The sequence below is a fragment of the Ranitomeya imitator genome, chromosome 2 (assembly GCF_032444005.1).
Source record: "Ranitomeya imitator isolate aRanImi1 chromosome 2, aRanImi1.pri, whole genome shotgun sequence".
Taxonomy (NCBI): Eukaryota; Metazoa; Chordata; class Amphibia; order Anura; family Dendrobatidae; genus Ranitomeya; species Ranitomeya imitator.
The window spans coordinates 371,313,969-371,382,296 of record NC_091283.1 but is presented as its reverse complement, the minus strand read 5'-3'; the positions used below and the strand labels follow the sequence as shown (position 1 = coordinate 371,382,296).

The window sequence follows — 68,328 nt, the reverse complement described above, 5'->3', positions numbered from 1 at the left end:
CATAGAAGCATCGCGTTTCATTGCAGATGTATCCCAGTACCACCTTGCTATCGGTGTAGAACTTTGCATCTTCGATCTCCAGATTCATCCCATCTGAGAAAAACTTGGCTAACTCCACTGCAAGGACAGCAGTACAGAGTTCCAATCTGGGCATTGTGTGTTCACGGAGTGGTGTCAGTTTAGTACGGCTCATCACAAACCCGATATGGCATTGTTCATTCTCGTCTATGGTTCTGAGGTATGCTACTGCTGAGATCGTCTTCACTGATGCATCACAGAAGATACAAAGCCTTTGTGTTTTAACTTCTGTGGATGGCACCGGAGCATACGGTCGTTTCACACGAAGGTCAGTCAAGGCTTCGAGAGACTTCCTCAACTTTCCCCACAGGTCAGCCTTTTCTGCCGGAAGTGGATCATCCCAATCAGATATGTCTTGGGTGAAGTCCCTTAGCATCATTTTTCCTTGGATGGTAACCAGAGCTACAAATCCCAGGGGGTCGTATAGACTATTCACGAAAGAAAGAACTCCTCTGCGGGTGAAGGGTTTCTCGTCCTTGCAGATCTGAAAGGTGAAGGCATCCGTCTTCAGATCCCAAAGCAATCCAAGCCTCCATTGCATGGGAAGGGAGTCGATGCTTAGGTCTAAGTCTTTTAGATAGTTGGAATAGTCTTCAGAGGGAAAGGCTTCCATCAACACTCGGCTGTTGGAGGAAATCTTGTGTAACCGTAGGTTAGACTGAGAGAGCATTTCTTGAGCCTTTTTTAGTAGACTGATTGCAACCTCATTTGTTGGTGTGGACTTCAAACAGTCGTCTACGTAGAAGTCCTTTTCTAGGAAGGATCTGAAGTCTGACCCATACTCTTCTTCGTCCTCTTTGGCGGAATGCCGGAGGCCGTAGATAGTGACTGCTGGGGAAGGGCTGTTCCCAAAGATGTGTGATATGCTCCTGAATACAGGAACAGGATAAATGTGTACCTAATGACCTCTAATGGTGACAACTGGTGCTACACTGTGAGTTAACTTGCTGCACATTAATGGGCAGAACAATTATTGTAGTCAGTCTCATCCCAATGGGTATTTCCTTACTTGCGGCAGGGAGACTGATAGTTGGCTTTGTGAGGGTCTGAATTATTTGGTTAGCTTGACTTGTTGACAAAATGTTCTGTCTTTGGCTGTGGGTCTGGATCGTCGTTTGATTTGGTATGTTGATGGATGTACTCTGCAGTACGCTGCAATGGAGCCTGAGTAACTTGCTGTAGGCCTAGCACACTGCTGCGTCTACTGTGTTCGTCGTCAGAATATATGGCAGCTTCTAAGGCTTCTGCTTCCGCTATGGCAGCTGCTGTTTCTTTTTCACTAGCAGGCTTCTGTAATGCCGCTTCAAGGCACGCGTTCTCTTCATCCAGGCATGCTTTTTGCACATACAGTGATGCTTTTTCTGCATCCAAGGTTGTCTGTTGGCATGCTTTTTCTGCATCCAGGGATGCTTGTTGTAGCTTCAATTGTATGATGATGGCAGGCTCCGTATGGTCCGATTATTCAGTGAGACCGTTAGGAGGTTGCTGCAATATCCGTATGTAATATCCGTTTGCTTGGATAATGGCAGGCTCCAAATCGTCAGATCTTCTGAGCTTGTTCTCAGCAGTTGTTTCACTATACTGTCCTCATACACGTTAGCACGGTGTGTAATGAGACATGTAGCTAAACCCCCTGTTTTCTTTAAGAAAAGAGTCTGTAAAGTTGTAACCTTCTTTTATTGATTGTAGAAGTGACAGAAAAGGGTGAAAATATAGGATGCAATAACAGGAGCATTTCAGAATATATAACTGTACAGTGCATAGAATACAGCAATACACAGTAACATGAAGTAATACACAAGCTGATGATTACCTATTAATACAGCAAACGTACTGAAAAACACAAGGCTGTAACACATAGTGACTTATCAACTATGCCTAAACAGGCTGTTTACAAGGAGCATGACAGAAAGCGAGAGGTGTGTTTTCTCCTCAAATCAAACAGGAACAATGGCTGCTGCTCCTTGCACAGTGTCATAATAAGACCACAATGCAACAGGAACAGTCCCACAATGCCCAAGGAACTTCCATAATACATTGCAAACTAATCTAGAATATAGACATTAAACCGCCAGCAGATGGTGCTGTTGCCTTACAATACAAAAATATAGGAAGGATTAATATACACAGAAAATACAATGGCTGTGATAACTTAGAAAAAAATGACTAAACTTTTTTAGACAGCAATTATACTGCTGGACAGAAAAATTAAGTTGATGGAAAATGTCTTTCTTAGCCCCAAAAGTGCTGTAGCTGTGGGTATAAGGAGTCAGAAAAGAGAGAGGTGTCATCAACAGAATCAAAGTCCGCAATCAAAAAGATTAGCTGTTAGGGTGACAAAGGAAGAGGAAAGTGCAGAACACTTCTGTAAACTGATGGTGTCAGTGACAGAGGTGACATCATCCATCTGTGACTCTAAAGGTACCGTCACACTTAGCGACGCTGCAGCAATACCGACAACGATCCGGATCGCTGCAGCGTCGCTGTTTGGTCGCTGGAGAGCTGTCACACAGACAGCTCTCCAGCGACCAATGATCCCGAGGTCCCCGGTAACCAGGGTAAACATCGGGTAACTAAGCGCAGGGCCGCGCTTAGTAACCCGATGTTTACCCTGGTTACCAGCGTAAAAAAACAAACAGTACATACTTACATTCAGCTGTCTGTCCCTTGCCGTCTGGTTCCTGCACTGACTGCTGGCCGTAAAGTGAAAGTGAAAGCACAGCACAGCGGTGAGTCACACAGCGGTGACTCACCGCTGTGGCTGTGCTCTGCTTTCACTTTACGGCCAGCAGTCGGTGCAGGAACCAGACGGCAAGGGACAGACAGCTGAATGTAAGTATGTACTGTTTGTTTTTTTACGCTGGTAACCAGGGTAAACATCGGGTTACTAAGCGCGGCCCTGCGCTTAGTTACCCGATGTTTACCCTGGTTACCAGTGAAGACATCGCTGAATCGGTGTCACACACGCCGATTCAGCGATGTCTACGGGGAGTCCAGCGACGAAATAAAGTTCTGGACTTTCTTCCCCGACCAGCGATCTCCCAGCAGGGGCCTGATCGCTGCTGCCTGTCACACTGGACGATATCGCTAGCGAGGACGCTGCAACGTCACGGATCGCTAGCGATATCGTCTAGTGTGACAGTACCTTAAGGCCGGGATCACACATGTGAGAAATACAGCCGAGTCTCGCATGTTAATACCCGGCATTGCCGCCATAACTCAGGAGCAGAGCGTGTGGCTGCATGTATTGCTATGCGGCCACACGCTCCACTCCTGAGTGACGGCGGCAATGCCGGGTATTAACATGCGAGACTCGGCTGTATTTCTCGCATGTGTGATCCCGGCCTAATAGCGATTATTATTATTATCATTTAGCAGCCTTTGACTCGAACTTGAGCCGTGGCGACTTGATGGATGAATGCTCTATAGCAGGGGTCCCCAACTCCAGTCCTCAAGGCCCGCCAACATGTCATGTTTTCAGGATTTCCTTAGTCTTGCCCAGGTAATAATTGCATCACCTGTGCAATGCAAAGGAAATCCTGAAAACATGACCTGTTGGTGGGCCTTGAGGACTGGAGTTGGGGACCCCTGCTCTATAGGAAAATCGATCTTGTGCAAGTCTAGATACAGGCACTTCTCACAAAATTAGAATATCATCAAAAAGTTAATTTTTTTCAGTTTTTCAATACAAAAAGTGAACGTCATATATTATATTCAGTCATTACAGACAGAGTGATCTATTTCAAGTGTTTATTTCTGTTAATGTTGATGATTATGGCTTACAGCCAATGAAAACCCAAAAGTCATTATCTCAAAAAATTAGCATACTTTATAACACTTGAAAAAATGATTTTAAAAATCCGAAATGTTGGTCTACTGAAATGTATGTTCACTAAATGCTCTCAATCCTTGGTCGGGGCTACTTTTGCATCAATTACTGAATCAATGCGGCGTGGCATGGAGGCGATCAGCCTGTAGCACTGCTGAGGTGTTATGGAAGCCCAGGTTGCTTTGATAGCAGCCTTCAGCTCATCTGCATTGTGAGGTCTGGTGTCTCTCATCTTCTTGACAATACCTCATAGATTCTCTATGGGGTTAAGGTCAGGCGAGTTTGCTGGCCAATCAAGCACTGTGATACTGTTGTTTTTAAACCAGGTATTGGTACTTTTGGCAGTGTGGACAGGTGCTAAGTCCTTCTGGAGAATGAAATTTCCATCTCCAAAAATCTTGTCAGCAGAAGGAAGCATTAAGTGCTCTAAAATATTCTGGTAGACGGCTGTGCCGACTTTGGTCTTGATAAAAAACAGTGGACTTATACCAGCAGATGACATGGCTGATTGTGGAAACTTCACAGTAGACCTCAAACATCTTGGATTGTGTGCCTCTCCACTCTTCCTCCAGACTCTGGGACCTTGATTTCCAAATGAAATGCAAAATTTACTTTCATCTGAAAGCAACACCTTGGACCACTGAGCAACAGTTCAGTTCTTTTTCTCCGTGGGCCAGGCAAGACGCTTCTGGTGTTGTCAATTGGTCATGAGTGGCTTGACACAAGTAATATGACACTTGCAGCCCATGTCCTGGATGGTCTTTGAATGGCCTTTTCTTAATCTTTTTAAGGCTGCGGTTATTCCGGTTACTTGTCCACCTTTTTCTACCATAATTTTTAATTCCACTCACTTTCTATTAGTATGCATGGATACAGCACTCAGCGATCAGCCAGCTTCTTTAGCAATGAACTTTTGTGGCTTACTCTTGTGGAGTGTGTCAATGACTGCCTTCTGGACATCTGTCAATGATTGTGGAGCCTACTAAAACAAACTAAGGGGCATTTCTAAATGTCTTTGCAGGTATTTTTGTTAATTATGCTAATTTTCTGAGATGACTTTTGGGTTTTCATTGGCTTTAAGCCATAATCATCAACATTAACATAAATAAACACTTGAAATAGATCACTCTGTAATGACTCTATATAATATATGAGTTTCACTTTCTAAATTGAAGAACTGAAATAAATAAATTTTTTGATGATAGTCTAATTTTGTGAGAAGCACCTGTAGGTCCACCAGGGTATTCACTGTTATCTCGATAGTATCAAGCCATTGGGTTGCTGCTCTTCCACTTCATCATGTTCCTTTTATTCTTCTGACCATGATGTCTTTTTCCAGGGATTGCTTTCTTCCTATGATGTGTCTCAAGAAGGCAAGTCGTAGCTTGGTGATCCTTGCTTTGAGTGACATATCTGGCTTGATTTGTTTTAAATGTATTTGCTTGTTCTTCTTGCCATCCCTGATATTGGTATCATCCTTCTCCAGTACCATACTTTGAGGGCGTAAAATGTTCCTCAATTTGAAGACCTTGCCCAATTACTTCACTTTTGATTTGCCCATAGGTATTCTCCTATTGATTCCTATTAAGTTATCATCGAGGTTGAAGCCTCTTACAACTTCCAGTTCACCACCATCCATCTCAAATGTGTCTTTGTCATACCTGGCAGTAGTCAATATCTTTGTCTTCTTTGTACTGAGTAGGAGTCCCATATTCAAGCTTTCCATCTTGACACTCCCGTAATAAGTCATTAATTCCTTTTTATGCTTGTTCCCATCAGTGTTGCTTCATCTGCATATTTAAGATTGTTTATAATTTGTCCACCAATTTTGACTCATTATTTGAATACCCTATTTATTATATTGATGTATCAACCATACAATTCAAGCACTTTTTATCATTTACATTTTATGTCTCTCTCACTTCCTCATAGATTGTAAGCTTGTGAGCAGGTTCATCTTCCCTCTTGGTATATGTTGAATTATGTGTTTACTCTGTAATGTATTGTCTGTACAAGAACCTTCGGTAATGTAAAGTGCTACAGAATATGTTGGTGCTATAGAAATAAAAATTATAATTATTCCTTCTTGTTTTTCTGCAAGTCCGGCCTTCCTAAAAATAACTTCTGCATATAAATTGAGAAATGGTGACAGAATGCAGCCTTGTCTGAAGCCCCGCTGTATTTTGAACCATGCCATGTCACCATATTCCGTTTGGATTGGTGCTTCTTGGTCAATGTAAAAGTTCCTAATGAGGCTGATCAGATGGTTCGGCACACTCATATCTTTCATGGTATTCCAACGTTTCTAGTGATCAACACCATTGAAGGCTTTGCTGTAGTCGATGAAGCAAAAATAGATCTTTGTTGTATTCTTTGGCCATTTCTATTATCCATCTAATGTTAGCAAACATCTCTTGCTCCTCAGCCTTTTCTGAAACCTGCTTGTTCCTCTGATAACTGTAAAAGTAAGGCTTTAACCATCATGGTAGGATCTTCAATGGTAGTTTGCTGGCATGAGATAGTTTCCACAATTGGTAGCATCTCCCCTATTCAGAATAGGAATAAGCACTGATCTTCCCCAGTCCTTGGATAATTTACCAGTTGTCCATAGCTGTTGACACAGACTTCAGATGACATCAACGGCTGCTTCATAAGACTTTATTAGCTCTATTGGAATATTGTCACATCCATGTGCTTTGTTGTTTCACAGAAACTTTATTTCAGCAACGACTTCGTATTTCAGGACTTTCGGCTTCCTATCATTTCCAGTCTCAGCTTTTTCCTGTATAATTTAATAGAGGTGCTCTGTGTACTCATTCCATGATTTGTTTTGGTTCAGTTTGTTCTCATTGGCTTCTTTCAACATGATCACTTTTGGTTGAAACTTTCGTGATATCTCTTTGATCTTTTGGTATGCCTTCCTGGTCTTACCCATCAGATGTTCACTTTCCATCTCTGTACATATCTTTTGATTACAAAGTTTTTTTGTCTGCCCGAATGGGTCTCTTTACTTTTTTATTGATGAACAGTCAGCGCAGAGAGCTGGAAGATGCCGACGCTGAGGAGTCCGGAGCAGAGCAGCGGCCAGCAAGGAGAGGTATTTCATTTTTCTTTAATGTTTGGATCATCTTATGGGGCCAATTACATATGGAGCATCTTATGGGACCAATTACATACATGGAGCATTACTGTATATGAGGCACATTATATAATGAGCATCTTATGGGGCCAATTATATGTGAAGCATTCTATGGGGCCCATTCTATATGGAGCAATATGTGGGGCCCTTAATATACTGTATGGAGCATTATCTGGGGCTCATTATTCAGTATAGAGAATTATATGGGGCTCATTATTCTGTATGGAGCACTATGTGGTGCCAATAATACTGTATGGATGACTATACTGTCTTGTTTCTGAGCTATTGATATCATTCATGTAATGTAAGAAGTGAAATCTTTGGCATTGTACTATATCTATATTTCTTTACTGCATCTGTGCCTCATTAATTGTGGTATGTGTTACAGGGGCCCACGAAAACCTGGAGCCGGCTCTCGCTCCGTACACCTCGTACACACGCGGCTCCGCTCCGTACACCTTGCACACACGCGGCTCTGCTCCGTACACCTCGTACACACACGGCTCCGCTACATCAACACTGTAAACCCCTCCCGGACCCCACACATAAACTTCCCCTCATCCAGCACCATGACAACCAGCACAGCAGAGTCCTGCATACACTGAGACCCCTGATCATGTGACCCCTGACTCCTCCCCTCCTGTGACCTCATCACAGGTCCTGTGCGCACAGAACAGCCATATATGTGGTGTGCGGCTCTGCAGGTGGAGTTAGTGGAGGTAGGTGCTGGAGATTCCCCATTACTGGGCGGGGGCAGGGGGCAGTAACCCCTCCATTCCCAGAGATAGTGCCCCCCTTATACGAGTGCTGGCAGCTCCACTATGGCCCCAGTTCCTCATTATTTCCTCCTCTCACAGGAAGTTTCCGTCTTCCTTGCTGTGGGGCAGAGACGGTGACTGGCGGGTTCTTCTGTCCTGAGTGGAGGCTTTATCCCTGCACTTAGTGACTGCGCTATAAAGTAAGTGTATGTGTGTAAGGTGTGTATATTTATTGTGTATGAGTATGGACGTGTATAATTCTGTTCATACTCCTGTATAGCCTGCGTATAGATGTTGATGTGAGGGTGGTGGAATCTCATTTAGTAAGAGAGGATATGGATGGTGGAGGAGGGGAGCAGTCAGTTTTCGGTGACTAGAAGCCGCCATTCCCACACCATCGATGTCAACTCTTCAAGAATGAAAGCCCACCACCCTCAAACTGACAGTTTTTTGGGATGGCGCAAAGGGCCGTCAATCACTTCTGCCGTTATTGATGATGAAAAAAGAGAACTTTTCTATATGTGAAGCCATAATTGATTTAGGCCCCCTCCCCTACGACCACTGTCCCCCTACAACTGTCATCCCCCAACCAGCAACTGCGAGCGTCTATTCACGTGCAGAATATTTACTACAGATTTTTCACCATGTATCTGCTTGTGCTTCCTGCAGCTCTGCTTAAGAATGGTACCGGGCTGAAATTGGCACATCTAAATGATGACCTGCTAGATGGGTAAGGGAATGTCCGAGGATAGGATCATTATAGATGGGATCTTGCTCATTGATGGGTTTCCCATAGTTAGAACCCGCACTGAGCAGCACACTGGGGAATTTTTATTCCCATTACAAAATGGAGCATCTGTTTGGATGATCGAAAGCTGCTCCATGCACTCTCTATGGGGCTGCCGGAAAAAAGACAAGCGCAGCACTTGGCAGCCCCATATGGAATAAGTGCCTCACAGGTGGAGTACGTGTACTGCGCTCCATTCAAACAGGGATAAAAGTGTTCTGCCAGCGGTCCACAGTGCAACAAGTGTATAAGTGATAACTTCGTTTAACCGGGCAACACCTTAAAGGGAACCTGTCACCGGGCTTTTCTCATGTGAGATAAGGACAGTATCTGTATGCCCCCAATCTGGCCTGCAAGACAAGAAAATTAGCTTTTATTATGCTCACCTACATGGCTGTCTGGCCCAAATGGGCATCTCTGGTCTTGGTACAACACCTCCTCTCTATTTGCAAAAGCCGTCCTCCGACATCGCTTCATGTGGATGATGCATAATACATCATCAACACAGTGTCCACCATTTCGCTACAGGACAGGCGTACTTTGCTCTAGCGAAGCCAGAGCAAAGTTCTGCAGTGCGCATGCACTGGCGCTCTTTGGCCTTTTCCTGTGCATGCGCATAGCAGTACTTTGCTCTGCCCTTGACAGGGCAGACAGAAGTACGCCTGCACATTAGCGCAATGCCAGACACTGCGCAGATAACATAGCATGCATCATCCACATGAAGCAGTGCAGGAGGACCGCAATCGCAAGAAGAAGGGAAGCGCCAGATCAAGACCAGCAACGCCCAATGGACCCTTCCGCTCCGTAGTTGAGTATAACAAAAGGTGTTTTTCTTTTCATGGAGGCCAGATTGGCGGTATATATAAAACATATTAGAATGCTGTTTATGAGTATGAGAGCTTACCTCTTAAGGCTAAAACCTTGTGACAGGTTCCCTTTAAGCAGTATTTGTAAAGAAAAGTGAGCCAAAATTACTTCAGAATGTATTGGGAGACTGGTAAAGAAAACCATTACTCCAAGTTACTGCTGCGAAAGGTGATTCTACACGCTATTGAGTCATGGTGTATACTTAATTTATCACAGATTGCTTTTACTTTTTGTTATTAAAATAATGACCTGGTGTAGTTTTATTCATTGTTGTTCATATGAAGTTGTCGTTTTCTTTTATTGGGGTGTTGGTTTGAAGACGTTTGGCCAGAGCAGTTCTATATTATGGTCACTCGGGAACATTATACAATGAGCGGGGACGCCATATCGCTCTTCTAGAGTGCAAACCTCCGTGGTTAGAAAGGGAAACTATAGGGCTAGTGTAGCCCCCATTTTCCTTCCAGTGTACCAACATTGTTTTTTTCATTACCCTGATTTATTGACTTATTTTGGCTTTATTTTAGTGCTCTGTTTTTAATATATTTGTTAATAAACTTACTGTTTTGAGGGTTTTTTGTTTTTCTGGTTGTTTGTTTATAAGGGCCACTTACTTATTCATATCTTGTTGTTGTTTTTTTTAGTTAATTAATTTTAAGATGTTATAAGGAAGATGTTTTTATTATTCCTCAATTAGTGGAACCATAGAACTCAAACAGTGTGTACTTGATTTTTCTCATACCTTGAGTGTACTGGAAGTGGATCACACAAATACTGGATCCCCCATCATCTCTCCACTAGAAATCCCAATAATACACAATCTATAAATATCAATAGTGCACATGACCCCCTATAGGATATATTTCCTATACTGATCACGTTCATGTGAAGGTGTAACATGCGCAATCCTAAAATATTGAGAAGCTGCTTTATATCTCCTCATATGTTTCTTCTTATTATCTCCAGTAATTGTATTATTACATAGGATTCTTTATGATGGGTTCATCTTCTTGCCATTTAGGTTCCTACAATATTGGATCCTCTTAGTGGAGATCTTCTATATAAGAGAATTTTCCTGATTGACCCATCAAGGATGGATAGTGACAGGGACAAGATGGTGGAGAGGATATTACACCTCACCCTAGAGATCCTCTTCCGGCTTACTGGAGAGGTGAGAGATTCTGATGACGTCCCATTACATCATTCTTATCTATGGGAATAACAGATGGACAGAACTGGAGAGGTGAGGACTCTGGAAATGTCTGTAGTGAGATTTATTAATGTGTCTCTTAATAACTAGGATTACATAGTAGTGAAGACCTCTAGTGAGCGCTGTCAGGCCCCTGTGTTTGAGGGATGGGGAAGACTTCTGGGCCCAATCACGGGATCTCCACCTCACACCCTGATACATGAGGACTTCAGTAACCAGAAGATTCTAGATCTCGCCTACAAAATTATTGAGCTGCTGACTGGAGAGGTGACACTGCTGGGAATGCTGGGACTTTATATAGTAACTTTATGAAGGTAATCGGGGGGATGACGGTATCATTGTATGTGTCAGGTTCCTATAAGGTGTCAGGATGTCACCATTTATTTCTCCCTGGAGGAGTGGGAGTATTTAGAAGGACATAAAGAACTGTACGAGGACGTCATGATGGAGGTTCTCCAGCCCCTCACATCACCAGGTAATAGACAGGACTAAATACACACTGCCTATAATTATCTGTATGTAAAGAATGAATTCAATCCCTCTATGTGTTTCCTCCAGTTCTATACAGTAAGAGGACAACACCAGAAAGATGTCCCAGCCCTCCTCTTACACAGGACTGTAAACAAGAAAATCTCAGTGTTCCTCAGGATCATCAGGTAGATGGAGAGAAGGTGTCATGAGATCTCCCCTATGATGTGTAGACGGCTGTGAAGGTCTTGTGCTCAGTCTTGTTTTATCCACCAGTATTACATGTTTTATACTTGTGTAATGAGAACGGTGGAGATGGAAGGATTAGAGATGATCATAGATGTGACTTCTCCATCTGTATGTAAGTTTTACAATATTTGTTTTAGGGTGAAGATCTGACTTATATTAATACTACAGAGACATATCTGTGGGATGATGAGCAGAGTAAAGAGGAGATTCCTACAGGTAACAGAACAGGTGAGTAGTAACCTCCAGATGCAGAGAAACCACAGAATCTTCACATTTACTAGCTGAATATATATCTACTAGATGGTAGCCCGATTCTAACGCATCGGGTATTCTAGAATATGTATGTAGTTTATTTATGATGATTTTAGAATACATTGAATACACACGTAGTATATAGCACAGCCACGTAGTATATAACAGCCCACGTAGTATATTGCACAGCCACGTAATATATTGCACAGCCACGTAGTATATAACAGCCCATGGAGTATATAGCACAGCCACTTAGTATATAGCACAGCCCACGGAGTGTATAACAGCCCACATTGCATATAGCACAGCCACGTAGTATATAACAGCCCACACACGCAGTATATAACACAGGCCACGTAGTGTATAACACAGCCCATGTAGTGTATAACACAGCCCACGTAGTGTATAACACAGCCCACGTAGTGTATAACAGAGCCCACGTAGTGTATAGCACAGCCCGCGTAGTGTATAGCACAGCCCACGTAGTATATTGCCCAGCTCACGTAGTATATTGCACAGCCACGTAGTATATTGCACAGCCCATGTAGTATATTGCACAGCCCACGTAGTATATTGCCCAGCCCACGTAGTATATTGCCCAGCCCCCGTAGTATATTGCCCAGCCCACGTAGTATATTGCCCAGCCCACGTAGTATATTGCACAGCCCATGTAATATATTGCACAGCCCATGTAGTATATTGCACAGCCCACGTAGTATATAGCAATGTGGGCATCATATCCCTGTTAAAAAAAAGAATTAAAATAAAAAATAGTTATATACTCACCTTCCGTTGGCCCCCGGATCGAAGCGGTTACCGGCGCTCCTCACGCGCTACGGTCTGAAGAGTGCATTGCAGTCTCACGAGATGATGACGTAGCGGTCTCGCTATGTCATCATCTCGCGAGATCGCAATGCATGGAGCGGTCACCGGAGAGTCGCGAGGAGCAAGAAAGGCGTGTTCTGGATCTGAGGGGGCCGACGGACGGTGAGTATATAAAGATTGTTTATTTTTTTTATTATTTTTAACATTAGATCTTTTTACTATTGATGCTGCATAGGCAGCATGAATAGTAAAAAGTTGGTCACGCAGGGTTAATAGCAGCGTTAATGGAGTGAGTTACACCGCGGCTGTTATGTTTGCTAATGACAGGTGTTATGAAGGCAATCCAGAAACACAGTGTGCTTAGCGATCAGAGCGCACACAGTGATCTGACAAATGCCCAAAAATACAAGAACGAGCTCTGAGATGTGGAAACTCTGTAGACTGCACACCTGATCCTATCCTAAACACAACTAAAAGCGGCTGTGGATTGCGCCTAACAACTACCTAGGCAACTCGGCACAGCCTAAGAAACTAGCTAGCCTGAAGATAGAAAAATAGGCCTGACTTGCCCCAGAGAAATTCCCCAAAGGAAAAGGCAGCCCCCCACATATAATGACTGTGAGTAAGATGAAAAGACAAAACGTAGGGATGAAATAGATTCAGCAAAGTGGGGCCCGATATTCTAGGACAGAGCGAGGACAGTAAAGCGAACTTTGCAGTCTACAAAAAACCCTAAAGCAAAACCACGCAAAGGGGGCAAAAAAAACCCACCGTGCCAAACTAACGGCACGGCGGTACACCCTTTGCGTCTCAGAGCTTCCAGCAAAACAAAAGACAAGCTGGACAGAAAAAAAGCAACAAAAAAGCAAAAAGCACTTAGCTATACAGAGCAGCAGGTCACAGGAACAATCAGGAGAAGCTCAGATCCAACACTGAAACATTGACAAGGAGCAAGGATAGCAGCATCAGGCGGAGTTAAGTAATGAAGCAGTTAACGAGCTCACCAGAACACCTGAGGGAGGAAGCTCAGAAGCTGCAGTACCACTTGTGACCACAGGAGTGAATTCAGCCACAGAATTCACAACAGTACCCCCCCCTTGAGGAGGGGTCACCGAACCCTCACCAGAGCCCCCAGGCCGACCAGGATGAGCCGCATGAAAGGCACGAACAAGATCGGAAGCATGAACATCAGAGGCAAAAACCCAGGAATTTTCTTCCTGAGCATAACCCTTCCATTTAACCAGATACTGGAGTTTCCGTCTAGAAACACGAGAATCCAAAATCTTCTCCACAATATACTCCAATTCCCCCTCCACCAAAACCGGGGCAGGAGGCTCAACAGATGGAACCATAGGTGCCACGTATCTCCGCAACAACGACCTATGGAATACATTATGTATGGAAAAGGAGTCTGGGAGGGTCAAACGAAAAGACACAGGATTGAGAACCTCAGAAATCCTATACGGACCAATAAAACGAGGTTTAAATTTAGGAGAGGAAACCTTCATAGGAATATGACGAGAAGATAATCAAACCAGATCCCCAACACGAAGTCGGGGACCCACACGGCGTCTGCGATTAGCGAAAAGTTGAGCTTTCTCCTGGGACAAGATCAAATTGTCCACTACCTGAGTCCAGATCTGCTGCAACCTATCCACCACAGAATCCACCCCAGGACAGTCCGAAGACTCAACCTGTCCTGAAGAGAAACGAGGATGGAACCCAGAATTGCAAAAAAATGGAGAAACCAAGGTAGCCGAGCTGGCCCGATTATTAAGGGCGAACTCAGCCAACGGCAAAAAGGACACCCAATCATCCTGGTCTGCAGAAACAAAACATCTCAGATATGTTTCCAAGGTCTGATTGGTTCGTTCGGTCTGGCCATTAGTCTGAGGATGGAAAGCCGAGGAAAAGGATAGGTCAATGCCCATCCTACCACAAAAGGCTCGCCAAAACCTTGAAACAAACTGGGAACCTCTGTCAGAAACAATATTCTCAGGAATGCCATGCAACCGAACCACATGCTGAAAGAACAAAGGTACCAAATCAGAGGAGGAAGGCAATTTAGCCAAGGGCACCAGATGGACCATTTTAGAAAAGCGATCACAGACCACCCAAATAACTGACATCTTTTGAGAAACGGGAAGGTCAGAAATGAAATCCATCGAAATATGTGTCCAAGGCCTCTTTGGGACCGGCAAGGGCAAAAGCAACCCACTGGCACGAGAACAGCAGGGCTTAGCCCTAGCACAAATCCCACAGGACTGCACAAAAGTACGTACATCCCGTGACAGAGATGGCCACCAGAAGGATCTAGCCACTAACTCTCTGGTACCAAAGATTCCAGGATGACCAGCCAACACCGAACAATGAAGTTCAGAGATAAGTTTATTAGTCCACCTATCAGGGACGAACAGTTTCTCTGCTGGACAACGATCAGGTTTATTCGCCTGAAATTTTTGCAGCACCCGCCGCAAATCAGGGGAGATGGCAGACACAATGACTCCTTCCTTGAGGATACCCGCTGGCTCAGATAAACCCGGAGAGTCGGGCACAAAACTCCTAGACAGAGCATCCGCCTTCACATTTTTAGAGCCCGGAAGGTACGAAATCACAAAGTCGAAGCGGGCAAAAAATAACGACCAACGGGCCTGTCTAGGATTCAAGCGCTTGGCAGACTCGAGATAAGTCAAGTTCTTATGATCAGTCAATACCACCACGCGATGCTTAGCTCCTTCAAGCCAATGACGCCACTCCTCGAATGCCCACTTCATGGCCAGCAACTCTCGATTGCCCACATCATAATTACGCTCAGCGGGCGAAAACTTCCTGGAAAAGAAAGCACATGGTTTCATCACTGAGCAATCAGAACCTCTCTGTGACAAAACCGCCCCTGCTCCAATCTCAGAAGCATCAACCTCGACCTGGAACGGAAGAGAAACATCTGGCTGACACAACACAGGGGCAGAACAAAAACGACGCTTCAACTCCTGAAAAGCTTCCACAGCAGCAGAAGACCAATTAACCAAATCAGCACCCTTCTTGGTCAAATCGGTCAATGGTTTGGGAATGCTAGAAAAATTACAGATGAAGCGACGATAAAAATTAGCAAAGCCCAGGAACTTTTGCAGACTTTTCAGAGATGTCGGCTGAATCCAATCCTGGATGGCTTGGACCTTAACTGGATCCATCTCGATAGTAGAAGGGGTAAAGATGAACCCCAAAAATGAAACTTTCTGCACACCGAAGAGACACTTTGATCCCTTCACAAACAAAGAGTTAGCACGCAGGACCTGAAAAACCATTCTGACCTGCTTCACATGAGAGTCCCAATCATCTGAGAAGATCAAAATGTCATCCAAGTAAACAATCAGGAATTTATCCAGATACTCACGGAAGATGTCATGCATAAAAGACTGAAACACAGATGGAGCATTGGCAAGTCCGAACGGCATCACTAGATACTCAAAATGACCCTCGGGCGTATTGAATGCAGTTTTCCATTCATCTCCTTGCCTGATTCTCACCAGATTATACGCACCACGAAGATCTATCTTAGTGAACCAACTAGCCCCCTTAATCCGAGCAAACAAGTCAGATAACAATGGCAAGGGATACTGAAATTTAACAGTGATCTTATTAAGAAGGCGGTAATCAATACACGGTCTCAGCGAACCATCCTTCTTGGCTACAAAGAAGAACCCTGCTCCCAGTGGTGATGACGATGGGCGAATATGTCCCTTCTCCAGGGATTCCTTCACATAACTGCGCATAGCGGCGTGTTCGGGCACGGATAAATTAAATAATCGACCTTTAGGGAATTTACTACCAGGAATCAAATTGATAGCACAATCACAATCCCTATGCGGAGGTAGAGCATCGGACTTGGGCTCTTCAAATACATCCTGATAATCAGACAAGAACTCTGGGACCTCAGAAGGGGTGGATGACGAAATCGACAAAAATGGAACATCACCATGTACCCCCTGACAACCCCAGCTGGATACCGACATGGAATTCCAATCCAATACTGGATTATGGGTTTGTAGCCATGGCAATCCCAACACGACCACATCATGCAGATTATGCAACACCAGAAAGCGAATAACTTCCTGATGTGCAGGAGCCATGCACATGGTCAGCTGGGCCCAGTATTGAGGTTTATTCTTGGCCAAAGGTGTAGCATCAATTCCTCTCAATGGAATAGGACACCGCAAAGGCTCCAAGAAAAACCCACAACGTTTAGCATAATCCAAATCCATCAGATTCAGGGCAGCGCCCGAATCCACAAACGCCATGACAGAAAACGACGACAAAGAGCATATCAAGGTAATGGACAGAAGGAATTTGGACTGTACAGTACCAATGACGGCAGACCTAGCGGACCGCTTAGTGCGCTTAGGACAATCAGAAATAGCATGAGTGGAATCACCACAGTAGAAACACAGACCATTCAGACGTCTGTATTCCTGCCGTTCAACTCTAGTCATAGTCCTATCGCACTGCATAGGCTCAGGTTTAACCTCAGGCAGTACCGCCAAATGGTGCACAGATTTACGCTCGCGCAAGCGTCGACCGATCTGAATGGCCAAAGACAAAGACTCATTCAAACCAGCAGGCATAGGAAATCCCACCATGACATCCTTAAGAGCCTCAGAGAGACCATTTCTGAACAAAGCTGCCAGCGCAGATTCATTCCACTGAGTGAGTACTGACCATTTCCTAAATTTCTGACAATATACTTCTATATCATCCTGACCCTGGCACAAAGCCAGCAAATTTTTCTCAGCCTGATCCACTGAATTAGGCTCATCGTACAGCAATCCGAGCGCCAGGAAAAACGCATTGACACTACTCAATGCAGGGTCTCCTGGCGCAAGAGAAAATGCCCAGTCCTGAGGGTCGCCGCGCAAAAAAGAAATAATAATCAAAACCTGTTGAATAGGATTACCAGAAGAATGAGGTTTCAAGGCCAGAAATAGCTTACAATTATTTTTGAAACTTAGAAACTTAGTTCTATCTCCAAAAAACAAATCAGGAATAGGAATTCTTGGTTCTAACATAGATTTCTGATCAATAGTATCTTGAATTTTTTGTACATTTATAACGAGATTATCCATTGAAGAGCACAGACCCTGAATATCCAAGTCCACACCTGTGTCCAGAATCACCCAAATGTCTAGGGGAAAAAAAAAAAGTGAACACAGAGCAGAAAAAAAAAAAAAATGATGTCAGAACTTTTTCTTTCCCTCTATTGAGAATCATTAGTTGGGCTCCTTGTACTGTTATGTTTGCTAATGACAGGTGTTATGAAGGCAATCCAGAAACACAGTGTGCTTAGCGATCAGAGCGCACACAGTGATCTGACAAATACCCAAAAATACAAGAACGAGCTCTGAGATGTGGAAACTCTGTAGACTGCACACCTGATCCTATCCTAAACACAACTAAAAGCGGCTGTGGATTGCGCCTAACAACTACCTAGGCAACTCGGCACAGCCTAAGAAACTAGCTAGCCTGAAGATAGAAAAATAGGCCTGACTTGCCCCAGAGAAATTCCCCAAAGGAAAAGGCAGCCCCCCACATATAATGACTGTGAGTAAGATGAAAAGACAAAACGTAGGGATGAAATAGATTCAGCAAAGTGGGGCCCGATATTCTAGGACAGAGCGAGGACAGTAAAGCGAACTTTGCAGTCTACAAAAAACCCTAAAGCAAAACCACGCAAAGGGGGCAAAAAAAACCCACCGTGCCGAACTAACGGCACGGCGGTACACCCTTTGCGTCTCAGAGCTTCCAGCAAAACAAAAGACAAGCTGGACAGAAAAAAAGCAACAAAAAAGCAAAAAGCACTTAGCTATACAGAGCAGCAGGTCACAGGAACAATCAGGAGAAGCTCAGATCCAACACTGAAACATTGACAAGGAGCAAGGATAGCAGCATCAGGCGGAGTTAAGTAATGAAGCAGTTAACGAGCTCACCAGAACACCTGAGGGAGGAAGCTCAGAAGCTGCAGTACCACTTGTGACCACAGGAGTGAATTCAGCCACAGAATTCACAACACGCGGCATAACACGGTCCATTAGCGCTGCCATTAACCCTGTGTGAGCGCTGACTGGAGGGGAGTATGGAGCGGGCACAGACTGCAGGGAGTAACAAGCGGCCATGTTGCCGCCGGACTGTGCCCACCTCTGATTGGTCGTGGCTGTTTTGCCACGACCAATCAGCGACTTGGATTTCTATGACAGACAGAGGCCGCAACCAATGAATATCCATGATAGACAGACAGACGGAAGTGATCCTTAGACAATTATATAGTAGATTCGGAGACAGTTTTTTCCAGTCACCCATGAAAGCACCAACGAGAGAGGGGATCTGCGCTTCAAGGACATTAAACCTTCCACATCAGTGGTTTCCAGTTCTTGACGAGGGAGTCTTCAGGAAAGAAGCAGGAAAGCAAGTTCCCAGACCTGGGCCGGTCGGTTGGGGCAGGGCACCGTCTCTGCTGCGGCCAGCGCCGTGATTACTGGAAGCATCGCGAGGGGCCTGATGGGGTCTCATCCGGTCGTGTGGGGGTCTGCAGCGCCATTACCACACAGTTAGCAGACAGATTCTCATCCCGGCACTGTCACAGAGCGCGGACAGAAACCAGAAGTTGCGCGCTGATGACATGGCCGGGACTTTTCACCCGGAGCACTTTTGGGGGCAGGTACCGGAAGCTGCAGGTGCGCTCTGGCCAGCAGATCCCCTACAGTACAGTACTTAAGGGTGGATCGCCGGCCAGGCAGGGGCACCAGTGTAACCACGGATACACAGCAGCCCTCTCCACAGCGGCAGCAACAGCAGGTGCTGCAGCCACAGCAGCAGCATTTGGAGCCAGAGCAGCCGCAACAACCCCGGCGTCAAATGCAAGCACACCAGGATAGGAGCATTGGGTGCTCCAGTGGGTCACGCAGGTCCAAAGATTCCAGGACAAGTCGGAACAGCTCTATTAGAATGGTGGACTCTGTGTTTTCTAAAGGAGACTTTTTGGATGACATTCTGCTTCCTGTTCCAGTACCCTTCAATTTCCTTTGAGTGGTGAATGAGCTACAAGAATGTCATTTTAATAATGCACAGGGAAATCGAAGCACAGAGCCTATGCTCTGTGCGGTCAGGGTCTAGCTAGTACATGGCCCAAAAAGCTGTGCCAAGCATGTATCAATGACACAGTGGCAAATGAGGCCCCAGATTTTCAGTTCACCAATCCTGACAGAAACATGGGGGGTTGTCCTTCTTATCTTCACTGGGACAGGAAACGGGTGGTTAAAAGTACCCTCCCATCTCCACCCCTCAGTGTTTTTTCCTGTTTCAGTGAGGATAGGAACAATGAGAGGAAGCTCCTATTCCTCGCTGTACCAGGCAGATCAGTGTGGATCGGGGGGCCCAGCCTTTCCCTTCCTGCTGTCAAGTAATCTGTGGCCGACACCCTCCAATGGGGGGTCCCTCAGCCTACCTCGGTGAGTGCTGCTCCTGAGTTGTGAGACGCTTTCTCCTGCCTGGAGGCTCTCAGCTCCTGTGTCTGCCTCCGGCACACTGAAGCACTGCAGGTGCACTTCCGGCGACGTAATCTCTGCAAGCCAGGTAGATCACTTCCGGGTTGCGAGTAGCGTGCGGTCCATGATGGAATGCAGGAAGGAGGATCCAGCAAGGACATCAGCAGAAGAAATCCGAGATTGGTATCGTATAAAAAGGGCACTGAAACGTGTGTAGGCTGCCCTACTGTATGCTTAGGATATTCACCAAGCTTGGGGATGGAGGATTCTGCTAAGACTGACATTGGCTTGGAACAGAGCCATGGGCATGTAAGTAAGCTTGTAAAAAGACACCCACACTAAGCCCTTGTCCCACACATAGAAACACATGGCATCTACTCTGTGTATTCAATGGGGAAACACCTGTCTCGGCAACTCCTAAGAAGGATAGCAAGAAGTCAATGAAGGGTAGAAGATGTGCTATGTGTAACATCAAACCACCAGATACCTGGCAGAAGCACCTTTGTGAACCCTGCACTTCAAAGATTATCAGAGAGGTCCATAATCAGAGAGGAGGTCCAGGCCTCAATTTCTGGAATGGTATACAGACATACCTCACAGCCCGAATCCCAGGGTGGTTCCTGTAAAAGACCAAGGGAAATAGAAGTGTCCTCTGAAGAAGAGATGATGTCAGATGAATCTGACCAGGAATAAGGGGAAGTATTTTCTGACCCACCAGAGGGAGGGAATAGATATCATTTTTCCTCCGAGTACACAGATGAACTCCTCCGTGCAGTACGAAATACCATGCAGTTGGAGGAAACCCTAAAACCCCTCTCTGTACAGGATGAGATGTTTGGGGGGTAAAGATCCCAAAGAAACACAGTATTCCCGGTCAACAGCCACATCTGGTCAATGATCATGTAGCAATGGGAAGATGCAGAGAAAAGACTGGTTATTCCTAGAGACTACAAACTTCGCCTACCCTTTGAGCCGGAAGACATCAAATCCTGGGAAGACATCCCCAAGATCAACGTTCCGGCAGCCAAGGTGGCAAAGAGAGCCTCAATTCCATTTGAAGACTCCTCCAGCCTGAAAGAACCCATGGACCAGAAGGCGGTCTGCCTCCTAAAGAGAACCTTGGAAACCTTGGCAGCCATAATCTGGGCTAACATCGCAGCAACCTTGGTGGCTCGATCTATACATTTATGGGTCGACGACTTGGAGGAACACTAGAGGTCTAAGACCCCCAGGGACACTATCCTAAAATCCCTTTCCCTCCTGAAACTGGCGTCCGGATTCATGGCTGACGCCTCAGCAGAATCTGCATGATTCGCAGCCAGGAATGGGTCTTTAACCAATGCCATCCCGAGGGCTTTCTGGCTAAAGACTTGGTCCAGGGAACACACAGTCCAAAAACAAGCTCTGTTCCATTCCCTTCTTGGGCAATAAAGTGTTTGGGCCTATTCTGTATGATATTCTAGAAAAGGCATCAGACAAAACGAAAGGATTCATGAGGAGAAACCAAAGAAATAGCAGCCCTTTTGTAGGCTCCAACCTAGCCAGACGTCATGCTATAAGGGAAATGGCAAAATGGGCCAGAAAAAAAAACCCAGAAAGGTTCATAATAACAAACTCCCGCCTTCAGCCAGCCACTTCCCCGTGTGGACAGACATCCAGGATCAACTAAAAATCGGAGCGGTGGTCCCGGTCCCCGAGCAGGAAAAATGCAAGGGCCAATACTCCAGCCTCTTCTCGATAAAGAAAGCCTCAGCAGAGAGATTAGGACAATAATAAATGTAAAGCCCCTAAACCAATGGATAAAATACAGGAAATTCAAGATGCAATCCATCACACGTACGATTTCTCTTATAGACAGGAATACGGAGATGTGTATCCTAGACATAGTACGTGTTTTTTATCATGTTCCTGTCCATGCCTCATTCCAGAGATTCCTAAGGCTTGCTCTGAGGGTACAGGGGAGAGTCCGTCACTACCAGTTCCATTGTCTTCCCTTTGTCTTGGCTTCGGCACCCAGAGTATTCACCAAGCTTGTGGCAGAGTTAGTCGCCTGTCTAAGGAAACGGGACATCATTATAGTCCCCTACCTAGATGACTTCCTGATCATAGCCAGCTCTGAAGAACAGCTCAGGGAGCACTGCCAGACCTCGATTTCCACGCTTCAGAGGCTGGGGTGGGTCATATATTGGGCAAGGTCAGATCTTGTTCCAGAACCTTGAAAGCGATTCCTTGGGGTTCTGCTAGACTCCCAAATAAGAACATCTTTTTTTACCAGAAGAGAAGCAGAGCAGAGAAAGAATCCACCAATTTACAGAAAGGCACTGCTCCATCAGAGAAGCGATGAGAATCCTGGGACTGATGACCTCTTGTATCTCCTGCGTACGATGGAGTCAGTTCCACTCACGAGAGCTCCAGAGCGCGGTTCTATCTGCCTGGGGCAAACGTCAAATGTCGCTGGACACTGTAATGCCCCTATCTCTCCTGGTGAAGGAATCTCTACGCTGGTGGACCACTCCGGGAGTTCCCTGGATTCTCTCCTCGTGCATCGTGATCACCACTGACGCAAGTCAGTTAGGCTGGGGCGACCATACGGAAGGAAGATATTTCCAGGGAGAATGGAGTCCAGAGATGGGATCCAGATCTTTGAACTTCAGGGAACTGTATGCAGTATGGAAGGTACTACTTCAGGTCCAGTCGATGGTCAGAGGCAAATATATAAAAATCATGTCCGACAACATGACAGCAGTGGTGTTCTTACGTCATCAAGGGGGACCAAAACATCCTACCCTGCAACACCTGGCCAGGAAGATCTTAAAATGGGCAGAAAGCACGGTCCTATCCATCTTTACAGTACACCTGGAAGGATCCAGGAACAAGGTGGCAGACGTCTTGAGTAGGCAGAAGTTATCCCCCACGGAGTGGGAACTGAACGAGGGAGTGTACAGTATGCTGTGTCAATGCTGGAGGGTGCCATGAGTGGATCTGTTCGCATCCAGAGAAAATGCGAAGGTCAGAATTTTTCTCCTTAAACCCTCTAGATGGTTCAGCAGGAGTCAACGCACTATCCCAACCATGAGGAGAGGGGCTGTCCTAAGTGTTTCCCCCCCTCCCTCTGGTTCCGAGAGTGCTGAGGAAAGTGCAGGAAGAAACGGCAAAGATCATCTTGGTGGTGCCCTTCTGGCCAAAGAGGAGTTGGTTCCCTCTGCTGAGAAAGTTGGTGGAAGAAGACCCCATCCCCCTTCCAAAGAGAAGAGGCCTCTTCTACCAGGGCTCAATTCTCCACCACAATCCGGACAGTCTTCAACTATCAGCATGGATCCTGAGAGGCAGGTTCTGAAGTCAAGAGGATTGTCTGACGAAGTGATATCTACCCTTCAAGCAAGCAGAAAACCTGTGACCTCTGCTATACAGTATATATTTGAATTAAGGTTTTTGTGGATATCATCCGCGCTCCTGTAGAAATGAATGTCCAGTCGTATTGGAGATCAAGATGATGGTTTATTCTCAAAGCGTTTCAAAGTCACTAGGACTTCTTCCTCAGGAGATGCTACACTACACAGTGAGGAAGACGTCCTAGTGACTTTGAAACGCGTTGAGAATAAACCGTCATCTTTATCTCCAATACGCCTGGACATTCATTTCTACAGCAGTGCGGATGATATCCACAAAAACCTTCATTTGAATATCCTGAATCAGTCACCTTAATTTGAATATCCTGAATCGGTCACTAGTTTGACCAATGGATCTGCGGCAGCTTTTAAACTCTTGAGGAGTTTTTTTCATGCTATATTTATTGGAAACATCAGGGGAGTGCAATCTCATTTATATCTTGAAATCTCCATCGGATAAGACCCTATTGCGCTTTTCTTTCCTGCAGTGCCTTTGAATACAGTATATAATAAGATCTGGAAGTGCTTCTACATTTATTGTGGGGAATCATCGGTAGATACATCTTGCCCGGACAACTCCAACATTCTTGATTTCCTGCAGACAGGTTTCAATAAGGGTCTTAGACCAAGTACTGTAAGGATCCAGATTTTGACTCTTGGTGTATTTTTCAACTCTCCCCTATCTACCCACCCCTGGATAGCTAGGTTCTCTAGAGCTATACAGAGACTGATGCCCTCTGTGAAGACGTTTGTCCCACCTTGGGATCTAAACATGGTGCTAAACGCGCTCTGTAAACATCCATATGAACCAGCAAATGATATGGACATTAGTGGGCTCTCATTTAAAACTGCTTTCCTGGTAGCAATCACACCGGCCAAAAGAATAGTGAAATTACAGGCCAAGAACCTTATTTATGAGTATTTGAGGACCGACTGGTATTGAGGCCCGACCCTGCGTTCTTCCCCAAGGTGGTATCAACCCAAAACATGAACCAGGAAGTCGTTCTCGTGCAATATGTGGGTTCAAATAGGGGTAAAAAAGCGGCCAAATCCACAGTTGCTAGGTGGATCAGATCCACAATTGGTCTAGCCAACGAGGCTGAAGGAAGATCTCCCCCGGAGACTCTTAGGGCCCATTCAACTAGGGCCATAGCTACTTCATGGGCAGAGAAAGGGGTGATTCAGTGGATCAGATATGTAGGGTCGCAACATGGTCGAGTCTGAATACTTTCTCTAGGCATTATAAGCTAGACGTAGTCTCAGGGCAACAGGCCTTTGGCAGGAAGGTTCTTAATGCAGTGGTCCCACCCTAGATCATCATACTTTGGTATTCTCCATGGTGCTGTCAGGATCGATGAACTGGAAAACAGTAATTAGACCTACCGGTAATTGTATTTCCAGGAATCCATCCTGATAGCACTGCTAGTTCCCTCCCTTCTGAGAAATTCAATACTAATGTGACGTAACGTTTGTATAAAGAATAATTAATACGTTTATGTTTCATCCATCCTGATGTGGTACTTTGAAAAAACACTGAGGGGTGGAGATGGGAGGTCCTTTTAACCTCTTGTTGTTTCCTGTCCCTGTGAGGATAAGAAGGATGACCTCCATGGTGCTGTCAGGATGGATTCCTGGAAATACAATTACCGGTAGGTCTAATTACTGTTTTCTCCACCCTAAGAACCCTCATCAGGATGGAGGTAGAAAATTCATTAAGGTCCCAGTCTCTCAGAGGATACACCACAAAGAGATAGGGCTAAGATGTCTCCCACATCATCAGCTATATACTCGGATGAGGGGGTTCTGCAGGATTCTTCGGAGTCATCCTCATTGGAAGACCACTTGGGAGTGGGCTATTACTTCTCCCTAGTTAAGGCCATGAGGTCCACAATGAGTCTAGTTGATCAGAATGCTAAAAAATCTGTCCGGGATGTAATGTTTGAGACCTTGGACAGGAAAAAGTGTAGATCCTTCCCTATGAATGAGAAGCTGCTGGATCTCATTAATTATGAATGGGAAAGGCCAGACAAGAAGGGCCCTCTGCCATCCTCCTTTAAAACAAAGTACCCCTTTGAGGAAGAGGCTACCTTGTCCTGGAATAAAGTACCAAAATTGGATGTCCCTATATCCAAGACCTCAAGGAGATAATTCTTTCTCTTTGAGGATGCTGGATTGCTGAAAGATCTCCCTCGATAGAAAGGTTGACACCTTTTTCAAAGCTACCTGGGAGTCATCAGCAGGCACTATGAGGCCAACACTTGGGATTCTCAGCCTGGTAAGATCAGGGTTAAAGCTGTAGTTCCTGAGACATCCACCAGATGGGCATCCATCTTGGAGCAAGTAGCCCTGGAATCAGAGATACAAAGGCTCTTAAAGAAGAAAGTTCTGCAGGATGTTCCATTAGGAGAAGAAGCGAAAGGCTTCTATTCTCCCCTGTTTCTGATAAAGAAGCTGGGTGGCTCATACAGAACAATTATCAACCTGAAAGGCCTGAACAAGTTCTTGAAGATTCCCAAGTTCAACATGGAGTCAATAAGGTCAGCGATACAACTGTTCTTTCCTGGTTGCTATATGGCCATCCTGGACCTGAAAGATGCATAATACCACATTCCAATAGATGAATAAGAAATGGAGGGCACCGCAAATAAATACCAAAAGGGAAGGCTCACCGTGGGCCTGGAATTAAACATGAAAAAAGGCAAGACAAAGATCATGCCCACTTATATAGGAACACTTCCACATACGACAATATCAAAAGTAGCATTTTATTGACAAACCTCAAAAGATATATACAAGTGAAGAACAAAAACACACAATACAGTTAAAAACACTTAAAAATTGCAAACATGCAAAGAGTACCTATTCATGTGTCATACCCTAGTGTAGGAGAAATGACAACCCACAAAACATGTATCACCCACAACAAAGATGTCAGAATAATGTTACTGCACAACCATGAATAATACAAACACTTATAGCCCCTTTATGCAATACGCATGGTAGTGTTGGTATCACAGTACCATACAACCCAAAACAAGCCCATGACAAAAAATGGAAAGATTATTATTATCATTAGAGCTGCGGAGAGGGGCAGGGAGAGGGGGAACTAGAAGATACAAGAACCCAAACCTCAGGACAAAACCCCATCATACCAACAGTCCAAAAGAATAGCATAAGGTCATGTGAAGTGAGGAGGCAAGATGTGGGATAGGTTCCTGTCTAATTAACATTTACATGATACCATCTCATTCCCTTGGTTCTCATCTTTGAAGATAAATGTAAAGTGTACTCTAAATGTAAATTACTGGGTCATTTACATTCACTTTGCTTAGACTGATCATTTGGAACAATTGACATGTGGCTGGACAAGTTTTCAATTAGCTTTCTGTGGACTCCATTGAAAATACATATATATATATACATATGTATATATATATATATATACACTAGATTGTGGCCCGATTCTAACGCATTGGGTATTCTAGAATATGTATGTATGTATATAGCAGCCACATAGTATATAGCATAGGCAACGTAGTATATAGGAGCCATGTAGTATATAGCAAATACTACATGGCCTGTTCTATATACTATGTGGCTGCTATATACATACATATTGTAGAATACCCGATGCATTAATACAGGCCACGCAATATATAACAGTGGCCACGCAGTCTATAACACAGCCACGTACTATATAACACTGCCCACGCAGTATATAGCAGCCACACAGTATATAACACTGCCTACGCAGTGCCTGATGTGTTGTGGAAGAGGGTTCCAGAGTAGGGGTGATACGCGAGAGAAATCTTGTATACGATTGTGGGAAGAGGAGATAAGAGGGGAGTAGAGTAGGAGATCTTGTGAGGATCGGAGGTTGCAGGTAGGTAAGTACCGGGAGACGAGGTCACAGATGTATGGAGGAGACAGGTTGTGGATGGCTTTGTACGTCATGGTTAGGGTTTTGTAGTGGAGTCTCTGGGCAATGGGGAGCCAGTGAAGGGATTGACATTACATTACATTTTTTTTACTATTGATGCCGCATAGGCAGCATCAATAGTAAAAATTTGGGGACACACAGGGTTAATAGCGATGTGCTCGCCTTGTACCGAGCGTCTCCTCCCTGCAGGCCCTGGATCCATTATGGCCGCGGGGCTACTTCCAGGTCCTGCAGCGAGGTGGCTTGCAAGTACCTGCCCTATAGTATGATGTCCCCCCCTGGGGCAATATTGTAATGTAAAAAAAATATATATATTTACATAGGTAAAAAAAAAAAATTCCTAAATAAAGAAAAAGCAATATATAGTTCCCATAAATACATTTCTTTATCTGAATAATAAAAAAAACAATAAAAGTACACATATTTAGTATCGCCACGTCCGTAACGACCCGACCTATAAAACTGTCCCACTAGTTAACCCCTTGAGTGAACACGGTAAAAAAAAACGAGGCAAAAAGCAACGCTTTATTATCATACCACGGAGCAAAAAGTCTAGGGTGGAAAATGCAGCAGCAGCTACCGGTGAATTTCAAAAATAAAAATAGATGCTCCATACAGTTCATTATGGCCCCATAGATGCTCCATATAAAGCTGTGCCACATATAATGCTCTTCACCATTGATTATTGCCCTATAGATGCTCCATATAAAGCTGTGCCATATAAAAGGCTCTGCACCGTTCAGTATGGCCTCATAGATGCTCCACATAAAGCTGTGCCATAGAGAATGCTCTGCACCGTTCATTATGGCCCCATAGATGCTCCATATAAATCTGTGCAATATAGAATGCTGCTGCAAAAAAAAAAAAAAAATGACTCACCTCTCTTGCTTGCAGCTCCTCAGCATCCCGTCTCGGCGTCTCTCCGCACTGACTGTTCAGGCAGAGGGCGGCGCACACTAGTACGTCATCGCGCCATCTGACCTGAACAGTCAGAGCAAGAGAAGACGGAAGGCGGAGCGGCGCCCGGCGGGTGGAACGTGGACAGGTAACTATGACATACTCTCCCGGCGTCCCTGGCTCCTTATCCCGGACAGCTGGTCTCCGGGTGCCGCAGCCTCTTCCTCTGTCAGCAGTCACCATTACCGCTCATTAGAGGAATGAATATGCGGCTCCACCCCTATGGGAGTGGAGTCCATATTCATAATTTTAATGAGCGGTCCCACGTGACCGCTGAACAGGGGAAGAGCTGCGGCACCGAAGACCGTGGGACGGGCAGGGGGAGCGCCAGGAGCTCCGGGACTAGGTGAGTATGCGACAGTCCTCTCTCCCCCTCACCCGCCGACCCCACCGCCGATCATGACTCGAGTATAAGCCAAGAGGGGCACTTTCAGCCCAAAAATTTGGGCTGAAAATCTCGGCTTATACTCGAGTATATACGGTAACCATGGTACCGCTGAAAACGTCATCTTGTCCCACAAAAAACGAGCCGCCATACAGCATCATCAGCGAAAAAATAAAAAGTTATAGTCCTCAGAATAAAGCAATGCAAAAATAATTATTTTTTCTATAAAATAATTTTTATCGTATAAAAGCGCCAAAACATAAAAAAATATAAATGCCGTATAGCTGTAATCGTACTGACCCAAAGAATAAAACTGCTTTATCAATTTTACCAAAGGTGGAACGGTATAAACGCCCCCCCCCCCAAAAAGAACAAAAGAAATTCATGAATAGCTGGTTTTTGGTCATTCTGCCTTAGAAAAATCGGAATAAAAAGCGATCAAAAAATGTCACGTGCCCGAAAATGATACCAATAAAAACGTCAACTCATCCCGCAAAAAACATAACTCTGTGGACCAAATATGGAAAAATTATAGCTCTCAAAATGTGGAGACGCAACAACTATTTTTTGCAATAAAAAGCTTCTTTTAGTGTGTGACAGCTGCCAATCATAAAAATCCGCTAAAAACCCCACTATAAATAGTAAATCAAACCCCCTTTCATCACCCTCTTAGTTAGGGAAAAATAATAAAATTAAAAAATTGCATTTATTTGCATTTTCCCGTTAGGGTTAGGGTTGGGGCTAGGGTTAGGGTTTGGAATACATTTACGGTTGGGATTAGGGTTAGGGGTGTGTCAGGATTAGGGGTGTGGTTAGGCTTATGTTTGGGATTAGGGTTAGGGGTGTGGTTAGGGTTGGGATTAGGGTTAGGGGTGTGTTGGGGTTAGGGGTGCGAATGGGGTTAGGGGTGTGGTTGGGGTTAGGGTTATGTTCGGGTTAGGGATGTGGTTAGGGTTATGGTTAGAGCTGAGATTAGGGTTAGGGTTTCAGTTAGAATTGGGGGTTTCCACTGTTTAGGCACATCAAGGGCTCTCCAAACGCGACATGGCGTCTGATCTCAATTCCAGCCAATTCTGCGTTGAAAAAGTAAAACAGTGCTCCTTCCCTTCCGAGCTCTCCCATGCGCCCAAACAGGGGTTTACCCCCAACATATGGGGTATTAGCGTGCTCAGGACAAATTGGACAACAACTTTTGGGGTCCAATTTCTCCTGTTACCCTTAGAAAAATACAATACTGGGGGCTAAAAAATAATTAACTGTAGTGAAACACTTGGGGTTCAAAGCTCTCACAGCACATCTAGATAACCCAAACAGTGGTTTACCCCCACATATGGGGTATCAGCGTACTCAGGACAAATTGCACAACAACTTTTGGGGTCCAATTTTTACCCATGGGAAAGTTAAAAAATTGGGAGTGAAAAGATCATTTTTGTGAAAAAATATGATGTTTTATTTTTACGGCTCTACATTATAAACTTCTGTGAAGCACTTGGTGGGTCAAAGTGCTCACCACACATCTAGGTAAGTTCCTTAGGGGGTCTACTTTCCAAAATGGTGTCACTTGTGGGGGGTTTCAATGTTTAGGCAAACCAGGGGCTCTCCAAACACAACATGGCATCCAATCTCAATTCCAGTAAATTTTGCATTGAAAAGTCAAACAGCGCTCCTTCCCTTCCGACCTCTGCCATGCACCCAAACAGTGGTTTACCCCCACATATGGGGTATCGACGTACTCAAGACAAATTGTACAACAACTTTTGGGGTCCATTTCCTCCTGGTAAATAGAGCCACTGGCAATATGTCTACAGCAGGACCCTGCTGTACTTAGTTTTAATATTCTTCGGAGAGCGAAAAAGTCAGTTTGTATGGAGGAGTTACACTCCTTTACCTTGCAGACCCTGATTTGGACATTATGGACCGTCTACATTACTTCAGTTCCTGTCTGGACTCCAAATTAATTGGTCCAAAACCAATTTGTTACCTATAGATATTATGGCTCCTTCCAGATCTGTAGCACAGTTACCATTATTGAGGGAATCAACCATCATCTACTTGGGTGGTCATCATTTTCAGATCTGTGACAAAATAGATGCAGCGAAATGTATTCCACTTTTTTTTTGTCACAGAGTCTAAAATTTAAGGATGCTCCTATTATGGCAGCTAAAGTAAGTTTCATTTAAATGACCCTTTTACCCAAAATATTATATGTGTTGTAGCACTCCACTACCTATCGTATACCACTATGGTGGACTTATTTGTGTGTAATAATGTGGCATCATGGGTGGCTGGAGGCACGGCAGTACTGGAAGTTGGGTTACAAAATTAGCACATCTCACTAGGTGGTAGACATCATAATCGATGAGGTTGCAGATACTTCTCTTATATCCCTAGAGCAAGTTATACTTGCATTCATTGCATCTTCTGTTTCGTGGTGTGAGAGGCTGAGTGACATCTTTAGAGGCTCCAGGCCTAGGGCAGTTGTTGCTGGTATGGAAGGACTTTTCAAGATTGTTGGGATTCATGTACGTGCTCTCTCTCCTCTGGTACAATGCGAGAGTCCCAGAACTGCTATCCCTCTCTGGGGAACTGAGATGGAAGAAACGATTGGGGTGGTTTATATACCAGGTATGCACAGGATTGGTAATGGACTTTCCTGTTTTTCGGACCAGCTATGATCTCCTATATGCCCAGATTTTTAGTTGCCTACATTTCAAACTGGTGATGAGTGCACATGCTTGTAGACCGCATGTGCAGCACTACAGAAACTGCGAAATATGTCACTTGCCACTCCATAGTGATGTATGTCGCGATTATTATAGCACTGCTCATTGCAGTTTACAAGCATACAGCAAAAGGTAAGCAGTTCTGATGAAGATCCAAATTCATGACCGAAATGTTAACAACTGTAAGGATTGCCAATAAAAATGGTTTCCTCCACTGCAACCTTTTGAGTGGCAAGTTCCTCATGTGCTTTGACTTTGGATTGGAACCCAACTTGGGCACCTCCTTTCTTAACCAGGAGTGCTGTATATTTTTCTAGTATGTTGCACAGTGTTTCATCATGAGGCTGTGTTTGTCGTATATTTTTGTACCTTCTTTTGTATTTGAATTTAGCTACTTGCCATGTAGTCTGTATGGAAATCTTATATATAAAAATTGATATATTCTAAAAAAATATATACAAAAATAAAGGTAGTCTATTTTGTTCTCAGCAGGTGCATGTATCAGAAGCCCAAAGCGACATGTTCAGTCTTCAGATTTTAAAGCAGATGATCATGGCATCACACAAAATGCATATGAAGAGCTTGCCAGTATCCCAGATAAACCATCAGCCCTTCACATCAAAGATCTATCATCTAATCCTGTTCAACAGATCCTATCTTCTGACTATTTACAGACTGTTATTATTAAAAAAACTAATGGAAGAGATGATAAATGTGAAAGCTCTCACAAAGGGGAGAAACCATTTGCCTGTTTAAACCTTGGAAAATGTTATGCAGATATATCAAATCTTATACATGAGAAAATTCACATAAAAGCACAGAAATATTCATGTTCAGTATGTGGAAAACGTTTTAGACAGAAATCAAATCTTCTTGATCATCAAGCAATTCATACAGGAGAGAAGCCATTTTCATGTTCGGAATGTGGAAAATGTTTTGCACGGAAATCATATCTTTTTGATCATAACAAAATCCACACAGGGAAGAGGCCATTTTCATGTTCTGAATGTGGGAAATGTTTTATAAAGAAATCAAATCTTGCTGCACATGAAAAAATTCACACTGGGGAGAAGCCGCTCTCTTGTTCAGAATGTGGTGCACGTTTTACCTGTCAGTCGAAACTTATTAGACATGAGAGAAGTCACACTGGGGAGAGGCCATTTTCATGCTTAGAATGTGGGAAATGTTTTTCTATGAAATCTATTCTCCTTGACCATCAAAAAACTCACACAGGGGAGAAATCGTTCACATGTTCAGAATGTCGTGCATGTTTTACCTGTCAATCGAAACTTATTAGACACAAGAGGAGTCACACTGGGGAGAAACCATTTTCATGCTTAGAATGTGGGAAATGTTTTTCTATTAAATCAAATCTTCTCCACCATCAAAAAACTCACACAGGGGAGGAGCCATTTTCATGCTTAGAATGTGGAAAATGTTTTACTAAGAAGTTCACTCTTGCTATACATCATAGAATTCACACAGGAGAGAAGCCATTCTTATGTACAGAATGTGGTAAATGTTTTAAGCAAAAAGCACATCTTGCTGTGCATCAGAAAACTCACACAGGAGAAAAGCCATTTTCATGTTTACAATGTGGCAAATGTTTTTCTCGGAACTCGCAGCTTACTGACCACCACAAAATTCACTCAAAAGAGTATCCATTTTCATGTTCACAATGTGAGAAATGTTTTAAAAAGAAGCCATATCTTGATAGACATCAGAGAACTCATACAGAGAAGCAATCTTTCTGATGTTAAGAATATTGGAAGTGTTTTAACCAGAAATCTGTTGGAACTGAGCATCAAAAAACTCACCCAGGAGAGAAGTCATTTCCATACTGTCCATGTCACAATCTACAGATTTTTTGCAAAGCTGTTCATTTAGTCTTTGATGTAATTTGACTTGATGTATATACACGTCCCTCAAATATTGTGACCTGTTGCTGCTTACATATTTTGAGTAGACCCCAACATTTCTTGGTTGCTCCTTTTTGGAAAAAGGAGATTGTGTTGAAAATGTATACAAGAGGATTAAAGAGTACAGATATTTAACTGTGTGACTGCCTCACAAAATATGCATTTCACAAACTACTGGTTTATGCACTCCCATTTTACTTGTCAGATTTGAGTTGCATATCTGCCACTCTAAACCTGAAGGCTTTTGCTCTGTTATTCTTTGGGTACACCAAGTATCTAGCATTTCTTGTTTGGTCTTTTTTTGGGGAAGTGGGAATTGTGGTTCAAAAGAGTGCTGAAAGTTGATTATAGTGAAATATAAAAGTGGTAATGTAAAAAAAGCTGCATACAATGGCATCAGGTATTAGGAACGTGAGAGCAGCAGCTCTGGAGTAGTAATAGCCCCGGAGTAGTAGTAGTAGTAGCTGTGTTGGTGGTAGTAGTTGAGTGGCACTTTTAACTTTGGTAGTAAGAGAATCGACAATGTCTGCTAAGATGTATTGCCAATCCGTGGGGTGGAGGTTAGGATCTTAAGACATTTCCAAGACTGAGATGACTCACTTGAGTCAGGGATTATGATGGTGATGATTGATGGACAGGTGTTTTCGCAATCCTTTCATCTGCTCATAATATATACTCGACTAATATTTCCATTAAAATTTCTAAATAAACCTCAACTGTAAAACATCAGAAACAAACTGGAGCACGCATAAAGTATTTCAAACTCCTTTTTTATATATAGTATTAATGTCCATCATACAAATGATAATGATACATCATGACATGCACAATAGTTACTACATGCTGAGATTGATTGGCTCCTAATTCTGTGTTGGAATTGAGCATCCACAATTTTGGGTAGGAGTCAGTCAGCAGGGCACATTTAGAATTGTTCATCTTTGCTTACTCTTCCTTTCAATAGCTCCAAATCTGTCAGATTCCAAGGGCATCTCCTGTCTTCAGCACCCTCTGGAGGACACCCACAGATTTTCAAAAGGATTCAGGTATGGGTTCTGGCTAGGCTATACCAAAACTTTTGTTCTTCTGAAGAATCCATTCTTTTGTTGATCTGGAGGCATGCTTAGGGTTGTTTTGCTGAAATTCCTCTGTATCTTTAGCTTTTTAGCAGAGACCTGAAGGTTTAGCTGCAAAATTGACTAATCCAAGATAGACAAATACAGTGTGTCCTTAACCCCTTCATGACCTTGGAATTTTTCGTTTTTCCATGTTTGTTTTTCACTCCCCTCCTTCCCAGAGCCATAACTTTTTTATATTTCCCTCAATTTGGCCATGTGAGGGCTTATTTTTTTGTGGGACGAGTTGTACTTTTGAACGACATCATTGGTTTTAGCATGTCATGTACTAGAAAACGGGAAAAAAAATTCCAAGTGCGGTGAAATTGCAAAAAAAGTGCAATCCCACACTTGTTTTTTGTTTGGCTTTTTTGCTAGGTTCACTAAATGCTAAAACTGACCTGCCATTATGATTCTCCAGGTCAGTACGAGTTCATAGACACCTAACATGACTAGGTTATTTTTTACCTAAGTGGTGAAAAAAAATTCCAAACTTTGCTAAAAAAAAAAAAATTGCGCCATTTTCCGATACTCGTAGCGTTTCCATTTTTCATGATCTGGGGTCGGTTGAGAGCTTATTTTTTGCGTGCCGAGATTACATTTTTAATGATATCATTTTGGTGCAGATACGTTCTGTTGATCGCCCGTTATTGCATTTTAATGCAATGTTGCGGCAACCAAAAAAACGTAATTCTGGCGTTTTGAATTTTTTTCTCGCTACGCCGTTTAGCGATCAGGTTAATGCTTTTTTTAAATTGATAGATCGGGCGATTCTGAACGCGGCGATACCAAATATGTGTAGATTTGATTTTTTTTTAATTGATTTATTTTGATTGGGGCGAAAGGGGGGTGATTTAAACTTTTATATTTTTATTTTATTTTTTTCACTTTTTTTCACTTTTATTTTTACTTTTGCCATGCTTCAATAGCCTTCATGGGAGGCTAGAAGCTGGCACAGCGCGATCGGCTCTGCTACATAGCAGCGATCTGCTGTTCGCTGCTATGTAGCAGAAAATCAGGTGTGCTGTGAGCGCCGACCACAGGGTGGCGCTCACAGCTAACGGCGATCAGTAACCATAGAGGTCTCAAGGACCTCTATGGTTACAATACTGAGGCATTGCCGACCTCTGATCATGTGACGGGGTCGGCGATGACGTCATTTCCGGCCGCCCGACCGGATGCGGTAATTAAATGCCGCTGTCTGCGTTTGACAGCGGCATTTAACTAGTTAATAGGCGCGGGCAGATCGCGATTCTGCCCGCGCCTATTACGGGCACATGTCAGCTGTTCAAAACAGCTGACATGTCCCGGCTTTGATGCGGGCTCACCGCCGGAGCCCGCATCAAAACGGGGCTTCTGACCTCGGACGTACTATCCCGTCCGAGGTCAGAAAGGGGTTAAAGTCCTGGTGCACTTTTGACCAGTCACTGGAAAGCAACAAAAAACGATAGATATGTGAAATCTGCTCCAAATAAAAGAAAAACTCTCCCAGTTTCATACCTATTCAGTGCAGTTCAATGTGGGCTCCATTTGTTGCCCTACACACATCCAAACGATAGTCCTTACACGGGTAAGGACGTCTGGTGTAACAGAGTGAATAACGCCTGAGATTCTTTGTTTTATGGAAGGTCGCCTCATCACTAAACACAATCTTCTGCAAAAATCTTGCATCTTTGTCGATCTCATGAAGCATATCTGTAGCAAACGCGTATCGTTTGGGTCTATCCGACGGTTTGATAGCGTGCAACAGCCGCAATTGGTACCCCCGTAAAACAGAGACATTTATTTAACAACTTATGAACTGCAGTCTTGCTTAGGTGTAATTGTTGAGCACACGCATGCACAGATTTTTTAGGGCTCCTTAGGTAGCTATCCTGTATAGCCTCTACAGACTCGTCATTGATTCATGGCCTACCAGAACATGGTTTCTCCACCAAACTGCCAGTTTCCTTCAACTGCTTATCCCACTGAGTAATGTTATTCCTATATGGTGGCGCTTGATTTTAAACACGCCGATATTCACATAGCACTTTGGTCATGGATTCGAATGTAGCGAGCCACAGAACACACTGAACTTTCCTCTGTACCATCCACATCTCGACTGGCATGGAAAACCACACAGCTGACATAAGCTTGTGGTTGCATGATGTCACAGACCTGGCAGTGTATTAATCAGTGTTCAGTTTATCAGGGGTTAATCTGACTGGGGGCTCAGCAACAGCTTAAATGAGTTTGTGTTGTTTGATTGGTTCTTGTTATCTCTCCTCATGAACAGGTCTTATATGATTGGGCCAGAGAAATGTAAACTATAAATAGATCCTGCGACCGGTCAAAAGTGCACCATGACTTTATGGACACACTGTATATAAATAACTATTAGATAGAGGGGGTTGTTTTCAATCCTATAAGGTCCATCAATGGCACCCTATTCTTACTCTTGCCTGTAAGCGGAGGTTGGCACCTTAATAGGCTGTCGCTACGGTGCGTTCCACTAGGTTTTGCTCTGCCTGTGTAGGGGGTATGATATAATATGTTTATACCTTTGTCCTTCTCTTTCGTCCTGGTGCCATATGTTATCAGTGTTTGTGTATAGGTTTACATATGATGGTATTGCTACACGGTTTAGTGTATTACCACTCTTATATAATGGTACGGCTACACGATCAGGTATATTACCGTGTCTTGTTCACTATATATATATATATTTAATGTCTTTCTTATCCTTTAATCTGCTAAATGTATATAATGTTATTTGGTGTACCTGTTAAATAGAGAAAGCATAGTACTGAAGTTGGCCCACTAGATGGAGTACCTTAGAATAGTGTACATAGTACAAGATAGGAGTTCCACATAGTTAGGAACTAGTTAATGTAGGAGGGGTCAGCTGCAGCTAAGAGAAGGAGCATTTTCTGAATCTAGCCAGAAAGAGCCCGGGTGCCCAGACAGTCCACACGGGCTTAAGTGCCCAACGTTTGTTAAGAGATGAGCCCAGCCATCCCCGGCATCCCCGGCAGTGACCAGCAGTGACCAGTACAGCAGCGGGAAAGGAGAAAAGACAGAAATAGTGACAGGACCGGGGCACAGGTGGCTCCATGATGTGGCAGCTTATAGCTTGGGCAGATGCCCTCAGTACTGGGGCGAAACGGCCACAGAGGGAACTCCCAGGTGCAGTGAGCTTGGAACAGGAGTATGCTGGGTCACCACAAAGCACAGTACAGATGAGCAGGTTGTTCGCCAAGTGGCAACCAGGAGTACGCAGTCCGGCCACGGGAGGCGGTGAATAACCCACAGCCCCAGACCATGGAGGACAGGTCCGCGTTTGGCAATATCGTAAACCGGGAGTCATCCCATGATAATCCTCAGAAGGCCCCTTCCAATCCCTTACGCCAGCCGTCAGGATCGAGGAGGTCATCCTCTGCAAGAAACAATGGGAGGAGGTGTGGGTGGAGTTAAGACAACCGGGAGGGGGCGCTATGGCCGGATGGCGCACCAGCGGGTAGTTGATCTACACTGACAAGGAGCGCGGGTATGGATTTATCCAGGAGAGTGGCACCAGCACAAAAGTATTTGAACGCTGCCTCGGTAACATTTGGCAGGCCCTTGAAAGCAGGCGACTGGGTCACTTTCTACCGGGAGGATGGCCCCCGGGATTCTTTGCAGTTGCTGTAACTCAACAGGAGGAAGGAGAACCGGTATTGTGTGCGGCCATTGAGTCGGCCCACACAGAACCTGACCATCAGGCCAATGTGCGGCATAAGGATGCCCCGGCCAGACAATGGCTGCCTCTGATGACTGCAGCTGCAGCGTCAACTCAAGCACGAGCACCGGACTGTAAAGGAGACCATGTGACAGGTGCCGATGATAGAATGGACTCCAGCAAAATTTTGAAAAATATGCATAGTTAGTGCTGGTTGCACCTGATATGCGGGACTGTTTTGCATCCCGATGGGCAAAGGAGCCCTCTAGCACCAGAACAATGGTGCACTAAGGTCAGAGAGGCCCGAAGCTTTGACATTGTTAAGTGGGAACCCCCACTTTGAGTTTGTTTCTTTTGTTTCGTTGCGCCATTTCTGCTGGAAAGCAGGAACATGCCCTGGGACTAAGTCCTGACTTTTTGTGCGACTGCAGCAATGGACTCTTTCCATGACAGGCTGTGCACCTGGCATTAAAAGGGCAATGTTCGATGTGAAGGGAGGGGGGTGCCTTTCCCCTTAATGATTTTTGACCTAATGCATAGGTCTTCTCATATTTGAATAGGTTGAAACCGTGCTTTCTTCAAGGGAAGGGGGAGGACATCCCCAAGCACTACAGACCCCATGCACAGGACATGCTGTATACATTTGGGTAAACTTATTGAATGGGATTGTATTTGATAGACTTCACCTGGAGGACTGTGAAGCAGGAATTATGTTCCAATACGGACTGCTGCACCTTTTTGTGTGGCCTTGACTCACGAACTTACTCTTATTAATATTATGACTACCTCGTCTGCCTCCCTGCATGGAGTATGGATTGTAAATATAAAGGTTTATGTGGTACTTGGTCAGGGATGACCAAATTAAAGGGAAGGGGGAATGTAGGGGGTATGATATAAAATGTTTATACCTTTGTCCTCTCTCGTCCTGGTGCCATATGTTATCAGTGTTTGTGTAGAGGTTAACATATGATGGTATTGCTACACGGTTTAGTGTATTACCACTCTTATATAATGGTACTGCTACACGATCAGGTGTATTACCGTGTCTTTTTCGCTATACAGTTAGGTCCATATATATTTGGACAGAGACAACATTTTTCTAATTTTGGTTATAGACATTACCACAATGAATTTTAAACAAAACAATTGAGATGCAGTTGAAGTTCAGACTTTCAGCTTTCATTTGAGGGTATCCACATTAAAATTGGATGAAGGGTTTAGGAGTTTCAGCTCCTTAACATGTGCCACCCTGTTTTTAAAGGGACCAAAAGTAATTGGACAGATTCAATAATTTTAAATAAAATGTTCATTTTTAGTACTTGGTTGAAAACCCTTTGTTGGCAATGACTGCCTGAAGTCTTGAACTCATGGACATCACCAGAAGCTGTGTTTCTTCCTTTTTGATGCTCTGCCAGGCCTTCACTGCTGTGGGTTTCAGTTGCTGTTTGTTTGTGGGCCTTTCTGTCTGAAGTGTAGTCTTTAACAAGTGAAATGCATGCTCAATTGGGTTGAGATCAGGTGACTGACTTGGCCATTCAAGAATATTCCACTTCTTTGCTTTAATAAACTCCTGGGTTGCTTTGGCTTTATGTTTTGGGTCATTGTCAATCTGTAGTATGAAACGACGACAAATCAGTTTTGCTGCATTTGGCTGGATCTGAGCACACAGTATGTATCTGAATACATCAGAATTCATTCGGCTGCTTCTGTCCTGTGTCAGATCATCAATAAACACTAGTGACCCAGTGCCACTGGCAGCCATGCATGCCCAAGCCATCACATTGCCTCCGCCGTGTTTTACAGATGATGTGGTATGCTTTGGATCATGAGCTGGACCACGCCTTCGCCATACTTTTCTCTTTCCATCATTCTGGTAGAGGTTGATCTTGGCTTCATCTGTCCAAAGAAAAGTTCTTCCAGAACTGTGCTGGCTTTTTTAGATGTTTTTTAGCAAAGTCCAGTCTAGCCTTTTTATTCTTGATGCTTATGAGTGGCTTGCACCGTGCAGTGAACCCTCTGTATTTACTTTCATGCAGTCTTCTCTTTATGGTAGATTTGGATATTGATACGCCGACCTCCTGGAGAGTGTTGTTCACTTGGTTGGCTGTTGTGAAGGGGTTTCTCTTCACCATGGACATTATTCTGCGATCATCCACTACTCTTGTCTTCCGTGGGCGCCCAGGTCTTTTTGCATTGATGAGTTCACCAGTGCTTTCTTTCTTTCTCAGAATGTACCAAACTGTATATTTTGCCACTCCTAATGTTGTAGCAATTTCTCGGATGTTTTTTTTTATGTTTTCGAAGCTTAAGGATGGCTTGTTTCACCTGCATGGAGAGCTCCTTTGACCGCATGTTTACTTCACAGCAAAACCTTCCAAATGCAAGCACCACACCTCAAATCAACTCCAGGCCTTTAATCTGCTTAATTGAGAATGATATAATGAAGGGATTGCCCACACCTGTCCATGAAATAGCCTTGGAGTCAATTGTCCAATTACTTTTGGTCCCTTTAAAAACAGGGTGGCCCATGTTAAGGAGTTGAAACTCCTAAACCCTTCATCCAATTTTAATGTGGATACCCTCAAATGAAAGCTGAAAGTCTGAGCTTCAACTGCATCTGAATTGTTTTGTTTAAAATTCATTGTGGTAATGTCTATAACCAAAATTAGAAAAATGTTGTCTTTGTCCAAATATATATGGACCTAACTGTATATATAATGTCTTTCTTATCCTGTAATCTGCTCAATGTATAAATTGTTATTTGGTGTACCTGTTAAATAGGGAAAGCATAGTACTGAAGTTGGCCCAATAGATGGAGTACCTTAGAATAGTGTTCATAGTACTAGATTTGAGTTCCACATAGTTAATGTAGAAGGGGTCAGCTGCAGGTAAGAGAAGAAGCATTTCCTGAATCTAGTCATAAGAGCCCGGGTGCCCAGACAGTCCACACGGGCTTAAGTGCCCAGGGCAATAGCAGTGACTAGGGTTGAGCGACTTTTACTTTTATAGGATCGGGTCGGGTTTCACGAAACCCGACTTTCTCAAAAGTCGGGTCGAGTGAAATCGGCCGATCCTATAGAAAATCAGGGCGCGTCCGAGGGTGAGTATATTCCTATTAGGTATATACTCACCCTCAGACGCGCCCTGCTTCTTTCCGGCAGCCTTCCTTCCTAAGAATCAGCGCTTGAATGACCTTCGGTGACGTCGCGGCTTGTGATTGGTCGCGTGAGCGGTCACATGGGCGGTCGCGCGACCAATCACAAGCCGCGACGTCATCTAAGGTCCTTCACGCGCTGATTCTAAGGAAGGAAGGCTGCCGGTTAGTACCAGGGCGCGTCAGAGGGTAAGTATAGCAATATTTTTTATTTTAATTCTTTATTTTACACTTAAATATGGATTCCGATACCGATTTCCGATATTGCAAACATATCGGAACTCGGTATCGGAATTCCGATACCAGATTCAGAAGATCGCCGACCTCATGGCCGACCCCACACAGGGGTCGGGTCTGGTTTCATGAAACCCGACTTTGCCAAAAGTCGGCGACTTCTGAAAATGGCCGACCCGTTTCGCTCAACCCTAGCAGTGACCACACAACATTCGTTAAGAGAGGAGCCCAGCCATCCACAGAATTGGGCCTGAACAACAGTGGCCAGTAAAGCAGTAGGAAAGGAGAAAACAAGACAGAAACAGTGACAGGACATGGGCACAGGTGGCTCCATGATGTGGCAGCTTATAGCTTGGGCAGATGTCCTCAGTACTGGGTCGAAACGGCCGCTGAGGGAACTCCCAGGTGCAGTGAGCTTGGAACAGGAGTATGCTGGGTCACCACAAAGCACAGTACAGAAGAGCAGGTTGTTCGCCAAGTGGCAACCAGCTTTGGAGGCAGTAATTCTCTTGTCTGGGGCGAAATAGGCTAAGGAAGGACTAACTGTTGCAGAGCTGAATTGGGAGGACTCTGAGGAACCGTGCGGCACAGTCCGACCCGGGTGTGTGCTGTGTGACAGAAAGTAAAGCGCAGGGAAAGATGTAGAGATGGGTAATGCAAATCCTACTGTTAATGCTGTGAAGAATATGGATGTGCTGTGTGAAGGAAACAGTAAAGTTGTTTATTTGAAAGTTGAAAAGGACTGTGTCTCCATCTTTATAACACCGACTGATGGGAGCCTACAGCAAAACAGAGGTGACCTTAACGGCGCAGAGAGTGGAGTCACAGGTATGTAAAGTAATGGACAATGTACACTTGTACTACGTTGCACATTTTAGCACCTCTTTGTTTTACTATTATCTCCTGATGAAACCTTGAAATGAAGAAACAGGGTGGAAACGTGTCGGGGCCTATCTTCTTGGCAGTATAAGATAAGATAAGTTGATGCCCTTCTTTTTTGGAACTGTTTAAAAGTTATGATATCCATATAAGGCTACGTTCACATTTGCGTTGTGCGCCGGTGCGTCGGCGACGCAACGCACAACGCAAATAAAAACGCACCAAAACGCACGCAAAACACTGCGTTTTGCGACGCATGCGTCATTTTTTGCCGAAATTTGGACGCAAGAAAAATGCAACTTGTTGCGTTTCATGTGCCCGATGCTTGCGGCAAAAAAAACGCATGCGTCGCACAACGCAGCATAACGCATGTCCATGCGTCCCCCATGTTAAATATAGGGGCGCATGACGCATGCGTCGCCGCAGCGTTTCCCGACGCTGCGTCGGGAAACGCTAATGTGAACGTTACCTTAGGGAGTTACTATGCAGTTTTCATAATAAGTGGGCATTGAAACCCTTCTAGCGACACTACGACTATTATATTTATAACTTTTTGGGTTCTAAGGGGAACCAGAATGAGTCCCTAACTGATTCTTGCTGATATCCTAATTAGGGGGGAGTGTATTTGCTCTCCTCAGGTCACGTTATCTGCTTTTTGTTTGTTAATTTTTGTATCTAATAATTGGTTTGTTGACACTGGTGGTGTTTTAAGTGTATTGTCCACTTTCCTCTATACCAGGGGTGTCAAACTGCATTCCTCGAGGGCTGCAAACAGGTCATGTTTTCAGGATTTCCTTGCATTGCACAGGTGATAATTTAATCACCTGCAGAGAATGATTCCAGCACCTTGTGCAATGCTAAGGAAATCTTGAAAACACGCATGGTTTGAGGCCCTCGAGGAATGCAGTTTGACACCCCTGCTCTATACAATTCTCTGATATCTATCTGGAGAAACGGGGTTACAAGGAACTAACAGGGTGAGCCAATGTGGAACGGGGCGCCATATGCATCAGGGTGTCAACCTCCGCTGACAGGTACTGTAAGTGAAAAATTAGGGATGTATTTAGGCCCTATGGCGATACCCCTATATTTTTCTCTGTAGGAAGGCTGCCAGGAGAATAGGGTTCCATTGAGGGACCTTATTGGATTGAAAATACCCCCTCTCTATCTAATTGTTATTTATATGTATGCCTGTGTTGGATCATTTTTTATTTTAATAAGTATTTAACTCCTTAGCGACCGCTGATACACCTTTTAACGACATTGGTTTTTAACAGTGCTGAGGAATAAAAGTATAGCACCGCCCAGTGGTGGCGATTCCCTCAGGTGCAGTATTTTCCCCAGATAGTTTTGTGGCCGATCGGGGCAGATTAAGCCCTTAAATACCGCTGTCAATCGCGACAGCGGTATTTGAGTTGTTGCAGGGGAGGGTGGTGTCACAAGACGCCTTTAGTAACCATTGAACCCCTGCAATGAGAATCGGGAGTCCCGGGGGTCACCATGGTACCCTGAGGTCATGTGATGACACTGGGGGAAGGTGGCTTGTGAGATCCAACTATAAGCTGGGTATCACAGGCTAAGTCAGTGATTCACTAACTGCTCTCATGCACTGCTATACACGAGTACTGCAGTGTATGCGACAAGCAATCAAAATAGAAATTATACATGTCCCACAGTGTGACTAAGTGAAAAAGTAAAATAAAATATGTAAAAATGTTTTTAAAAAACTTAAAAAAGTGCACACATCACTTAAATTCTTTTTGCCACTCAAAATGCAGTGTTTGTGATGAAACCAAAAAAAAAATTTAGAAGCTTGATTCCAGCTTACCCAGTTGCTTTATGCTCATCCACCTGGGGCTCAGACACCGGCCTCGCCCTGGCCTCACATCAAGGATAATAGAAAAAATTGGAGTCCGGCTCAACAGGACTGGATTTTCCTTTTCTTTTTATTTTTCAAAAGAAAATATGGTGCATACAAAAGAAAAATTTACATCGTCGACATGACCCAGTCGACGCGTTTCGACTACACTAGGCAGTCTTACTCATGACTAATGGTCAAATAACATGCAGTCATTTATATATTCTTTTACAAGGTATAGCTTATAACGTATTGCTTTTAACAATATTGAAAAGCATAGTGTCGACTTTGTATGTTTCAATAGCATATATATGATACATTTATTGCATAAGGTATTTCAGCAAGTCTTTTTTTGTTGTTTTATTTTTATTTGCAGCTAGTGCATTAAAAATTCCTTGATCACGTTGCCTCCTGAGAATGTTTTCCATTTTATGGGAGGCATTCATATTTATTTATAAATGCTTGTATTGTGTTTTTACTTTATAATTTTTCTCAATAATGTTGAAATAAGGAATTAGAAAAATTGCAATAATAATTGAAACACCAAAATTACACATTTTTTATATATACAATAAAAATAATTTTTTAATATAATTTTTTGCATTTTTATTTGGTAGAATTCATATTCACCTTCATAACATGGTATAATTATATCATGTCATTATTAAATACACTTTGGGGTTTTTTATTCTGGTGTATGATATAATTTTTTCTTATTTCAACATCACACTATTGCATGTATTTTTTATAATTTTGGTGTGTGACTATATATAATTTTTTTCTGCCTGCACTGTGGAAAAATTCATGGTCACAAATAATTTGCAGTTTTGTAATGTCATTCTAGTATTTGCTACATCACTTGCTATATGTAACACCCATTTGTTAAGTGAATTAAGAACATCTGTGTTATACCTTGTAAAAGAATATATAAATGACTGCATGTTATTTGACCATTAGTCATGAGTAAGACTGCCTAGTGCAGTCAAAACGAGTCAACTGGGTCATGTCGACCATGTAATTTTTTCTTTTGTATGCACCATATTTTCTTTTGAAAAATGATAAGAAAAGGAAAATCCAGTCCTGTTGAACCGGACTCCAATTTTTTCTATTATCCTTAAAAAAAAATGGTATAAATGAAGACGCCAAATCGTCCTGAAAAAACAAGCCCCAATATGGCCCATTCGGCAAAAAAATAAAAAAGTTAATATATAAATTTATTTATATATAAATATGGTATCGCTGTAATTGCACCGACCCGCAGAATAAATCCGCCCTTTCACTCATACATCATGGTGAACAGTACAAAGATAAAAATGACAACTATTCTTGAACTGCTGTCTATTTGTGCATTCTACCTTGCAAAAGCATTAAGCTACTTACTGGTAGCGGCATTTTTCGGAGGCCCATGACAGCACTACGAGAGAGGGGATCCGCCCTTAAGGAACAGGAAACCTACAGATACAAAAAGGGTGGTACCTCTCCCATGCATCAGTTGTATTCCAGAGCCTGAGAGGACTACCGCGGTTAGTGGTACACAAATATACATTATATACAGTTTGAAAACAAAAATATCCTATTACATTGTAACTAGACACCACACGTGAGATCTATATATCTCATTATATACATATATACATTTTAGGAAGTGCAACCCCCACGTGAATAGGGAGGGAACTAAGGGTGCGGTCATGGGCCTCTGAAAAATGCCGCTACCAGTAAGTAGCTTAATGCTTTATTTGGACTCCCATGACAGCACTACAAGAGATTTACAGAGATGTAAGATACCTTAGGGAGGGACTAATACTTGTAGCACCCTTAACCCGAAGGTGAGATCAGGGGAGGACCCCAAATCCAACCGATAGTGCTTAAAAAAGGTGGAAGGGGAAGACCATGTGGCCGCCTTACATATTTGTTCCACTGACACTCCAGATCTTTCTGCCCAAGATGAAGCCATGGCCTGGGTGGAATGTGCCTTTAGATTCTGAGGAGCCGGCCCCCCACCTGCTGTGTAAGCCAGAGAGATAGCCTCCCTAATCCATTTAGCTAGTGTATATTTCGATACTCTACACCCTTTCCTTGGACATTGGAAGGAAAGAAGCAGTGCATTATCTTTCTTCCAATTATTGGTGACTGAGATATACTGTGGAAGAGATCTCCTAACATCTAAGGTTACCGTCACACAGTGGCACTTTGATCGCTAGGACGGCACGATCCATGATGTTCCAGCGATATCCTTACGATCTTGCTGTGTCTGACACGCTACAGTGATCAGGGACCCCGCTGAGAATTGTACGTCGTAGCAGATCGTTTGAAACTTTATTTCGTCGCTGGATCTCCCGCTGACATCGCTGAATTGGCGTGTGTGACGCCGATTCAGCGATGTCTTCACTGGTAACCAGGGTAAACATCGGGTTACTAAGCGCAGGGCCGAGCTTAGTAACCCAATATTTACCCTGGTTACCAGTGTAAATGTAAAAAAAAAAAAACACTACATACTTACATTCCCGGTGTCTGGTTATGTCCCTCACCTTCAGCTTCCCGCACTGACTGGTGAGCGCCGGCCAGCCGTAAAGTACAGCGGTGACGTCACCGCTGTGCTTTCCGGCTGTCCGGCGCTCACTGTCAGTGCAGAGAAGCACATCGCCGAGTGACGCGACAGGAATGTAAGTATGTAGTGTTTGTTTTTTTTTACGTTTACGCTGGTAACCAGGGTAAACATCGGGTTACTAAGCGCGGCCCTGCGCTTAGTAACCCAATGTTTACCCTGGTTACCAGGGGACTTCGGGATCGTTGGTCACTGGAGAGCTGTCTGTGTGACAGCTCTCAAGCGACCAAACAGCGACGCTGCAGCGATCGACATCGTTGTCGTATCGCTGCAGCGTCGTTTTAGTGTGACGGTACCCTAAGGTATGAAGCTCTTGCTCTTTAGGATTAGAAAGATTAGGAATAAAACATGGCAAAACTATCTCCTGCGATCTATGAAAACGTGTCGCTACCTTCGGCAGATATGCTGGGTCTGGTCTAAAGGTACCGTTACACTAAACGATTTACCAACCATCATGACCAGCGATACGACCTGGCCGTGATCGTTGGTAAGTCGTTGTGTGGTTGCTGGAGAGCTGTCACACAGACAGCTCTCCAGCGACCAACGATGTCGAAATCCCCGAGTAACCAGGGTAAACATCGGGTTACTAAAGGTACCGTCACACTTAGCGACGCTGCAGCGATACCGACAACGATCCGGATCGCTGCAGCGTCGGTTTGGTCGCTGGAGAGCTGTCACACAGACCGCTCTCCAGCGACCAACGATCCCGAGGTCCCCGGTAACCAGGGTAAACATCGGGTAACTAAGCGCAGGGCCGCGCTTAGTAACCCGATGTTTACCCTGGTTACCAGCGTAAAAAAACAAACAGTACATACTTACATTCAGCTGTCTGTCCCTTGCCGTCTGCTTCCTGCACTGACTGCTGGCCGTAAAGTGAAAGCAGAGCACAGCCACAGCGGTGAGTCACCGCTGTGTGACTCACCGCTGTGCTGTGCTGTGCTTTCACTTTCACTTTACGGCCAGCAGTCAGTGCAGGAAGCAGACGGCAAGGGACAGACAGCTGAATGTAAGTATGTACTGTTTGTTTTTTTACGCTGGTAACCAGGGTAAACATCGGGTTACTAAGCGCGGCCCTGCGCTTAGTTACCCGATGTTTACCCTGGTTACCAGTGAAGACATCGCTGAATCGGTGTCACACACGCCGATTCAGCGATGTCTGCGGGGAGTCCAGCGACCAAATAAAGTTCTGGACTTTCTTCCCCGACCAGCGACAGCACAGCAGGGGCCTGATCGCTGCTGCCTGTCACACTGGACGATATCGCTAGCGAGGACGCTGCAACGTCACGGATCGCTAGCGATATCGTCTAGTGTGACGGTACCTTAAGCGCAGGGCCGCGCTTAGTAACCCGATATTTACCCTGGTTACCATTGTAAATGTAAAAAAAAACACTACATACTCACATTCCGGTGTCTGTCACGTCTCCCGCCGTCGGCTTCCCACACTGACTGTGAGCGCCGGCCGTAAAGCACAGCGGTGACGTCACCACTGTGCTGTGCTTTACGGCCGGCGCTGACAGTCAGTGTAGGGAAGCTGACGGCGGGGGACGTGACAGACACCGGAATGTGAGTATGTAGTGTTTTTTTTTACATTTACAATGGTAACCAGGGTAAATATCGGGTTACTAAGCGCGGCCCTGCGCTTAGTAACCCGATGTTTACCCTGATTACAAGTGAACACATCGCTGAATCGGCGTCACACACGCCGATCCAGCGATGACAGCGGGTGATCCAGCGACGAAATAAAGTTCTGGCCTTCTAGCTCCGACCAGCGATGTCACAGCAGGATCCTGATCGCTGCTGCGTGTCAAACACAACGAGATCGCTATCCAGGACGCTGCAACGTCACGGATCGCTATCGGTCTCGTTCAAAAGTTGCTCAGTGTGAAGGTACCTTAAGGACTACCCTGTCTGACAAGATTTCTGTGTATGGGGGAAGTCTGGAAAGCGCCTGGATATCCCCTATCCTGCGAGCTGAGGTTATGGCAATCAAGAAGGCTGTCTTAAGGGTTAACACCTTGATCGAGGCATCTTGTAGAGGTTCAAAGGGGGGTTTTGTTAGAGAGGACAGAACTAAATTTAGATCCCACGGAACCGTTCTGTCTTTATGTACTGGTCTAGTTCTACTAACTGCCTTAATAAATCTCGCTATCCAATAGTTGTTAGCTATATTACAGGAAAACAGGGCACCCAGGGATGAGACCTGTACTCTAAGGGTACTAGTAGAGAGCTTTAACTCAAACCCTTACTGCAGAAACTCTAAAATTTGTTGTATCGGCACCCCTTCTTGGATATTAAATTTTGAACAGGTCAAGAACTTCCTCCAGGTCCCAGAGTAGATTTTCGTAGTTATTTGTTTTCTACTCTTTAGGAGTGTTTCTACTAAGTTTGGAGAGAAGCCTTTATCTACTAACAATGACCGTTCAAACTCCAAGCCGTTAAATGGAGCGCTGCCACTTGTGGATGGGAGATCGGTCCCTGAGAAAGCAAGTTCGGGATCTCTGTTAGTACCCAGGGAACCGATACGGACATTGTCCTGAGCCAGGCAAACCAGGTTCTTCTGGGCCAAAAGGGGGCGATAAGGATGACTTTTGCTCGATCTTCCCTGATCTTCCTCACAACTAGAGGTATCAGGTTCAACGGTGGGAAGGCATAAGCAAGCGGGAAATCCCATTTTATTAGGAACGCGTCCACCGCCAGGGGATTCTCCCTGGGATTTAGAGAGCAAAAAATTTTTACTTTTTTGTTGCTTCTGCTGGCAAACAGATCCACCACTGGCTGACCCCATCTGTGGACAATATGATTGAAAATGTCCTCGTTGAGAGACCATTCTCCTTGCTTTAATACATTTCGGCTGAGGAAATCTGCTGTCACATTCTCTTTTCCTTTGATGTGGAGAACTGTCAAAGATTGAAAATTGGACTCTGCCATCCGGAACAAGCGATCCGTGATCTACATTAATGTCTCGGAACGTGTTCCCCCTTGCCGGTTTATATAAGCGACTGCAACTCTGTTGTCCGACAGAATTCTGACGTGCTGGCCATGCAGATATATGAGGAACTTTTTAACAGCCAATTCAACCGCGAACAATTCACCTTGATTGGATGAGAATGTTGTGAAGGGTTCCCATTGCCCCTGGACCACAATGTCCCCCATATAGGCTCCCCATCCCGAAGAGCTGGCATCTGTGGTTATCACCTGGGTGACATCTACTATCCAGGGAACCCCCGCTGATAAATTTTGTTTATCTAGCCACCACCTAAGGGAATCCAATGTTATTGACCCCAACATTAATTTTCCATTTAACGCGCCTCCTAAGGCTCTGTCATGGAACAAGACTTCTTTTTGCAGGGATCTGGTATGAAACTGAGCCCATTTAACTGCTGGAATGCAAGATGTGAGTGACCCGAGTAGGGACATCGCTTGCCGAAGCGTCATGGAGGGTGTATTAATTGCTTTTAATACATGATTCTGAATCTGTTCTAATTTTTCTATAGGGAGAAGACACTGTTGTGTTTCTGAATTTAAAGGGACTCTGTCACCTGAATTTGGAGGGAACAATCTTCATCCATAGCGGCGGGGTTTTCGGGTGTTTGATTCACCCTTTCCTTACCCGCTGGCTGCATGCTGGCTGCAATATTGGATAGAAGTTCATTCTCTGTCCTCCATAGTACACGCCTGCGCAAGGCAAGATTGCCTTGTGCAGACATGTACTACGGAGGACAGAGAATGAACTTCAATCCAATATTGCAGCCAGCATGCAGCCGGCGGGTAAGGAAAGGGTGAATCAAACACCTGAAAACCCCGCCCCTATGGCTGAAGATTGTTCCCTCCAAATTCAGGTGACAGAGTCCCTTTAACATTAACCCCAGGAATTTTTGAATATTTAGGGGCTGTAACTTAGATTTTTCGAAGTTTATGATCCAACCCAGGTGTTCTAGTTTAGTTTTAGTAATCTCCAATTGTGACAGACAGTGACTTACCGAATTTCCTACAATGAGGAAATCAGCTAAGTAAGGGATTATAAGGATATTTGATTCTCTTAAATGCGCCATGACTTCAGCGATTATTTTAGTGAACACTCTAGGAGCAGAACTTATCCCAAAGGGGAGTGCCCTGAACTGAAAATGTTGACTCCTTCCCCCCATTAGCACTGCTACTCTCAGGTATTGTTGGAAATCCGCATGAATGGGTACATGATAGTAGGCATCTTTCAAATCTACTACTACCATAAAACAGTTGTTGAAAAGCATTTTTATTGTTGAATTGATGGATTCCATTTTGAAAGTATGTTTGATCAAAAATTTATTGAGACCCTTAAGATTTATAATAGTTCTATAAGTCTTATCAGGTTTGTGGATCAGGAATAGGGGAGAGTAAAACCCTTTCCCTGTCTGAGAATACGGAACTTCTACCAGGACGTTTTTAGAGCAAAGAGTCCTCACTTCCTCTTCTAAGGCAAATTGTTCAGTGGGAGATGAGCGCAAGGGGGTTAACTTGAATTTATTCTGTGGAGTGTGAATAAATTCGAGTTTGAGACCATGGGATACAGTGTCTTGTATCCAAATACTGTTTGTGATTCTCGACCATTCTGCCGAGAAATGTAAGTCTCCCTCCCACCGGGATTGCTACTCATTGATCCTGTTTTTTGCTTTCTGTCAAGGTACGGCGAAACATGAGACCTGTACCTCGTTTTCGCTTATCATCCCATCTGGATCGATCCCTAACCAGTGAGAAGGTGCGCTTCCCTCCCCGATTGAACCTTCTTTTGTTGAAGGGACGATGATATGATCCGAATAGATTGGGAAATTTCTTCTGGTCATCTCCCGCTTTCTCCAGGAGTTCATCCAGGGTGGGCCCAAATAAATATTCACCTTTACAAGGGATAGCGCAGAACTTTGCTTTCGCTTGCATATCCCTGGGCCAGCATTTCAACCATAGGGCTCTCCTTGCAGCATTAGAGAGTCCTGCTGCTCTAGCTGCCAACTTAACGGAATCAATTGAAGCGTCCGACAAGAAAGCCGCCCCCTCCTGGATTACTGGTAATGCTGTGAGTATAGAGTCTCTAGAGGCCCCCTGTCTTAATTGGGTCTCTAATTGGTCCAGCCAAACCATCATAGACCTTGCCATACAGGTTGACGCCACCGCAGGTCTTAAGGAGCCGGCCGCCATTTCCCAAGTACCCTTTAGGAAGGTGTTCGCCTTTCTATCCAGGGGGTCGGTCTCTAAGAGTTCCCATATCTTCAAATGGGAGAGAGGATCGCTTTGCCACCTTGGCAATCGCCGTATTTTAGGGGCTTTTTCCCAATTGCTTACTGCTGGGTCCTCAAAAGGATACCTATGCTTCTGTGCTGGTGGTAAGGAACCTTTTTTCTCTGTTTTTTTCCACTCCTTGTTAATAAGCTCCTGTATTTTTTCATTCAGAGGCAAAACTCTACGCCTCTTCTGCTCTAGACCACTGAACATCATTTGTTCTTTAGATAGTTGAGGCTTGGGTTCTGTTATACCCATTGTGCCTCTGACTGCCTTTATTAATTTATCTATCCTCTCTAGGGGTAAGCAATAACGAGCAGCGTCTTCTTCCGAGGAGGAGGATGATGCCGCTGAATCGTCTGAGATTTCGCTCTTATCCTTATCCACAGACGAATCGGATGTCCACTGAGTTTTCTGCTTAGAGCCTCCTGCTAGTGAAAGGTTCCTAATGGACTGTAACTTCCATTCTAACCATTTCCTTCAGACTGGCCGCAATAGAAGAGGATTCTTCCGCTACCTGAGGGGGCAAGTAAGGCAAACTAGTCTATAGATCTAATGCCAAATCCCCTCCCCCTCTCCAAGACCTCACCGTCTGCTGGATACAGGGGTCGCATAGTTTTTTTAGGGTATGAGTCAGGCAAGGGAACCCCGCAGATGGCACACTCCCTATGCTTCGCCTTGCTGACGCTTTTCTTTCCCTGTGACAAAACATACGAGGGGAGACCAGTCACTGAGTGAACTTTCTTGAAGATCACTTACCAGTGGATGCCCATACCCAGAAAGATACCGAAGTACGAGGGTGATCTTTCCTGGCTGATGCTCCAGACCCCTGTCTGGAGGAGCTTTTGCGGCCAGATCCATCGCTCCTTTTCTCGTGTTCTTTCTCCTTAGGCTTCTGGGATGCTTCGTCCAGCAGCAAGGGCTGCTGATCCTGATCAGACTCCATCGTTAGAAATTTGGAGACCAGAAGCAAGGAACACGCACCTGGAGCACTCTTATATAGCCCCTCCTTCGGTCAGCATATTTGCTCAGCGCTCCTTCGGTTATTCATCCCCCCAGCAGCTGCAGGGGATTGCCCGACACCTGAGGGTGATCAGCGTGCATTTTCTGGTGGGCGCCGCCATCTTGGAGCTCCTGCGCAGAACCTCCGCGACCCGGAAGTCATCGCCGGCTCCGCCTTCCAACGTCACCCCCAGTCCACAGTGCTTCCTGTCAGCGCTGCGAACAACGTGGGACGCCAAGGCTTTGCCAGCTGCACTCCGGGTGGCGCCACCATGATGCTGCCACCCCAACAGAGCCCCCACAGCACTTGAGGGAGGGGAACCGATATACTCACCGCGCGCCGGCTCCGGAGGCAGGACACCCCTGGTGACCGCTCCTTGCTAATCAGCCACAGCCGTACAGCCCTACCAGGACCAGCGTGACTGCTTCAGGTACCCCGCACCGGCCGAGGAAGGAAGCCCCCTCGCTACCTGAATCGGCCGGCCGGCCTGGAAATCCTAAGATTCTCCTGTAGGATCCAGTCCCTTTAGGAACAGGAAACCAACTGATACATGGGAGAGGTACCCCTTTTTGTATCTGTAGGTTTCCTGTTCCTTAAGGGCGGATCCCCTCTCTCGTAGTGCTGTCATGGGAGTCCGAATAAAATCAGACTAAGGCCGGAGTCACACACAATGTATAAAAATACGGTCTATGGCCGAGATACAAAGAAAATTTCCTGAACAGTGATCCATACTCAATACGAGGATGCGATTTTTTTTCTTCAAAAATTATCCGTTTGTCATCCGTATAGCGAGATTTTCTCGCCAGCTTGCAAAATGAACATAGAATGGATCCATGGGCTCAGATATTCGTAAAAACATATATACAGTTATATATATATCTCAATGAGACACATACATATATGCATATATTTATATTTCATATAGCGCTAGATAGCAGAAAAGCCAGTAATTCAATTGCCGGCTTTTGCTATCTCCTTTCCAAACCCGACAGGATATGAGACATGGTTTACATACAGTAAACCATTTCATATCCCTTATTTTTTTACATATTCCTCACTACTAATGTTAGAAGTGTCTGTGTACAAAATTTAGAAACCCCAACACCGACCCTCACTCACCTGCTTCCTCTCTCTGGAGCATTTTGGAATGCCCACTCCATCTGCAACAAGCTCCACGATCTCTTTATTTCCCGCAACCTTTCCTTCCTGGCCCTCACTGAGACCTGGCTGACGCCCCCCGACATGGCCTCCCCTGCTGCACTGAGTTACGGTGGCCTCCACTTTACCCACACTCCTCACTCTGGCAACAGACATGGCGGAGGAGTGGGTTTCCATCTTTCTAAAAACTGCTCCTTCAACCCTATGCAACCCACACCCTCCCTTATCTTCCCATCTTTCGAGGTTCACTCTGTCTGTATCTACTCTCCCTCTAATCTCCAAATGGCTGTCATATACTGACCACCAGGCTCAGCCATTGCCTTCATTGACCAATTCTCCACCTGGTGTAAGGATTCCGGACCTTCCTGGTGTCTGTTCGCCCTGATCCAAGATGGAGTCTTGGATCTCGCCCTGTCATGGAACTTCCTGTCTGTCCTGACTATTTAAGTCCGGGTCTTGTGTTCACCTGTGCTTGAGTATTTTGTGCTGCTGGCTCCTGAGCATCTGCCTGTTTGCTGGCTAATTCCCTGCTTCTGCAGCTTACTACTCGGTGGTCTGCTTCACCCCTTTCAGCTACCTCTCGCCCCTGGAACTGCTGCGACGTGCAGTACACCAGTGGAAGGATTTCCTTTGTGTACCAAACTTTTCCCAGTGTTGTGCCTCTTTGCACAACCACACCAGGTGAGCAAGATTCAAGCTGTGCTTTTCTCTCCAAGAAAGATGTACTCATCTACTACGCCTAGATAGCGCTCTCCCTCTTTCTCCCCTCGTCCTCTCTTTTCCAGGACGTCATTCACAGGACGCATCATCTGTGAACAATTGGACTCCTACTAAAAAGTACTGTGCACACATGTGAGCAAGTTTTGCTGGACTTCGTCATTTATGTACTGTGTGCATTTGCACTATAACCTTATTGGACTTCCTCGTTTTAGTGTCTTGTTTGCTTCCACATAATTTCCTTGCTGGACTGGTTCACATTAGCGGTCGCGTCCCGCTATTCAGTTTTCTGTAATTTTCTATATAGAGCTGAGGACCTCGTTACTATTGCAGGAATATCTGTACCATGTTTTGTTCGCTATTCTGTTTGCTGTGACTTTCTATATAGAAATTGCAGAAATATCTGTTAGTTCTGTTTACATTTCTGTTTCTGAGTAAATACATCTTTTGTTGCAACTTTGCTCTCAGACTGGCTTTATCCCATGCTATCAGATTCCGTAGTACCCAAATAATTATTACACCTGGTTTCTTCACTTTCTGCTGACATCCCAACCGTCATCATGGGCAACATTAATATCCCTACTTGCACCCGCCAGCCAGAAGCCTCCAAACTCCTGTCCCTTACCTCATCCTTTGAACTTGATCCTTTGAACTTACTTAGTGGTCCTCCACAGCCGGACATACACTAGACCTCATCTTCACCCGCCTTTGTTCCCTATCTAATCTCACAACCTCTTCCCCCTATCTGACCACCATCTACTCACCTTCTCATCTTTGCCCTCCTCACCCGCCCCCCCATGTCCAACCACTAGCACATCCTCGCAGAAACCTCGCACACCTAGACATTCTCAGACTCTCTTCTACCTCTGTCCTCCATATCTTCACTTAGCAACACGGATAGCGGCACCGCTTTCTATAACGCTACCCTCACATCAGCCATTCAGTCATCCCTCTCATGCATGGCAAAGTGCGACAAATCAATAGGCAACCCTGGCACAACAATCTCACAAAAAAACTTCGACAAACATCCAAGGTTGCGGAGCGGCGTTGGAAGAAAACACGCCTGCCAGACGACTTCACTGCTTTCAAACAAGCTACACTTCCCTTCAAATTAGCCTTCAACTCTGCTAAACAGACCTATTTCATAAATCTTGAATCTTCATTATCCTACAACCCAAAACAACTGTTCAGCACATTCATCTCTCTCCTCCGCCCACCACTGCCACCTCCAACTCCCCTCATCTCTGCTGATGACTTTGCCACCTACTTCAAAAATAAGATCGACCAAACAAGGCAAACCTTTACTGTTCCACCACCTCAACCACTTCATATACCAGACCTCTGCCCTTCCCTAATAACCTCCCTCTCCAACATCACTGAAGGAGAGCTTACTCACCTCCTTTCCAAATCACACCTCACCACCTGTGCACTTGACCCCATCCCTTCCCACCTGCTCCCCAACCTCACTAACACACTCATCCCAGCCCTAACCCATCTCTTTAACCTATCGCTATCTTCTGGTACCTTCCCCTCTGCCTTCAAACATGCCACCATCACACCCATCCTTAAAAAAAACTATTCTTGACCCAACTGCTATGCCCAGCTATCACCCCATATCACCGCTCCGGTTTGCTTTCAAACTCCTTGAGCAGCATGTCCATGCTGAACTTTCTTCCCACCTCTCATCTAACTCTCTTCTTTACAACCTCCAATCTGGCTTCCACCCCCACCACTCCCCCGAAACTGCCCTGACCAAAATTACTAATGACTTACAGTCAAAGCTAGCAGACAATTCTCCATCCTCCTCCTTCTCGACCTGTCCTCTACCTTCGACACAGTCAACCACTGCCTATTGCTACAGATTCTTTCTTGCCTTGGCATTAAAGACCTTGCCCTGTCCTGGATTGCCTCATACCTTTCCGACCGCACATTTAGCGTTTCCCTACTACCTCTTCATTCCGCCCTCTCTCTGTTGGAGTCCCTCAAGGCTCTGTCCTGGGGCCCCTATTTTTTTCCATCTATACCCTTGGCCTAGGACAACTCATAAAGTCCCATGGCTTCCAGTACCATCTGTATGCGGATGACACTCAGATCCACCTCTGTGGCCCAGATGACACCTCTCTGCTGTCCAGAATCCCGGAGTGTCTATCAGCCATGTCCTCCTCCTTCTCTTCTTGCTTCCTCAAACTCAATGTGGACAAAGCTGAACTCATCATCTTTTCTCCATCTCATAGATCTTCCTTGCCTGACCTATCTATCGCAATTAACGACATCACGCTTTCCCCCGTACCAGAATCACGGAGTGTCTATCAGCCATATCCTCCTTCTTCACCTCTTGCTTCCTAAAACTCAATGTAGACAAAACTGAACTCATCATCTTTCATGGAATGGCAAATGGCATCACGCTCTCTCCCACGCCTGAAATCCGCTGCTTCGGAGTAACTCTCGACTCTGTCCTGTCCTTCAAACTGCACTTCCAAACTCATGCCACCTCCAACTCAAAAATATTTCCAGAATCCGTCCCTTCCTAAGCCTTCAATCTACTAAAACTCTTGTGCATGCCCTCATCATCTACCGCCTTGATTACTGCAACAACCTCCTCTGTGGCCTCCCAGCTAACTCTATTGCACCACTCTAGTTAGTCCTCAACTCTGCTGGCTGGCTATCCACCTCTCTCCTGTTTCTCCCCTCTGCAAATCCCTCCCACTGGCTCCCAATTCCCCAACAAATCCAGTTCAAACTACTAACACTGGCCTACAAAGCCATCCACAACCTGTCCCTTCCCTATACCTCTGAACTAATCTCCCAATATCTTCCCTCACGTAATCTTCAATCCTCCCAAGACCTCCTACTCTCTTCCACACTTATTTGTTCCTCACATAACCACCTCCAAGATTTGTCCCGAATATCCCCCATCCTCTGGAATTCCACGCTTCAAGTCCGATTATCCACTACCCTCGGATCCTTCAGACGGAACCTGAAAACCCCTCTCTTCAGGAAAGCTTACAGCCTGCAATAACCATTCTGCCGCCTCACCACCACCAGAGCTGCTGCACCCCTGACCTGTCTCTTCCCCATTATCCCATAGAATGTAAGTCCGCAAGGACAGGGTCCTCTCCCCACTGTACCAGTCTGTAATTGTAAATTTGTTTACTGTGAACGATATCCATAACTTTGTATGTAACCCCTTCTCATGTACAGCACCATGGAACTAATGGTGCTATACAAATAAGTAATAATAACATAATTGCTCAGCATAGAACACAAGATTGTGATCCCAGCCTTATACTGGAAGCAATCCAAAAACATTATGCACCACAAAATCTTACCAATAAAAACACTAATTTACTCTGCACAAAACCAGCCCCCACTCAGGTCCTTCATCTGTCACTGGAACTATAGGAGGTTCCCACGTTAAAAAGTCTGTGGAAAAGCGACATGGCTCCCGTCTTCTCAAATAATATCCAGTGAATTCTGCGCTCTCAAATCAAAATGCCATCAACCTACGCCTGGTATCGCTGATAACGGTGAGAGTCGGCGCCTGCGTTATAAATAAAAAAAGACAAATGACGTGGAGTCCATTTTATTTTTGATAACCAACTAGGCAAAACTGACAGCTGTGGGCTGCAACCCTCAGCTGTCTGCATAATCATGACTAATTATCAAGAATAGATGGGTCCCCACGCCATTTTTTTTAACAACCAGCCAAGCTAAATCAGACAGCTTGGGGCTGGTATTTTCAGGCTGGCAAGGGGCAATGGATACTGGCCCCCAGCCTAAAAATAGCAGCTGACAGCCACCCCAGAAAAGACGCATCTATTAGATGCGCCAAATCTGGCGCTTTACCTAGCTCTTCCTACTCGCCTCTGTGGCTAGTGGGGTACTAGTTGTGGGGCCTTTGTCTCATCAGGTGACATCAAGCCCACAGGTTAGTAATGGAGAGGCGTCTATATAAGAAACCTCTCTATTACAAACCCAGAATAAAGCCCTTTATTTGAAATAAAAAGCCACACCCTGTTTTGCAAATTTATTTAAAAATAAAAAAACACATTTATACTCCTCTTACCCATTCCATTGAAGCCCTTGTCGCCTGTAAAAAAAAAAAAACTGAAAAAAATTAAAAAATAAACCACCATATCTCTCACTTCTCCGAAGTGTAGTTAATCCATACTATACTACGACAAATTCAGATGATTTGGAGAGCAGACGCATCAGTGACCACTCTCCCTGCCAGCCGACACAGTGCTGAGCTCCTGCAGTGAGAAATTTCACCGGACTTTATAGCAGAACCCCATGAACTCACAGCACAGCTTGAGAGTAGTAGTACTCATCAGCCGACGCCTGTGACTGGAGGTATTTTACAGTTACAGCTGCTGGCTCACGCTGTCATGTGACAGCATGGGAACCGCAGCTCTGTGACAGTGATAATAATCTCACTCTCAATTAGAGGAGAAAGTGTTTGCCACGCTTTCATGCAGATGACAGAGTGGCAAAAAACGGATGTTTAGTTTCCTCATTCATCTGAGAAGACCCTGGTGGACCTACCTAGGCTTGCACAAGATCGATCTTCCTACATATTGTTCATCCATCAAGTCACCATGGCTTGAAATATAGTTGAAGGCTGTGACCTTGGCCTTACCAACATCAATGATGAAAGCAATAATAATAGTTCTTCCGAAGCCTAATAAGGACCCCAGATTTTGTGATCCTTTTGGCCAATTTTCCTACTACCATCAGATATTAAAATTTTGGGCTTGAGATAAAGCAGAAAGCTGTGAAATAATAAATATAAATTATAAATCACCACCACATAAGATAAAGCTTATATTATATAATGTATAACAGCATAATATAAATGATAGCGATGCAAAAAGCTCCACTACATACACATCATACACACGGCTCCGCTCCGTATATACACCTCATTCACATGGTTCTGCTCCGTACATGTCACACACACATAACTCTGCTCCATATATACACCTCGTACACAAGGCTCTGCGCCGTACATGTCAAACCCATACAGTTCCGCTTCATACACGTCGTACACACACGGCTCCGCACACAAACGGCTCTGCTCCATACACGTTGTACACAAACGGCTCCGCACACAAACGCATACCTTCCCATCTTTTGAAGATGGGAAAGAGGTGACAAAGTTTGCGGCGCGCAACGTGCCACGGCAAATTTTAGGCCATGCCTCTGACCACACCCATATCCACGTCCCAACCACACCCATTTAGCACTGCTGATCACACTGTTTCATAAAGAATTATAAACAAAAAAATATGGCCACACAGTGCTCCATACTGTATAATGACCACACATGATGCTCCATACTGTATAATGGCCCACATGATGCTCCATACTGTATAATGACCGCACATGATGCTCCATACTGTCTAATGGCCCCACATGATGCTCCATACTGTATAATGGCCCCACATGATGCTCCATACTGTATAATGACTGCACATGATACTTCGTACCATATAATGGCCACACATAGCTACTCCTACACACGCGGCTCCGCTCCATACACCTCATGCACACGCGGCTCCGCTCCATACACCTCATGAACCTGCAGCTCCGCTCCATACACCTCATGCACCTGCGGCTCCGCTCCATACACCTCATGCACCTGCGGCTCCGCTCCATACACACGCGGCTCCGCTCCATACACCTCATACACTGTCTGCTACATCCAAACTGTAAACACCTCCTGACCCCAGGGCTGCCACTCGGAATTTCAGTGCCCCATACTGGCAAAATTTTCAGGGCCCCCTTAAGACTCCGCCCAGGCTCCACCCCAGCCCCGCCTCCACCCCTCGAACTGTCCACAGCCCCACCGCTGTCTCTTGGCAAAACTCCACTTCTCACAAATCACACATTAACAGTTCCCATCACCAGATCAAACACATAGCCAGCAGCTTTTGTTTTGGCCAAAAGTTTTTTTTTAATCTGAGACAACAACAAGGTAGACTCTTTTGGCTGAGCCCTACTCTACTCTAACCTATTAAACATTTGTTAAAATATGCAATACAATTTAGGTGTATTTTTATTTATTTTTCAATTTTTCAAATGACCAATAATACCACATACAAGGGACAAATACCACAACACCATGACCAGACACCATATTATCACCACATAGTGACCTATAATACTATCTACAAGGAACAAATACTGCCACACCATGTGCAGACCACATATTACCACCACAGTGACTGAACAATATCACATACAAGGGACAAATACCACCGCAGCATGTCCAGACCACATATTACCATCACATGGTGACCAACTACATACAAGGAACAAATACCAACACAACATGAACAGACCACATATTACCACCACACAGTGACCGAATAATAGCACATACAAGGAACAAATACCGCTACACCATGGCCAGATAACATATTACCACCACATTGTGACTGAATAGTACAATACTGATCATTAATTAAAAAAAAATACTATCACCATAAGTGCCAATATACACAGGAGATCTGTACTTAGTATGCAGTGTGTGTACAGGTAATACAGTGATCACCGGTGACATTATACACAGGAGCTCTGTATATGGTGTATAATGTAAATGTAATACAGTGAACACTAGTGACATTGTACACAGTACCACTGTATATAGTATACAGTGTATAGCATCAGTGTACAGGTAAAATAAAATAAATACATCACTGTAGCAATAACATCCCTTAATTAGCCCCAATGGTAATAATATCCCCCATCCTGGCCCCCGTGTGTCTCATTCCTGGCTCCAGCCATATGTTCTCCTATCCTGCCGCATATGATCTCCCAATCCTGCCCCATCTGTCCCATGATCCTGCCCCATCTGTCTCCATCCTACACCATCTGTCTATATCCTGCCTCATCTGTCCCATGATCCTGCCCCATCTGTCTCCATCCTGCCCCATATTCCTGCCCCATCTGTCTCCATCCTGCACCATGTCTCCATCCTACACCATGTCTCCCTCCTGCACCACGTCACCCTCCTGCACCACGTCTCCCTCCTGCACCACGTCTCCCTCCTGCACCACGTCACCCTTCTGCACCACGTCTCCCTCCTGCACCACGTCTCCCTTCTGCACCACGTCTCCCTCCTGCACCACGTCTCCCTCCTGCACCACGTCTCCCTCCTGCACCACGTCTCCCTCCTGCACCAAGTCTCCCTCCTGCACCACGTCTCCCTCCTGCACCACGTCTCCCTCCTGCACCACGTGCCATTATACACAGGAGCTCTTTATAGTGTCAGTGTACAGGTAATACAGGGATCACCAGTGACATTATACACAGGAGCTCTGTATATAGGGTACAGTGTACAGATAATACAGTGATCACCAGTGACATTATACACAGGAGCTCTGTATACAGTATACAGTGTATGGTGTCAGTGTACAGGTAACATACTCACCAGTGACGTCTCAAGCTAAAGTCCTTCATCTTTGCGTTTCTTTTTAATCCAGCGCAGACCGCTTTCACTTCTTTCTGCCAGGACTCGTCTCTGCATAAAATAACACAGTTACTAGAGCACCGCTTCCAGAGCACATTCCCAATTTTTTCCCTTTCTTCTACACTACACATCTGACTACAGCCGTTCACCCACCATTAATATATAATTGGTTATTAGGCAACCCACCATTCCAAATATAAATTATAATCCGCCACTGTACCCCCACTATCTGTATATAGCCACTTTCCCCATGTAATATATAAATTAATTAGCACCTGTATTCTTTCTCCCAATTTATTACCAGTCACTTTATCCTCAACTACCCCACTATTTACCTCCTGCTCTAACCCTTACCCCAATTCATTATGGTTACATGCCCCTTCTGCCTCAATTCATTGCCATGTCTTCTCTCTCTCCCACCCTCTATTCATTATCAATTGCTCTTCCCCACCCTCAAAATTCATTATTTGCTCTCCCCACATTCAATACACCATTTGCTCTTCCCACCCCCACCTTCAATTCAATTGCTGTCCACGTCACTCACTTCATGTGCAGTCCCCATCACCCCCACTTCATCATTTAGTCCCCTATCAACATTTAGTGCCCTATCCCACGTCACTTCATCTGCAGTCCCCCTTACTTCATCATTTGCAGCTCCCTATGATTTCATCATGTGCAGAACCCCCTCAAACACACTTCATCATCTGCAGTCCCTATCACTCCCACATAATTTCCTGTCCCCATCACCCCCACATCATCATTTGTAGTCCCCCCACATCATTTGCAGTCCCCATCACCCCCACATCATCATTTGCAGTCCCCATCACCCCACATCATCATTTGCAGTCCCCATCACTCCCACATCATCATTTGCAGTCCCCATCACCCCCACATCATTTGCAGTCCCCATCATCCCCACATCATTTGCAGTCCCCATCACCCCCACAACATTTGCAGTCCCCATCACCCCCACATCATCATTTGCAGTCCCCCCACATCATCATTTGCAGTCCCCCCACATCATTTGCAGTCCCTATCACCCCCACATCATTTGCAGTCCCCATCACCCCCACATCATCATTTGCAGTCCCCATCACCCCCACATCATCATTTGCAGTCCCCATCACCCCCACATCATCATTTGCAGTCCCCATCACCCCCACATCATCATTTGCAGTCCCCCCACATCATTTGCAGTCCCCCCACATCACCATTTGCAGTCCACATCACCCCCACATCATTTGCAGTTCCCATCACCCCCACATCATCATTTGCAGTCCCCATCACCCCCACATCATCATTTGCAGTCCCCTATCCCCCCTTCACTTCATCTGCAGTCCCCCTTACTTCATCATTTGCAGCCCCCTATCATTTCATGTGCAGTACCCCCTCAAATACACTTCATCATTTGCAGCCCCCTATTATTTCATCATGTGCAGTACTCCCTAAAACACACTCCATCATCTGCAGTCTCACTCCCCCCCACCTCACCTATTTAAAAAAACAAAAATGTTTTTTATACTTACCTCAGCCGTTCCCGGGGCGTCTAGTGTTTCCAGCAGTGAAGCAGCAGCTAGAATGTATGGGCTGCTGAGAGGACCTGACAGGAGCCCCTACATTCTAGCACATTCACTACTGAGACGGCTAGAATGTATGGGCTGTAGTCAGGACCTGCAGGGAGCCCATACATTCTAGCTACAGCCGAGCAGGAGCTGCGCAGCCGACTCGGCCTGCACAGCTCCAAAACAGCTCCCGGGCCCCAGCGCCGACATGTGCGCCGCAGTGCACAGTATTTTAGTGCACGATGGGGCCCGATCAGTAGAGGCACAACAGTGGGGCCTCGGGTCTGCGGGCCCCTCTGTGTACTGCTGCTGACCGGGCCCCATACAGCAGTAACGGCTGTAATGCCCTGATGGCGGCCCTGCCTGACCCCACACAAGGCAGCTTACTTACCTCATCCAGCAGCATCATGGCAAGTTGGCAACCAGCGTCACAGCCGAGACCGGATTCAAGTTAGTCTGCAGTTAGCTATTAGATATTAGTTAGTTATTCGATTTTCATGTATGGCAGTTAGCTATTAGTTATTAGTTAGCTATTCGATTTTCCATGCATGGTGAATTATACATAGAGTGGATATTGTTTGGGTAAAATTTTGATCAGGACTCTGAGATGTTTATTTTGACTACTTGTGGTACTGGGTTATTCACATAAATCGCTTATGTCGCGCATAATCAAACGCACTCAATCGTACGTAAGTTCAATTTGAAAACAGGTACCCTGGACCACTAGCAGTAAAAATGACCAGATCAATGTCCTGAATAATATTTGCCAAAAAAAAATATCAACTCTATGTGTAGTTCAGAAGTTATTCACGTAAATCGCTTATGTCGCGAATAAACAAACGCACTCAATCGTACGTAAGTTTAATTTGAAAAGAGGTACCCTTGACCACTAGTACTCAAAATGACCAGATCATTGTCCTGAATAATATTTACCAAAAAAAATATCAACTCTATGTGTAGTTTAGAAGTTATTCACGTAAATCGCTTACGTCGCGAATAAACAAACGCACTCAATCGTACGTAAGTTCAATTTGAAAACAGGTACCCTGGACCACTAGTACTCAAAATGAACATATCAATGTCCTGAATAATATTTACCAAAAAAAATATCAACTCTATGTGAAGTTCAGAAGTTATTCACGTAAATCGCTTATGTCGCGAATAAAACGCACTCAATCGCACGTAAGTTCAATTTGAAAACAGGTACCCTGGACCACTAGCACTCAAAATGACCAGATCAATGTCCTGAATAATATTTACCTAAAAAAATATCAGCTCTATGTGTAGTTCAGAAGTTATTCACGTAAATCGCTTATGTCGCGAATAAACAAACGCACTCAATCGTACGTAAGTTTAATTTGAAAAGAGGTACCCTGGACCACTAACACTCAAAATGAACATATCAATGTCCTGAAAAATATTTACCCCCAAAAATATCAACTCTATGTGTAGTTCAGAAGTTATTCACGTAAATCGCTTACATCGCGAATAAAACGCACTCAATCGCACGTAAGTTCAATTTGAAAACAGGTACCCTGGACCACTAGCACTCAAAATGACCAGATCAATGTCCTGAATAATATTTACCTAAAAAAATATCAGCTCTATGTGTAGTTCAGAAGTTATTCACGTAAATCGCTTATGTCGCGAATAAACAAACGCACTCAATCGTACGTAAGTTTAATTTGAAAAGAGGTACCCTGGACCACTAACACTCAAAATGAACATATCAATGTCCTGAACAATATTTACCCCCAAAAATATCAACTCTATGTGTAGTTCAGAAGTTAGTCACGTAAATCGCTTACGTCGCGAATAAACAAACGCACTCAATCGTACGTAAGTTTCATTTGAAAACAGGTACCCTTGACCACTACTACTCAAAATGAACATATCAATGTCCTGAATAATATTTGCCAAAAAAAATATCAACTCTATGTGTAGTTTAGAAGTTATTCACGTAAATCGCTTACGTCGCGAATAAACAAACGCACTCAATCGTACGTAAGTTCAATTTGAAAACAGGTACCCTTGACCACTAGTACTCAAAATGAACATATCAATGTCCTGAACAATATTTACCCAAAAAAAAATCAACTCTGTGTAGTTCAGAAGTTATTCACGTAAATCGCTTACGTCGCGAATAAACAAACGCACTCAATCGTACGTAAGTTCAATTTGAAAAGAGGTACCCTGGACCACTAGTACTCAAAATGACCAGATCAATGTCCTGAATAATATTTGCCCCCCAAAATATCAACTCTATGTGTAGTTCAGAAGTTATTCACATAAATCGCTTATGTCGCGAATAAACAAACGCACTCAATCGTACGTAAGTTTAATTTGAAAAGAGGTACCCTTGACCACTAGTACTCAAAATGAACATATCAATGTCCTGAATAATATTTGCCAAAAAAAATATCAACTCTATGTGTAGTTTAGAAGTTATTCACGTAAATCGCTTACGTCACAAATAAACAAACGCAGTCAATCGTACGTAAGTTCAATTTGAAAACAGGTACCCTTGACCACTAGTACTCAAAATGAACATATCAATGTCCTGAACAATATTTACCTAAAAAAATATCAACTCTATGTGTAGTTCAGAAGTTATTCACGTAAATCGCTTACATCGCGAATAAAACGCACTTAATCGCACGTAAGTTCAATTTGAAAACAGGTACCCTGGACCACTAGCACTCAAAATGACCAGATCAATGTCCTGAATAATATTTACCTAAAAAAATATCAGCTCTATGTGTAGTTCAGAAGTTATTCACGTAAATCGCTTATGTCGCGAATAAACAAACGCACTCAATCGTACGTAAGTTTAATTTGAAAAGAGGTACCCTGGACCACTAACACTCAAAATGAACATATCAATGTCCTGAACAATATTTACCCCCAAAAATATCAACTCTATGTGTAGTTCAGAAGTTAGTCACGTAAATCGCTTACGTCGCGAATAAACAAACGCACTCAATCGTACGTAAGTTTCATTTGAAAACAGGTACCCTTGACCACTACTACTCAAAATGAACATATCAATGTCCTGAATAATATTTGCCAAAAAAAATATCAACTCTATGTGTAGTTTAGAAGTTATTCACGTAAATCGCTTACGTCGCGAATAAACAAACGCACTCAATCGTACGTAAGTTCAATTTGAAAACAGGTACCCTTGACCACTAGTACTCAAAATGAACATATCAATGTCCTGAACAATATTTACCCAAAAAAAATATCAACTCTATGTGTAGTTTAGAAGTTATTCACGTAAATCGCTTACGTCGCGAATAAACAAACGCACTCAATCGTACGTAAGTTCAATTTGAAAACAGGTACCCTTGACCACTAGTACTCAAAATGACCAGATCAATGTCCTGAATAATATTTGCCCCCCAAAATATCAACTCTATGTGTAGTTCAGAAGTTATTCACATAAATCGCTTATGTCGCGAATAAACAAACGCACTCAATCGTACGTAAGTTTAATTTGAAAAGAGGTACCCTTGACCACTAGTACTCAAAATGAACATATCAATGTCCTGAATAATATTTGCCAAAAAAAATATCAACTCTATGTGTAGTTCAGAAGTTATTCACGTAAATCGCTTACGTCGCGAATAAACAAACGCACTCAATCGTACGTAAGTTCAATTTGAAAACAGGTACCCTTGACCACTAGTACTCAAAATGAACATATCAATGTCCTGAATAATATTTGCCAAAAAAAATATCAACTCTATGTGTAGTTTAGAAGTTATTCACGTAAATCGCTTACGTCGCGAATAAACAAACGCACTCAATCGTACGTAAGTTCAATTTGAAAAGAGGTACCCTTGACCACTAGTACTCAAAATGAACATATCAATGTCCTGAACAATATTTACCTAAAAAAATATCAACTCTATGTGTAGTTCAGAAGTTATTCACGTAAATCGCTTACATCGCGAATAAAACGCACTTAATCGCACGTAAGTTCAATTTGAAAACAGGTACCCTGGACCACTAGCACTCAAAATGACCAGATCAATGTCCTGAATAATATTTACCTAAAAAAATATCAGCTCTATGTGTAGTTCAGAAGTTATTCACGTAAATCGCTTATGTCGCGAATAAACAAACGCACTCAATCGTACGTAAGTTTAATTTGAAAAGAGGTACCCTGGACCACTAACACTCAAAATGAACATATCAATGTCCTGAACAATATTTACCCCCAAAAATATCAACTCTATGTGTAGTTCAGAAGTTAGTCACGTAAATCGCTTACGTCGCGAATAAACAAACGCACTCAATCGTACGTAAGTTTCAT

At 44.4% G+C, this 68,328-nt stretch overlaps 1 protein-coding gene across 3 annotated transcripts; it reads left to right on the top strand.

Moving 5' to 3' along the window:
• Window positions 1–7,690: 7,690 nt before the first annotated feature.
• On the top strand, window positions 7,691–33,924 carry LOC138663949 (gastrula zinc finger protein XlCGF26.1-like). 3 transcript variants are annotated; one of them, XM_069750327.1, is made up of 8 exons: window positions 7,691–7,765; window positions 7,904–8,004; window positions 10,477–10,626; window positions 10,756–10,932; window positions 11,017–11,140; window positions 11,224–11,321; window positions 11,520–11,610; window positions 31,881–33,924. In XM_069750327.1, the coding sequence occupies exons 3-8, from the start codon at window positions 10,549–10,551 to the stop codon at window positions 33,140–33,142; spliced, it is 1,830 nt and encodes a 609-aa protein (XP_069606428.1). In that variant the 5' UTR covers window positions 7,691–7,765; window positions 7,904–8,004; window positions 10,477–10,548; the 3' UTR covers window positions 33,143–33,924. The 3 variants fall into 3 exon arrangements, with proteins under 3 accessions (XP_069606428.1, XP_069606427.1, XP_069606430.1); XM_069750326.1 differs by having other exon boundaries at window positions 31,878–33,924; XM_069750329.1 differs by having other exon boundaries at window positions 10,477–10,979; window positions 11,062–11,140; window positions 31,878–33,924.
• The last annotated feature ends 34,404 nt before the right edge of the window (window positions 33,925–68,328 follow it).

What these genes read in the sequence shown, in the direction of transcription:
- LOC138663949 (XM_069750326.1), top strand. Translation starts at nt 10,549, where the DNA reads ATGGATAGTGACAGGGACAAGATGGTGGAGAGGATATTACACCTCACC. An exon ending in TTGAGCTGCTGACTGGAGAG is followed by an intron (nt 10,933 to 11,016) that starts GTGACACTGCTG and finishes TGTATGTGTCAG; the next exon opens with GTTCCTATAAGGTGTCAGGA. An exon ending in CCAGCCCCTCACATCACCAG is followed by an intron (nt 11,141 to 11,223) that starts GTAATAGACAGG and finishes TGTTTCCTCCAG; the next exon opens with TTCTATACAGTAAGAGGACA.